Source organism: Uloborus diversus, chromosome 5, assembly GCF_026930045.1.
Source record: "Uloborus diversus isolate 005 chromosome 5, Udiv.v.3.1, whole genome shotgun sequence".
In the NCBI taxonomy this organism is placed as follows: Eukaryota; Metazoa; Arthropoda; class Arachnida; order Araneae; family Uloboridae; genus Uloborus; species Uloborus diversus.
The window spans coordinates 68,216,930-68,289,018 of NC_072735.1; the positions used below are offsets into that span (position 1 = coordinate 68,216,930).

The following is a 72,089-nucleotide window of genomic DNA, read 5'->3' on the forward strand; positions in this document are numbered from 1 at the left end:
ACCGCTCCTTGGTGTGCAAATTGTGTGTATAAGTCTTTAGCTAACTCAATGAATCGGATAAAATTTTAACACCACAGGTAGAACTCCCCCCCCCCTTTTTTTTGAGAATTAAAGATTGTTTTATTTTCCCATCCAGCTCTTTTTCTTGCGAGACATTTTTTTTAATCGGTTGAAATGCCGGCCGCCCACTGGCTGCTGCGCCTTCTGGGGAGAGCCATTGCTTCCAACCTCTAGTTACGCTACTGGATATCATCAAGGTCAAGATAGTTTTATGTCTGCATTCTATTTCTCAATAAAATAACAATGTTTGAATGTTATAGCTATATAAATAACACAGTAACTAATATAAGTTATTAAAAGTGCACTGATTGCCTTAAAATGGGGCTACTGGAACCCAGCGTTCAAACAGCCCCAAACCACATTTCATCACTAAATTATGTTAATTAAGGATTGTAATCTTTTAAAATATAGAGGTGAGTTCTGTGGATAAAAAGGGTGCGAAAGTAAAAGAGAACCTCTTGAAGTAGGAAATGATGCGGATTATCAAGAGGAAAAATTACAATTGGTTCCAGATTCAACTAATTCCGGAGAAATGTCTTAGAGATTGGCAACAGTCCATTTTGACTAAAGTATATCAACTTTAAAAAAGAAATTGAAAGTTCGTTCACAAAACAAGCCTGGGCTTCATGTAGTATTTAGTGGTTAGGAAGAGCAGGTATTAAATAATATCAGAGAAAAACAAATCCACCCAAGCAATTGAATTGAGGGATTTTCATTCTTTCTAAAGTTTAAATAACGAACATTTCAATTGGTTTTAGCTGTAGCTAGATTATGTTTCTGTTTGAGAAATTATGTTTGCCCAAAAATATGTTTTTATGTATACGTTGATCAGTGGCGTAGCCATGGGGGGGGATAGGATGGTCAGAACCCCCCCCCCCACATGAGCCCCAAAAAATCATTTTTCAGACGAACCTGATGTTTATGAGCTAAAAGATTTTTATTTAATATAGTAGCTGTTATGACGGTAAAAAGCTTATGTCTTCTTGTTTTGCGCAACATTTTTCTCTTAGAGACAGGGCTTTCTTTCTTATAACGGGGCAGAATTGATCAAGGTATTTTCAAAGAAGAAATTCCTTTATGTTGTCCTTTGTTGTTTAATTGATAAAGAGTAATTGCATATATATATATATATATATATATGTGTGTGTGTGTTAATTTGAGGGCATGGCTATACTCTAAACTTCAGAAAAAATTAACCCTCCCCCCCCCCCCAAGGATTTTTTCTCGCTACGCCACTGACGTTGATTTTACATTAATTTATATAAATAATTTGCAATTTTTATAAATAGTTTGCTCACTAGAATGTACGTTTATAGAGTTTATTTTTCAAAATCAATGGTCCTGCTTTATACCACCACCTTTTTTACAGCTTTTTGTGATGGATTAGCTGAGCGGGACCAAGTAGCCCCAGCGCGTTACTACTTGAACCCAATTTTTAAAAATAGAAAAAATATATATAAAGAGTTAAAATTGTTGTTTAAAAAGGCTTCAGGTGGTAGCAGAACGTCTGAAAAGTAGTAAAAACAAGGTTATCAGCTCACATTATGGGTTTAATAAAGCATTCAGTGTAAATCTCGCAAAAAGTATGAAATTTCGGGTCCAAGTAGCCCCAGTTTCGGTACGTATTCTCCAAATTATAACTACCTTTAGAAGACAAAATATTACAAACTTTTTAAACAGTATTAAGAAGAACATTTCAACTTCATTCCCAGAATATTAATTAATGGGGATCACATTAGTATTAGCTCACAGCTATAAATTTATTCTTAACAATATTTAACTAATTGCTACTCTACAATCTAAATTATTATGTATTTTTTAGATTTACCAACGTTCTTATTCTCAAAAAAAAAATAATAATAATAATAATTTTTATAATAATAATAATAATAATAATAATAATAACAATAGTAAAATAAATAAATAAAAAAATAGAAATAAATAAATAAAATCAAATAACTTATTACTTTGTGGCCTGTTCGAAATCTGACAAGAAGAACTAGATAACATTACCAAAGAAAGAAAACTGAAAATTTTCGAAATAGTTAAAGTAATTAAAATCCCTTATTAGTTAATACTTTTCGATGAATATGCAATTTGAGTGTGGAAAGAAATTACCCCTCCCTCCCTCCACTTGATGATTAATTCATTTAGAACTCGGTTAATACGAAATGTCAAAAATACACGAATTTGTTCGTATTAGCCGTTATTCGTAACAACAGTTAATGATAGATACCTAGAAAAAAAAACGAAGAAATGCTTACCTACTCAAATATTACTACTAATACACATATTGTGATCTAACTATTATATATTCAGAAAACAAATTACTTATTCCTTATTAAATGAATGATTTTGGAAACAGTTGGAAAAGAAAGATGATAATCGACAGGTTGCAATCCACAACGGAAGATGAACAGTTAAGGGCTGTTCACTTATCGGCCGTCCGTCCCGTCCATCCCATTTTTTGACGTGACGGACTGCCGACGAAAGTAGAGTAGCATTCACATACGGACACCGTACATCAATCACGTGACTGAATTCACCCGCCAGAGAGAAGAGCGCGCTACTTGGCGGAAACCAATGAAATTCCGTTCTACTTTTGACGGCCGTCAGATATCAAGGTTGTTCTGATCGAAACCGGTCCCATCCAAGATGGCTTGCTGTCATGGCAACCAGCAAAGAAAACCTGTTTCGGGAGGAAAAAACCGTGATGGACGGAACGGGCGGCCGATATGTGAACCCTTATATCTCCGAGTAAACTGAAATGCCCGCTGGTGTAAACAAATACACGGACTTTATTTTCTCGCTAAATATTTTTTTTTTTGTCTCGATACCCAATGGGAAGGAATACTACTACTTAACAAAATGATGAATAATTTCTAAAAAAGAGAATTACAGTATTCAACTACGAACGTTTTGAGTTAGAACGTTTCGGGTGAGAAATTTTTGTTCGTCTTATCCGGGACTTCCAGCTTAATGTACGTATTATACGTGAAAATTTTAATGTAATTGGATGGCAAACAAAACTTAACGAACAAAATGTCCATTTAAGTCGTGATTTCGTATTAAACGTGATCGTATTAAGAGAGTTCAACTATTTAAGTCATTACAATTTGTGCAAACCAAAATATTTTACTTGCAATTTTTTTAAATGTAATTAGGGAGGGGATAGAAATACATTTAATAAACGCATGGATTGTTTAAAATGGAACGGGCTCTCAGATTTTAAAAGAGATTGTACATCAAGCAAACATTGTTATTCTGCCAAGAGAAGTGTTCTTTGAGCCATGGAAGTTATTTTGTGTCATCATCTATACAGTTTTATTGACTATTTTTGTACTTGGGGCAGTATTTATACACATACAAAATGATGCGTGGAACAAAAAGTATTAATAGTTTGAAAAATGCTGATAAAACCCATTCATGTACTTTCTTTTATAACACTTTCATCATATAGTAAATTTGCTGCAAAATTTGTGTACTGGACAGGGGACAGAAATGACATTTCACCTAAATTTTATTTTTTAGAAACAAGATGAGACTAACATTTTTTCCCCTCCTTGTGAGTATTTTTAGTGAAACATATCTCCAAATACTGACAGTGAATGTTTTAAAGAAAGACATAGCAGTAGGACGCAGAGGTTAACGAATTGGAAAAATAACTAATACAGAAAGAAAAGATGACGAAAAACTTGTTCCAATTGGGTTGTTCCCTACAGTCAAAAGTACTACTTTTAGTCACTGAAATTGATAGAGTAAGCAAAAAACAAAAAGTATGCAGCCGGAAAAAAACTTTTATTTTCCCAACAGTTTTTTTTTTTAATATAATTTTCTTAAATGTCCGATTTTGGAAATAAGGCGTAGTCATAGGATGTCACAAGTGATGTAAATAGGCACGCTACTCCATTGCCTCGCTAAATGTTTACACTTTGCTGTAAATAGCGTTGCTAGGTTATGATAATCTGAGGCGCGTGCTAATGGCATCAGTGAATGGCATTTCATCACTTATGATGTCATGTGCAGAAGCGTAAAAAATGAATTTCAATCTGCACACCGATTAAAATAATTGTAAAAAAATATTAAATTTTGTCAAACTATTTAAAAAATGGTTAAAGCCTATGATTTTAAGCATGCTCTTTCAAAAAAAAAAAAAAAAAAGTTTTAAAATTTCGGAAATAACTTCATCGTCCCGTACGTAATGGTGGTATCACCCCAGAAGTGATGGAATACTTTGATGAAATATGACAATTATTTCTCTCATCCGTTGATAGCGAAAGATATTAATTTAATATCATATTTAATCACGCAATTTACCACTATTTTAGATTGAATTGAATTAGATTTGTTTCATTACAGAATAGAAATTTTTTTATTCAAAAGTAGGGGAATGTGGGGCAAAGCGAAATAGCAGGGCAAAATAAAATGTTTTAATATTTTCTCTGCTTTTAGCGCTACCTATCTGGTAATATTTTAGCAACGTAATAGCGCATGTAGTGTATTTCAGTCAGTAAAAAAATACCGCCAAAGGTTGAAGCATATGATAGTATGTACAGGCAATTTTAAAAATTTGATACTCTTAGTGTAATAATTGTAGTTAGTCAAAAAAAATATTATTATTATTTTTTTATTTTTTTGGTGTTATAAAACCATAGTTATTGTTATTAACATTTTAAATACAAATTGAGACCTTCTGATATTCCGTGCACTATTGATTTAGTTAATGTTAAGCTTATTTGTATTTTAAATATTTGGTTCAAGTACATGCGGGTATGCATTAGTCATGTGCATGCGGGGCAAAGTGAAATAGCTCATTTCGTTTGCTCACTCAATTATTTACTAAATAACTTACATATTCATTTATTAATTAATTCATTTACTTTCCTACATATTTAGTAATTCATTTACTTATTTTCTCATTTTTTTACTCATTCATTAATTTTTCTTCATACATGCATGAATTTATTTATTTAATTATTCGTTTATTGTTTTATTATCTTTATCTCTTTCATTCAAAATTTTATTTACTAATCAGAAACTTTGGTATTAATTCTTTTTATAATCAAATAAAAAAATTTCACTAGAAAAATTCTTCATTTTTCACTTTGTCACACACACACACGCACAAAAAAAAAAAAAAAAAAAAAAAAAGTGAATCATTTCCACACTCTTTTGAAAGCACAAATTTACTACCAAAAAATAAAAAATAATTTTTCAACACAAGTTTTATTATAAATTAAAATGTTCTTTCCTTTTGTACTGCAATTTTGAAAACAAATTTCCAATCTGTTTAAGTTCAAAAAGCTCAGTCCTCTTAGCTACTTCACTTTGCCCCATACTTCCCTACTGAGAAAAAAATTATATAATTTGCATGTACTTAAATTTATGAGTTTTCTAATGCTGCAAGGCGGCGTCGTGTCGAATAGGCTCATATTCCCCGTACATTAAATGTAGTCTTCGTAATCAAATCTATATACGTTATTTTACTTTTTTTTTTTGCAAAAAACACTCCTACATGCAACAAGAATTTTTTAAAAAAAATCAACACGATATACTCGAGCGTTTGAAGCAAAAAGAGAAATAAAATCGTCTGTCTTTACTGAAAATTCACTTAATAATATGATACTTTTGCAAGAATCAGCGATGCGTAAGGTATATAGTATCAAGAACTACTAAAGATTTTTTTTTTCCTCTCGTTTTTTTCTCTCTTTCTTTCAACCTCCTTGGTCTGCTTTTCTTCAATGTTTGTTTTTTTTTTTCCTCTCTCTCTCTCACTCTCTCTTTCACAATGAAATCTCTGTTTATTCGTCTGAATTCGTTAGTTTAAGGCCTCCCACCGGTATTTTTGCTCTAAAAGCTGAATTTTGATTCACTGACTGATAAGTATTAAAGAGCTTTTAATGTTATTTCTGTTTGTAGTACGAAAATAATATAAAATGTATAAAAAAGTTTTACTTATTTATTTTTAATTTGTGTTTTTAAACATTAATTGTTAGATTACATTTCCTTGGTATGAAAAACATTCACTCCACCCCCTTCTACTTTAGCCTAATTTTCAATCTAAATTTTGTCTTTAAAAAAAACAAAGATGAAAAAAAAAATAAGCAAAATTAAATTTATTGAAAAAAAAAGGGCAGTTACGGGACTGACCGGCAGAACCTATGTTTCTAAAAGGTTTTTGATTAACCAAAATTTATAATGTTGAACGTATATTGAAACAATAAATCGAATTAAGTTTTAGGTAATTTTAAATATATAAAAATTATTTATTATATTCTACACTGCATCATGAAAACACAATCATACAACTTCAACATACCGAAACAAAACAAACATACCGTCGCCTCAGAGTAACAGTAGGATATGTTATTGTTATTCCTGGGACTAGATGTCTTACTGTTGCTCTTAGGCGACGATATGCATTATAAAATTTCAACTATTGATCGATATGATTATCGTTATAAATGATACAGAATAGATTAAAAAAGGATGGAAGGGGATAACAGAAATGCCCTAACTGGAACACCTTTCACGTTCAGGTAAAAAGGTTTTTTTTTAAAAAACCAAATAACAAAAGTTGAAAGTTTGAATTAAAGCATATTCGTGAAATATTTTTGTACAGTTTTAAAGTATAAGCTAATTAAAGTAAATACACAAATTTTCAAGTACATATAGGTCACCTAGAAATATTTAGAAATTCAAGAAATAAAAAACTTTAAAACGTATTTAAGTTTAAATAAGTTTAATTATTGCCAAAGTGGTAACTCTTATCGAGTTGAAATCTCTTTTATTCGAGACATCGCATTAAAAACATAATAACTACATTTTAAAATAACAAATTTTGGGAGTTAAACATTAAACTCGCTCAACATTTAACTTACTTTAAGAGCCACTATATCTAACTAAGTTGTAGTTAATACATTAGCTTCAACGATTTAAGAATTAGCACCAGTTGAACCATGTAAGAAACCAAATGTTTGTTTGATTTTGCCAAATTATATCTCTTCAATTGATGTTAGTCCATACTGCAATAGAACATTCTGCTTGAGGAAAGTTAAGCTCAGTTTTCCTGCACGTTTTATAGCTAAGGGTTTTCAAGTTAGCTTCACAAATAATCCATGTTTCTATGAAAATTCTGTTAATGCTCGCATTAATAATTTTCGTTAGACTCTAATGTCAAAGTTTCAACACTTTAGCAACAAAATGAATTTGAAACAGATTTCCTTTGTCACTAAGGGCTTAAAAATTATAGAGCTACGAAGAGTATCAAAGTTATCTCCAGTAATGCCACGCATGGTTGCCGCAATTCATGATATTAACGCATTTAGAAAGAGAGTAGTAATATCTACATAATTTTCAGTTTCTTTCTCTCCGTACTGTCAATCTCGAAGTCTGCATTTTTTGGAGAAAAAAATTTCACCTTTTTTTGTATCATTTTTTTACTGCGTGAGTCGTGATGTCTAGCTGATACTCCATCCGGGGGCTTTATCGTGCTTTTTACGACCCCCTAGCCTACGAGAAAACGGCGTTCGAACTCAGAAAGAGCCCGCCCAAATGACAGAGGACCAGCGGAACGCGTGGCTGGAAAAATGCAGGTGTCAGTTGCAGAGAACCACTCATTACTTTGTGCAGTACACCATTCAGAGCAAAAGCCAGCGACTGGAAATTTGCAATGAAAAAAGAAAAAGATGATAATAATAATAATAATAATAACAATATTCGAGGTTCACCAATTCCGAGGAAAAAAAAAAGAAAAAAGTTACTCTTAAAAAGGAAGCATGATAGAAAATAATATAAAAAACTTCTCAGATGAGTGGTTCTTCGTTCTTTAGAAGTTCCTCCTTATCCTCGGAAGAAATTTTGTCTTTGAGGGAGGAGGTGTAGCTGCAATGTGATACTTCTGCTGACACGGGTGAACTGCAATTGGATTTGCAACTCTGCCAAGGTCATGCAGTTGAATGGGCTCTGGGAGGATCTGTTACTGGACCGCCCCCCTCCACCCCACGAGAGATACTACAGATGTCTTTTTGTGCAGCAGACGAGCAGTTTCTTCGTGCAAAATCTTTAAAAAAGATAAAGTGTTGCGTTCGGATGCCACACGGATTTGCGGTGAAGGCCGCCCTTCTGTGTTCGCATATATAATAAGTAGTAACAATGTATCAAAGTTGCGGTCCCACTTAGGAACTTTCGAGGCAAATTAGGGGTTACGTTGCGATTCCCGGATGCAGGAGGTTGGAAAATATTTATCAAAAGAGAGAACCGAGAATTTCTGAAGAGAGTATATACAGTTGAATATCAAACAATAGAGTGACCCGGGGTTATTCCTAATCACTCAGTGGATTAGGCAGAATATTTTTTTTTTTTTTTTGAATGGGATATGATTAGCTTCAGTCCTTTTCTATAGTCAAAAAACAAAACAAAACAAAACAAAACAAAACAAAAATAAAAACGGAAAGGGATAGATCCCCTTTTCCACCTCCAGGATACGCCTCTGTATCTGTAATCACTACTTTTTTTGGCAGATAATCACCTATTTCTGTTATAAAAAACAGAATTAAATATGAAATCCTGCTTAGAATCCTTGAAGTTCTGTCAGTTTGACTTCGATTTGCCTTTACGCAATTGTAATTTGTTATTTATTTTATAGAATCAGGCATTTTTCTTAGGCTGTTTTTTCTTCAAATACATTTACTCAATTGTAATTTGTTGTTCAGTTTACAGAATTAAGCATTTTTCTTAAACTGGTTTCTTAACTTGTCATTTTAAAAATGGGTTCCCAAATGTGGCAAATAGTACTTTAAAAGATCTCTCCCCTCCCCTCCCTTGAAATTCAATTATTTGTGATAGTTTTGTTTGATATTTTATCTGGAAAGAGTTAAGCTTTTGATTAGTGTTTGCAAAAAAATTGTATATATTAAAATTAATAAGTAAGGTGTACCAATTGTTGTCCTTATGCATTGGGCAATTATTGATCACTGGGATAATTGCTGATTCTGCTCATTTCTTATTGTAAATATGATCAGAGAAAGATAAATAATAGTTTTTTTTTTTAAAGAAGAATTTTAGTTCTTTTAGGTGATAGTTAATATTTCGAAACACAACAAACATTAAAAACACTAAGAAAAATAAGAAATATTAAGAAAAAAATAAAACAAACATATTATATACTAGTATCCTTCCCAATAAGTTTCAATCTGACAATTTTTTTGAAAATTAGACACATAAAGTAATTTTCTTTGCAACACAGAGTATCATTTAGGGTCAGGAGGTAAATACCACAATTGTAAGAAAAAAAACACGACCTGACTTGAACAATATAGAGTAGGGGTGCGACATCTATGTCGATGTTTTGGAAACATCGATGTTTTACTTTCAATGTTTTTGGACCATCGATGTTTTGGCTTCGATGTTTTTTCGATGTTGATATTTTTGCATTTTAATTGAAAATTATCATAAAATTTGCTCCAATTTTCTCGCCAGGTAATTAAGTTTACTTATGGAACTTAAAAAAATCTTTTTTTTTTTTTTTTTTTGCACCTATTTTATAAGATCAATTTTTCTGTGCAGAGGGTGATTTTTGGAAAGATCACTACAAGAAAGTAAAAGATTAACTAGAGAGTGAGGAAAAAGTCAAAGCTATTGGAAGAACCTGACACTGGTAGTCTGGTACTAGAACTGGCAGTCTATTTCAAAGGCTCTAGTTCTTAAACTAAAGGAAAATCCTATACGTTACTACGGTCAAAATTATAACTTTAAAAATTCGGAGCTGGTAAAAGTTGCTTTAAAGTATTTGATAGTGATGGCAGTTTCTATTCCATCGGAAAGAGATGTTTCTCTGACTGGTGGGATAGTCTGCGAAAAGAGAAATGCGCTTCTGGGGAACAGAGTAAACAAACTTCTTTTTTTTTCCTAAGTGTCAACACCAATATTCGGGGTTACTTATCGATTTCTCCCAACAAGTCCTCCCTTACTTACAATTTGTGTTTAATTATTAACTAACAGTACAACACATATTTCTTGTTCTTAAAAATAATTGTTAGAATTAATTTGGTTTTTTTAAAATAATTAGCACAACTTTTTCTCATCATTCAACTGACTATAAGTACTATGATACATTTTTTCTTAGATTATTTTTTGATGAAAATTTACTTTTAGTTTCATTCAGTTTGAAAATATTTCCTTATTACTATAACTAGTTTGTATTAATCGGTGTTTGTCTTATATATTATCAATTTTTGTCCTACAATAATACCAAGATGTAGCGAAATTATTCTTATTAAATTATATTCATAATTTGAGGTTCAGTATTTAAAAATATTTTCTATTGCTTAAATTTGTGTAGTACATTCAAAAATGTATGTTATACATTGATAAAAAGATCGATGTTTTAAAACATCGATGTTTGGAAACATCGATGTTTTTTGGTCGATGTTTCAATACCATCGATGTTTTAATTTCTAACATCGATGTTTTGCCTTCGATGTCGCACCTCTACTATAGAGGAACAACAAATTTGTCGGAAAAAAAGAAAAAAGAAGGGAAAAAAAACGTTTTCTCGCTTCTTTAAAACTCCAATGAATCTTGGAGTACTATAAGAGGCGGAGTTCTAACGGAGTTGGAACTTTGAAAACCATGCATGCAGTTTTCGATTGTAATCGGCTGACGCAAAAAGAAACATTTCGAGCATCATAACCTACTTAAATACTGCAATAGATTTGGAAGTCACCAAAGATGACAAATGTTTAAAGTTAATTGTTTTAAACGGACCACCTTGTGATGAATAAACTCAAAGCAGCTATTTTCCAGCGGTCCAAATTACTGCGGCCAAGTTTTTTCGCGTGGTTTCTTTCTTTCATGGTTAGAGTTTGGTTATTCCTTCCCTTGCTCATCGTGCAGGATTGCATACTTGCCCAAAACCTCGAAATTTTAATTATATTTATGGCTACAGTTCCGAACATTTTCGCTAAATTCTACAAATTAAGCTATATTTTTAGTTTCGGTTTACTTTTTGCCTATCAGTGTCACTTAAACTTACTGTGAATCTATCTTAGCTCGTAAATCATGCTTAACCTAGTAAAGTATTCTGTTGAGTACATGAAAAAAAATGAATAAATAAATTTTAAGAACTATCCACGTTGGAATTTTTTAAAGTTTTCACAAAAAAAAGTGTGAAATCCTTTTTTACCTATGATATAATCGAGGATTCTTTTAATGTGTCCCCCGTTGCCTTAATTTTCCTAATTCTAGTCCCCAGGAAAAATGAGGGGAAAAGTTTTGTTTGTACGAATTTATGCGCACAACTGAATATTTTACGCTATAGATTGCAAATTCTATATTCATATACGAAAATTTATAAATTATATTTTCCGTCAAGTTGCCTCGTTCCCTTTTTTTTCCATTATTATTTCTTATTTTCATTGTTGTCATAATGCACGCCAAACAAACAAATGTGCATGTGACAACCTCGCTTAGATCCTAAATTACCTCAAAACAATAATTGTTAATTGCGTTTTATATAGGTGAGTTTATGGTTGTCCAGAAAGCATGTTACATGTATTAGTATGTGATTAAAATGATTTCCAATTGTTAAACTTGACAACTTGCATTAAATAGTTTATTTGACCCTTAAAATATATGCTCTTAATTCATGTATTAAATGTCTAGCAGAAACGTTTCTTAAAGTAAAGAAAATTACAACTAAAAAGTAAAGATGTGTCACTCGGTCATTGTTGCTTTGCTATTATTGTGCTTTTTTAAACTACTGTCTGTAGCAGTCTTGATAACAATGGTTTTCATTTGCTTATCTGATATTAAATATTTGATTATTGTCTATTGCCCTCAAAATGTACAGCTTATAATATTTAAAGGAAACTGTACTTGAGGCAATGTTAATTCAAACTGAAAGTAATGCTGGGTCAATAAACTGCATTTGATATTATTTGCTTTTGGTGCCATTTCAAACATCTACCTGCAACAGAACACGATGACAAAAGCCCTTTGCAAACGGGCTAAAATCAAGATTAGCAAGGAAACTATACGGAAGTATTACCAAATGGTGCTGATGTTTGCAATAAGTTTTTGCGAACGTTCGATAGTCTTTATAAGCTCAAATGTCCAACCCACAAAAATTGTTAACAATTAAAAGCAGTTTTAAAAATTCAACTTGTATTAAACATTTGATTCGATTGTCTATATCTCTCAAAATACATAGCTTATAATTCATACATTAAAATATCTAGGAGAAATGTCATTTGAGGCAAGGATGAGTCAAAGCGTAAAGTAAACCTGGGTTACTAAATTGCTCTGACATTATTTGCTATTGATGGGATTTAAAACATGGGCCTGTGGCGACAAAAAGTTTCCAAGTTGAGCAATTGGGTTAAAATCGAAACTAGCAGGGAAACTATCCGATGGTGCTGCTTGTAATAAGTTTCTACGAACTTTTGATAGTCTATGGGCTCAAATGTCCAATTAACGAAAAATATAAGCCATCAAAAACGGTTTTCAGTATTCATTTTGTATTAAATATTTGATTCGACTGTCTATACCTCTCAAAATGCGTAGTTTATAATTCATACATTAAAATATCTAGGAGAAATGTCATTCGAAGCAAGGATGATTCAAAGTGGAAAGTAAATCTAGGTTACTTTTCAAGCTTAGCAACTGAGCTAAAATCGAAACTAGCAGAAAAACTATCCGATGGTGCTGTTTGCAATAAGTTTCTACGAGTTTTTGATAGTCTGGATGAACTCAAATGTCCAATTAGCGAAAAATATAAGCCATCAAAAACGGTATTCAATATTCAACTTGTATTAAGTACTTGATTTGATTGTCTATGTCTCTCAACATGCATAGTGATCATGAATTAAAATATCTAGGAGAAGATGTCACGTTGAGGCAAAGAAGATTCAAACTGGAAAGTAAAACTGGGTCACTGTTGCCTCTAAACATTACTTCAGTTTTAGAGTCATTCCAAACATCTGCCTGTATAGCAGAGCAAGACAACAAAAGGTCCTCGGGCTTAGCAATCGGGCTACAAACAAGGCTAGAAGGGAAACCGAGCTAGCTTTTTGATCGCATCCCAGGTAGAGATTAGAGCGCGTCAGAGGCCGAATCTTCGCCGATTAGGCACATACACACAGATCTCTCTCCCATCGCCGGTGGATTTATTAGAAAAGGCCGGAGCATGATGAATGGGCCTACTTTGTTCCCTGAGCCTCTCGCTGATGCGGCCCTGACAGCCCCAGAAAATCAATTCTTCTCCCTTGCAGCCGATGACGACGGCATTTTGCAATTCAAATTCTTTCTCTTTCTGTCGGCGCGCTCCGGCTGTCTTTGTGTTTTACTTCTTTTTATGAAAATCAGCATACTCTGAGTATTAAGGAGTATCTGCGCATTCTTTTGATCCTTTTGTAACGAAGGGAAGAGACACAGAGAGAGATATTTTCGGCTGATGACGGTGCGGGATTGGTTGGTTGCTGGCGGGAAAGGTGTAACGCTGGAAGATCTGCTGAAATGGTTCTTTTATACAGATCTGCGAGACTAATAAGTTCATGCAAATTTTAAAAGATTCCTTATATGTCAAAATGGACTTTTTATGTAATAATTAGGTGTTAATAATTATCAAATAAAATCATTTTTATTGGCAAAAATGCGATGAAATTTTACGCACGAGCATTGAGATCTGTTAAAAATCAATCTTTGCATGCAGCAAATACAACAGAAGACATAACAACAGAACTAAAAGTAGTTTTGTTTTTTGAACGATGGTGAATTTAGTTGACATTTTTCACACAAAATGTAAAAAATGATGGCAATGGCATTTCTAATACGGGTGTCACCCGGAGCGATTAATTTGTTGTTTTGCCCCCCCCCCCCTCCGCCCTCAAACAAAAAAAAAAAAAGTTTTTTAAATGTTCTACGCATCTTCAGCTGACCACTACAGAAATTTTTAAACATAAATAACTAATACATAAGCAAAAATCCATGAATGATGATACATTGAAAAAACAAATTTTAATAATCCTCCTAACTACACTACGTTTTAGAGGATTATTCCTCTTTTTCGTGAATAGTGAGGAGGATTCTTGCCTCCTGCTGGTAAGATGGTACATCTGCTTATTAGGTAGTAGGGGAATGAGGGGCATAGTGAAACAGTAGGGCAAAGTGAAATGGCGAAATATTTTACTGTTTTTAGCGCCATCTATCTGTTGATATTTTAACTATGTAGTAATTTATGAAGTTTATTCCAATCAGAAACAAGTTACCTCTGAAGATCATAGCATATGATAATGCAAGCAATTTTCAAAAAAAAAAAAAAAATGGTACTCATACAGTAATATTTGTAGTGAGCCAAAAAATCATTTTTCTTATTATAAAATTATAAAGTTTTTGTTATTAACATTTTAAATTTTAATTGAGACCTACTATTATTTGGAGCAGTATTTATTGAATTAATATTAAGATTACTTTTGTTTTAAATATTGTCTACAATTAGTCAAGTGTATGCGGAGCAGTGTAGGTGAGCCAAAGTGACATATCTTATTTCTCTTATCATTTACTTATTCATTTATTAATTAATTTACATTCATGCATTCAATAATTCACCTATTTATTCATTCATTCGCTCTTTTTCTTCTCCGTTCACTATTTTATTCACTCATTTATTTTTTCTCATAATAATCAATCAAATAGTTTACTTATTCGTTTATTTTTCATTATCTATAAATTTATTTTTTCATTCCTTTATTTACTGATTCATTTGAACAAAAGTATTTTTTAACAATTAAGTAGAAAATAGTTCGTTAGAAAAATGCTTTCTCACTGTGAAGAAAAGTACAAACTTTCATAGCAGAAAAAAAGGGAAACTTTTTCTACTTCTTGTTTTTTGAATGTACAAATTTACTGTCAAAAATATAAACTAATGTTTCAATGCAAAATTTACTATGAAAAGCATTGTTCTTTCTTTAAGTACTGTAATTTTCGAAACAGTTTGAAAAACGTAAATTATCCTTTCTATTTCACTTTGCCACACATTCCTCTACTCTTCCTTAAAAATGAGCACTTTAAACTTAACTTTTCGTTTAGAATTCCAAAATTTACATAATTAATCAATTTTTATTTCAATTAAAAAATCGAAGGTTGAAGAGTAAGGACTTAAAATGCCCCTTAAATATGATAAAAAGGTTTTCAAAGGCAAAGAAATGCAAAAAAATCGTAATATCAACATAAAACGCAAAAAAAAAAAAGTGTTTCAGAAACGTTTTAAATGGTTTTCACAACGCAACAAAAATGCCTAAATATCATCACCCTCCCCCACCCTTTTATTGTTACAAATCGATACTCTTGAGTTGAAAACGGACTGAAAAGTGAACTTTTCAAAATTTTATCACTTCCTTTTTTAAATAAATTTTTCCGTTAAAAGAAATGTTTGGAGACCATGATTAACAAATAAAGGAAACTTTGTCGATTATTTGCTAGTAAACTTTTTAAACCAAAAAATTTACTAGATAAAAACCAAATAAGCCATTATTTTTGTAATGTTATACTGTTCTGCATCACTGATTTATGCTCTAGCACAACCAGAATTTGCCTTCTAGGGCGAGGGAGGAGGGAGGTTGGTCATAATAGTCCTTACTGGTTCGTAAATTTCCGTATGAATGGCATCATGCGTTTCTGCCAATGGTTCCGGGAGCTTTGCCTCTTCCTTCAACCCCTTTCCTTCCATAAAAGAAATCTTTACTTCTTTTCTAGTTTGAGCGAATGTTTACGTTTTTGATGGAACTAAGGTTGTTTGCGTATGAAAATTGCTTTTGAAGACTATGAGGCTGTTGCATGTTGTACTTATTTTATCGTAAATCTAGCCCAGACTGTTTTGCTTCGACGTAACATGAATTAAGCTGTGGCTCATAAAAGTTCGTATTGACGAAAACGCAATTTAAACAATTCCACGCATTCCTTTTTATTCGATAAAAAACTAGCTTTCAAAATTTGAATGAAACTTCAAGTACAGAAGTCATCTTTTTCGGAAGGGCAAATGAAATAACGCTGGTATCTCAAAACTTGGTGCTAACTTCTATACTTTACTCCACACTCTGCGCACAGTCCCATTTCATTTTGCACATCACTTAGATTATGACATGCAAGCCATATGCATATGGGATGCATTTGCTAAAACCCGGAAGTTTTCATTACCCAGTTCTCAAAACTACTTAACGATTCCTAAACAGAAAAGTTTGGTTGCACTTTCCAGACTTCTGAGTTGACAAAAGTGTCACCATCTCCCACGGAACCAAGAAGTCGCAGGAAACCAATCTTCTGCCGTTGCCCCAGGGCCTCGCACACCCACATCCACACCAGAAACTGAACTGGAGAGATAAACAGAATCAATGTCTCTCAGAACCAGAGAGAGAGAGAGTTTCGGAAACAATGGCTGTCATAGCTGGGTCCCCGGAATGACAAATGACGTTCGAGGGATCCTCTCTCTGGGGTGAAAGGGAGCCCCCCCTCCCTCAACCCAGGTCTCTTCCGCGAGCACTAATTACAACCCTCCATGTCTTCATCCGATGCTTTTCTCCGAGAATTCCTCCTCTTTTGCTTTGGAATGATTCACTCTGCCCTATGTGGGTTGGGGGGGGGGGGGATTCGAACACGCCCCCTTCCCACGAAAGTTCCATCTACAGCCAGAAACATTCGAAACCGGTGCTGTAGGTGTCCGATTTATTCCTAGAACTTGGTTGGTTTTTCCCATTTGTATCCGTCGGATAGCCTTGCATTCGAGGAGTCGTGGGGCTTCGCGATGGAAGGACAGAGATACATGCTGAGATACAATCCTTGTGTTGCCACATGTGGCGGGATGCACAACTTCAGTGAGGAATTAATCAGTGTTTGCCAGAAACGTCAAAGAAAGCAGGAATTTATCGAAATAACTCCATACTATCAGTTCCCCTATTTTTTCTTTACAACTATAAATAAACATAAGAATTGAAATTGTATTGCAAAATATTTTTTACAATGATTAATAAAAATGTATATTATATGTCTTTTTAACGTAAGAACAAAAGTTAATAAATAAAAATAATTGACATTAAATTAATAAACATAAGAATTAAAATTGCATTGCAGGCTGTATGTTTTTGTAATTATTAAATTGAAGTTGTATCACATGAGCTTTTTCTTGGGGGGGGGGCGGAGCAACGTAATCAATAAAATAAACAATATACAAACAAATAACAAAATATTGTAATATATTTCTCTTCTGTATCGCAAACTAACTTAAAAGTAATTATGGTATCAGCGACCTACAAGAGACAACAGGATTTATGAATGTTGAATACTATGCTATTTAATGAAATTGCAAATAACTCTCAAGAATAATAAGTAAATAAAAAAATAAATAAATAAAACACACTGTAATTATTAGGCTTAACCAGGTAGTCGCTCCCCCCCCCCCCTTTGGTTCCTTTCCAGATGGGTCTAATTGTTGTTTGCTCAGAAACATCCTTGATACTTTCACTTTATTTACTGAGGACATAAAATAATCAATGAAATACTCGTCATTAACTCTAGTTTGTTGTCTTTCTTGAATTCATTGAAAAGTGCCTTATTTTAAAGAATAAGATCAGTCAACCGGCAGGCATTAATTTCCTGAGCCTCGTCGTTGATGCAAAATAATGGCGAAGAGTCAATTATTAATAAAGATATTGCTTCAAACAGCTCCAAGGTTTTAAACAAAGTATACTACTCAAGGGGGGAAAAACATTGACTTCATCAACAAAATATTTTATTCCTTTAAAACATTTACGAAACTCCAGATTACTTGCAATTCTATACAAAATAAATACAAAAACATATAAAATGACAAGATAAGAAGATAATTCGGCAGATATAGAAACTACTGCTCAGCAGATATTGACATCATTGATGTCTTAATTATGAAGATGAAGTACGATTACTCTAAATGTCAAAGTAACACATCAAAATAGTTATAGAAAATAACTGTGTATTGCACATGACCTTAATTTTCTGTGTCTGCTAAATTAATATTGCATTTTGATTATTTTTGTGAATTCTTTATTATTACTGAATTTAAGTTAAAACACTTCATTCAAAATACGTCATCTTGCATTTTTTATTTGTTTTAATAAGCATGACTTTTGACCAGGGCTGCAGAGTAGAAGTCGGTATGGTGTTGGGGTAAAGAAATCGGAGTCAGAGTCAGGAGTCGAAGGTTTAAAGTTTTAAGAGTAGGATTGGAATATTTTCCCTCAAAGTCTGCAACTCTGTAAGTGCTTGCGGAGTCGGATTGATTTTGGGGTAAAGGAGTCAGAGTCGAAGGTTCTAAAATTTCCGGAGTCGGACTCAGAGCCGAAGTCGATCATTTTCTCTCTGACTCCGCAGCCCTGCTTTTGACAGTTGAATATTTTAGAGGCATAAAGATGATAAGTTTATGAGGACGTTAGTTATTGGTTTATAAGTTTTTTTTTTAAAAACTGAAGATTGATTTAAATAGACTATACTTAGAAATTGCTTTAAAAATGTATTTTTAACACATGTCACTAAAATACGTTTTTAAAAATATTATTATTGTTATCATTTGTTAAAACTAAAATGCGGGGATCATACATAATAAAACGCTTACATATGCCTAGATTAACACTGAACTATTCGAGTCAATGCAATAATAGAAGTATCAAATACTGTGTTAAATACTGTATAAAAATATGAAGGTATGATAAAAAATATAGAAGTATCTATTTGCTTTCCATGCGAAAGAAATTCATATTCACAAAATATAATTCGCACGAAATGTGCACTTTTTTCAAATACACTATATACAACTTGCACATGTAGTTGATGGAACTATTTTGTAATACGTGATCACTGTACACTATATCTTCATTGACCAATATTTACAAAAAAAGCACAGTTTCATAAAATATCACTTATTTATGTCGTAGGAACAATCTTAGTGAGCATTAACATGGCAAGTAAAATGTTTATAGTAAATAAAAAGCAATTATTTTCTTTTCCTTTTTATGCATGACAAATTAAATAAAAATTTGTATTGTTATACGATAAAAACTTCCTTTTTTAAATCCTTTACAACTAATTATAGAACTGTAAGCTCTTAGGAATATATTACAAACGATGATCAATAAAATTTCATTAAAAATATCTTTAGTCTAATATATATTTGAAATACAGTATAGAGCTGCATGTATATTTATATTTGCAAATACAGCACTCGTTTAAGAGTCATCAAAAGTTCAAAACTTTGCTTACAAAAATAAATATATAATTAGTAGAATAATTTCAGTTTGTCGTTACAACAAATGCTTATACTATATCTTTTCAGTCTCTTCACAAATTTCAGAACAAAAAATATTACGCACATGGCCCCTTTTTTTCCGTATTAAAAAGTTATCTTTCATTGTCAAATACTTTTTATGTAGTATATGGACATTTTATTAATGCATTTAACATTTACCTATGTTCTAAATAAATACTGCATTAAAAAAGAATTCATGTAAATATATACATCGAATTTTAGGAAAAATAACATATCTACGAGTACATTAGTATGTAGAGCCTGCTTCGCATAGATTAACATAGTAGATAAGCTGTTTGTTTTCTATTCTTTGCAAAGGTCGGCTAAATTTGGTGAAGTTGATGAAGATTCGCTTTTTTCATCACCTTGTTCATCAGAAAAGCAACTCCAATCAGGGGAATAATTCTGTGTAGTTTGGTTTGACCACATTGGACTTGAATGATTGTGTTGATTTTGAGCAACTTGATTTTGTGGCTGATGCTGATAATAACCATCATTGTTCAGAGTCGAATAGTTCAGCGCTGTAGAACTATTCTGAGATTGAATAAGGCAACTGTTACTTTGCTGTTGGTAGTTCAGTGAGTAATCAATTGGTTTTGTCTTGTAGCAGGAACTGCCGGCGGTCATACCACTATTTTGCTGACATTGCACATAATTGCTCGCATGCTTCTCACTACAATTGCTGTAACCGTAATGAGCATTGTATGCTTGATGGTAGGAATTTGGCTGGTAATAGTTTGGATAAGAATTTTGCGTCATTGCGAGAAACCTGGAATCGGAATGTGTATAAGGAACCTGTGAAGACACGTGGTCATGGTGACTATAGGTTGCTGAACGCTGCAGCGCTGAGCATGGTGGGGCATGAGTGAAAGAAGCGGGAATTTTATTCGTACAAGGTACTTGCATTTGCTGGAATCTGGCATTGTTGGGTTCATATGATCCAGGTTTGCAGTGCCAGCTTGGGCGTGGTAATTGACAGGTTGTTGGACTACTCAAAGCCGTGGTTCCGAACTTCGGAGAAGTTGGTTTAGAACAAGAACCGTCTGCTACTTGAGGACTCGGCGATTTGTTTTCCGATTTTTTACAATATTTGTCTTTTGAATCTCTCTTTTCTCGCATTCGGCGATTCTGGAACCATATTTTTATTTGTCGCTCCGTGAGGTTTAGCATTTCTGCCAGCTCCAGTCGTCTGGGTTTACAGACATACTTGTTGAAGTGGAATTCCTTTTCGAGTTCAACCAACTGAGTATTCGTATAGGCTGTCCTGGACCTCTTCGATGGTTCTCCTAAAAGAAAACAACTTATTAGTAGTGACATCAATATTAAAAAGCATTTAACGTTAAGTGTCTTAAATGAAGAATTGTTTCAATATCTCATCACATCCAAAATACAACCTCTTGAGAGAGAGAGAGACCATAAAATTCCTTATAAAAGAAAGTATAGTCCCCAAATCAAAATGTACAAGAATTAAAACTGTTTTTTTTTTATTGAGCCATTTTAGCTAAAATTTATTGATTACTTTAACTGGTGTCACTAAGTTTCTGCATCGGCATCATTGACTCCATTAAAAATTAATAACAGTTCTAATTTTTTGACAGCATTCTTATTGACTGTCATACATTCTACCAATCATATTTTTATCAATAAATAAAAAAGACAAATGATGGGGAAAATTCTAATTAATTTAAATTTTTCGCCAAAAGGTCAGATTCGTTAGAATCAAAGTAATAAAACGTGTGGAAAAAAAACTACGAGAATTGCTTTGAAATAAACTGGAAATACATTTAAATCTATCCTAGATAAAATATATACATATTTTTTATTTCAGTTCAGTTAAATAACTTAATATCCAACTGCTCATAGTTTCAGGTAGCATAATTGAGGAAAAAAACTTGTTAATCTGTTGTCTTTTCGTCTTTTTAGTGAATATAATTGCGATGGAATGAGCGTTATGTATTTCAAAGAAACGGACTTTGATTCATTCCTTATACTCTAGCCAATTATCAATTAAATTAATATTTTTTAATTTTTTCCATTGAAAAGATAGGAATTTTTAGCGAGTTTAGAACTTATGCTATTAAATTTCACCTCAAAATGTTTTTTTCCCTCACAATATTCTGAATAGTTTTTACGAAACCTAAAATACTGAACTAATCTCGGTGAGGCAACAACCGATGGGGGCCAAAGCTTACCGTGCCAATCTCTGTTTTCGTGAACGAGGGCTTGGGGTGCGAGGCAGATGTTCCGTTAGGTGACCAGTCAAACACGGAACCCCCAGGGTTTGGTTCCCAAGCACTTTTTTCTCATTTTATTTCACCACTGAAGGATTACAGGCTGAATCGACCGTGCCCAACCCAGGTCTGTGGCGTGGAAGCCGGAAGCGCTGGAAGGAAACACTGGGCTTACTTTTTACGAAACTTATTGATTTAAAAAGCTCAGGCAGAATTTATCCAGTTAATTCTTTTCCGTAGTGAGCTGAAAAGATTTTATTCGGGAAAGAATTTAAATACTGTTACACATGAGAAGAAGAAAAAAAAAAATAAAGTGATTGAAACGTAATAGAAAAATATTTTATTGAATGTGTTTTGAAGAACCAATTCAGTCACTCTGCACAGTATAATATGTTAAGCCCGTAACTTATTCCTCAGTGAAATTTTCCGACCCTTTGCAAAAAAGTTCATCAATGTATTAAAAATAAAAGCTTTACCTCCTTAACTTATTTTGTAAACAAATGTTAAAGTGTTGCTTTTGCTATTTGTTTCTTGGTTTGACAATGTTCACAACCAATTGTTTTGAGTAACATAAATTATGAAGATTAGAGCAACAAATAAGAGCCCTTTTGTTTGTAAGCGAGCCCTAGTGAGAAAAACGAGAACGAAAACATACGGCAGAAGGAATAAAGGGTTGTATGAAAAGAAAAAAAAGGATGGAAGTGGAAAGGAAAAAAAACTCTCCCAGTTCTTGAAATTTCAGCAAGGATGGAAGGATAAGACGAAGAGAAGGAAAAGAAAAGGCAGAGGAACGGGTAGTCAGCTGTAGTTGACGTGTGTGCTCATGGAATATTCATGAGCAGGACGCGTTGCTGTGTCGCCTGCCTGCTGTACACACTCGCCCATACATACGTGCCTACTTTGTCACAGGAGCGCCGGCAAGAATTCCCTCTTCCGGATTGAGGGCCATATTTGGCGATGCAGCTCGAAACTGCTTTTTTTTTTTTTTTTTTTTTTGAATGCATCAATTTTGCCATGTGATTGTATGACTTGAAAGTGTTTCGAAATTCTGTTATTTATTATTATTTTTAATGATATAGTAAACTCTCTATTATGGGCGGAATAGGGTGGCACGATAACCGCGGATAAGCGAAAACAACGGATAACCCAAATAATAGGTAAAAAACGATACTAGAGTATACAATAGCTAACAAATGTGAACAGCACTAACACATACAATTAAATTATGGCTAAAGATGATAACATTGAACGTACAAAATATACGTAAAAGCTAAAAACGAACAATGACACAATCATAAGCTTAAAAAGCATTCAATGACTATACTATTAGTACATCCCATTGAAAAAAATATGAAAAGACACGCGGGTAACATTTTCGTACTGTTGCAGATGCTACTGTAACTTAATGTGCATGTTTGCTTTGAAATCTCATCCTCAGAAAAATGTTAAAGCAGTGCATGAAGAGTTTGAAAGACACGGGGTGACGCCCCCCTCCCCCCACGCTACAAAAATCTATCTATCCAATTCTAAAACGCTGAAATATATTCCATCATATTCAAGAAAACAAATTTTACACTTATGATTTTATCCATTCATATGACATTTAGCCTAACCCTCCTTTAAAAAATAATAAATATGCAAATATAAGACTACTATTCAAATTTTTATTTTGACGGGTTGCAATGTCCATTGAAGTACAATATTATTGCTTGTAAAATTTAAATAGACAGTTTTGTCTGCATTGTTGATGCATTACTTTTGATTTATTGCTTACATCTCTCAAATTAAATTTTTCAAAAAAGAGGGGGGGGGGGGTGAGATGTTTATTCCTAGCAAGGGCCTGGTCATCCTCCCACTCTTTGTTCACCCACTTCTACCATTGTATTAAAGCAATTACACTGACACCGAGAATGTTTAGTTTGGTCCTTATTCAGTTGTGTTTATTTACTTAAAGTGTAGGTGGAAAACAAAAACGAGGAATAGGTGTAGATGACTTGCTTCCCTTCAAAAGCTTTAATTATGTATAGATGTATAGGTGAGTAACCATATCTCATACAGAAGTTCCAATTATCTGAAGTCCAATCAGTCGAACTGTCCAATTATGTGCATGTAATATCCATCTTTTTTGTTTTACTACTGAACATGAAAAATAGAAAATATTAATCCATTGTATGGGAGCATACATACTTGGGAGACAGGGTTAAATCAAGTTATAATTATATGTCCGCAGTCTTGATAAAGAAAGAAAATTATACACATGCAGTATAATTTTAAAATTCTATCTATTCACTGTTAGATTTGATTAAAATATACCATTGTTGCAAAATATATAAACTGTTTAGATAAAGTCAAGGCTTGTCAAACACAAACATTTGCTTACTCTTATAAAAAGCATTCTCAGAACCTGCTTTCCACGAGGACAAAGACGGCACTTGCCCAGGGCCCTGCTGTTTGGAGGGCCACCAAATCATGTAATAAAAAGCAGTTTTTGCTCTGTGTAAGCTTACTATTCCACAATGTGGCATGAATTCGTAACTCAGTGCAAAATTATCTATTTCATTTCACGTTGTTATTTAACAACAAAGTTCAATTTTTTTTTTCTTTTTATGTTTACACAGTTATAATATTAAAGTATTTCATCTCTGAACATTTCCGTGAATTTATTTGTGTATTTCGCATTTCGTGTTACTAAACTTGCTACAAAATATTGAAGTTTCTATCCAGTACAAACCCAAAATTTTCATAAAAAGCAGGTGTGTGTATAATCAACTATATATACGTTTAGGAGTATCATGCAGCAGTTTTCGAAACAATATGCAGAAAAAAGTGCATTGTAGTGATAAAATAAGTTTTGGGAGGATTAATCTCTGAGTATTGGTCTAAGTGTGAGTGTCTTCTTGGTTTCAATAAAACTACACCTTTCTTTTTTTTAATATACGAACTGCATTTACATCTTTCCTGAAAACTTTTTTTTCTTTTGCAATGAGTGGAAAGAATAATTTTACCACTTTCACACATTCTTGTTCACTACTTTAACGACTCTATTTTTCTTGAAACATTTCAGAAAACGGAATCAACTCTAAAATTGGCGACATTCTGCGGTCGCCTCACACGCCTTGGCGACATCTGTTCATTTCAGCAACCATATCCATGAGTCTTGAAGAGTGACGCTTCTCTTTCGTCAGCTATTAGATTATAATTCCCGCGAGGCCTTTTCCCTGCTCAAGGTGGGGGAGGTATCGGAAAAAGATGCCGAAAGGCGAATCATGGAAACGGGGGGTGAGCACAACTTGGGGGACCACTCACAAAGCACGTGGCTCCATAAATAAATCGGACCAATCCGATTGGAGATTTCGGATTTCGTTTCGCCTGCGATTTCTCTTTCGCGTCGCTGCATTCTGGTGTTGAATTTTCACCTCGATATTTATCGTCTGAGATGTAACTAATAGAATTTTGAATGTTAAATGAAGTATATATTGTCGGTTATTTTTGATAGAAGGCAAGATTTTTTAAGAAGCCAGCAGGGTTGAGCTGGTTGATTAGTAATAACATTTGGTCGAGTTATTTAAAAATGCGAAATAAAACTTTGCTAGATACCCTTATTTTACTACACATGCTTACAGGAAGATAATTTTTGACATTTTTAACTTAAGATCATTCAATATAATGCAAAATTGCAGCTATAACATTCATTCAGAGAAACTTTGAATTGCAATTTATTTTATTTTAAACTGCCCCACTGAGTTGTGGTAGTAATATTGTATTTGTTGTGTTAAACGAAAGAAACACCCCTGCACTAATCAATAATTATCCAAAATTAATGATTATTAAATCCGTTTGAAAGGAGTTATTAGTCTGGTGAAAAGCTCTCCTGCCATTCAGGGTTCTACTTGGAGTCACAGTTTCTCTATTTTAAACTGCCCTAGTCAGTTGTGGCAGTTATACTATATTTGTTGTTTAAAACGAAAGACACGCCTTTGCACTAAAGCACAGTTATCCAAAATGAAAAAATAATAATTATTAAACCCATTTGAAATGAATTATTAGCCTGGTGAAAAGCTACTTAGGGTCACGTTGAAGCACATCAGAAATAGAAAGTAAAATGAATAATTAAAATTTAAAAGTAAATAATTTTAATGAAAATAGTGCAGTTTCAGAGCAGAAAAATAAAATATTAAAATATTTTCAAACTTAATATTTGCACTTCACAACTTCAAAGCATTTTTTCTTCAATAAAACTGTATAGAATATTATAATGTACCATAGGAGAAACTTTCATTTCGTAGCCTTGCCTAGAGAGTGTAACACAAGGCCTCCTAGGTTTTGTTTTAAAAAGGTAATGATTCCTACAACTTTATATAGACTTCGAATTTCGAAAAATATATACGTATAATGCGATAAAAATGCTTCAAAAATTAGTAATTACTTTCTTTAAGTACTTACTAGTAAAACTAAAAGGTAAGTTTCAATAGTAAAACTGAAAAGTTATTTTGAAACATTGTTTTGTGCTGTACTATATCGTTGCAAAACTTTGGTGCAGAAGAACGAAGAAAGAAGAAAATAAATAAATGAGGGAAAGGGAAAATCTGAATATTTCGTTACATCTACTCTATTTATTTTCAGAGGAAATTCAAACATTATTCAACCAAAAATCAAATAAAAATGTGAAACATTTCTGCCAGATATCTTTTATAATCTTGAAAATCTATTAGAAAACATTTTACTTGTATTTAATTCTGAGCAAATATGTGCACCATATTTTTCTGTTTTCAAGTCTCGATGTGAAAATTTGTCGTTGCTTTAAGGTGATTATTTGCATTTTCAAACTTAGACTTTTTAAGGAATGTGCAATTTTTTAATTTTACTTAAAAGTTACTAAAACTCTGAGAGAAAAAAAAAAAAAGAAAACTTTTAAAAATGCATGAAAATATAAAAATATTATAAGAGTATGTCCTTACCAACTCTGTTGCTTGCGTCCATTCCTTTTGATGAGTGTCCATCTACAATGGAAAATGAATCAATTATACATTAGCGGCAGACAAAAATGATGCAGTAATAATAATGATTGTTTTTTAAAAATGTTGCTAACAAGAACTTTACTTTGGCAATGTATTTAGATTAGGTAAAGAACAAAATCCTTTTGTTTCCGATCAAAACAGGAAATTGTCTTTTGAAAGGAAATTTTATTTTTAAATTTTTAAAAATGCTATTTTTCTGCTTTAAAGTTGCAGTACTTTTATTAAAGTAATTAATTTTACATCACTTTTCTAACGTCGCTTAGAATTACCTTAAACGATAGGATAACTTTGAATCAGACCGATTGCTGATTTAAAATGGCTTTAATAAACATTACTTCTTAATTTTTAATAACTATACAATAGATACTTATTATTAAAATATGTGTGCGATGGTTAAAAATGGAGAAGCTGTAACTCAATACCTGAACGGCCCCTTTGAATATGTGAAATGTTTCAAAATTAATTCCCGTCCTACACGATTCAGAAATTTACCCGAAGTAATGGGTTTCCAAGTGGGTAGCGTGTTACCCTGGGGTGCCGTAGGGATATAAGGGGGGGGGGAGGCCGCGATGTGTCCACATTTTGAACTTTAAATAGTTTTGATTTCATTAAATACATAAGTGGTTTCCATATTTCTGGTCTTTTCCTTAAAATTATACAAATATTTAAACATGATAGTTAACCATCTCTACTATACACACGTTATGCAGTTCTATTACAGCACAAATAATGAAGTAAATACATGCATACTCTCGTATATGGATAAATAAATGTAGATATACTATAATATAGACAGATAATTAGGGTGACTTGAGAAAATTTTAATTGTTCAAAGGGTGTTCCGATTTGGAAAAGTATGAGAGCCTCTGCTCTAAATGGCGCAGTGTCTTAGTGCTAAAAGACAGAAAAGTTCTACAAAATTGTTCTCATCAAAAAAGCATAAGTTTTATTTGCTGTTACGTAATTTATATCAGTACGCAAAGTATTCGTCAATCCCCAGTAACCTTAATAAAAGTGTTGAAATTTATTTAGGGATAAAATAATTTACGTTCGCCCACTTCATTTGTACTACGATTATCTGTTATCTCTTGGGGACCGGTAATTCACACAACAAATCTTACTCTGTAAAGGCTCAAGTTGCTGACAGGCATATGTCTGGTAAATCAATTAAAATGGACAGCGCAGCGATGAAAAACAACCCTTCAAGTATAGTTTTATAAAGCAGAATAAAATAATTTACGTTATTTAAGGATAAAATAATCTACTTTCGCCCACCTTATTTCTACTACGATTATCTGTTATCTCTTGGGGACCGGTAATTCACACAACAAATCTTACTCTGTAAAGGCTCAAGTTACTGACAGGCATATGTCTGGTAAATCAATTAAAATGGACAGCGCAGCGATGAAAAACAACCCTTCAAGCATAGTTTTAGAAAAAAAAAAAAAAAAAAAAAAAAAACAAGCTGATAAATAAAAGAACTGGTGGATGAAGACGGCATAAATCGCGTTTCAAACTCATGGTGTCAGTTAGGACGTCCATTAAAAACATCAAACCCGGTGAGAGATTTTCTGCCCCCCCTTACGCAACCGGCAGACGTTCTGAGAATGCTTAAATGAGAAGGGAGGGCTCTAGATGGGGGTCGGCAGGCGAGATTTATGAACGTGAAGCGAGTTTTAAATGCCTGTTAAGCTAACAATGTGGAATGAGCTGCACAGGAGAGGCACGTTCTTTGTCAAAGGTTAAGCGTGTGTCGTAGGGTAGCGATTATCCAGTGTAATCTGAACGCATTTTTAAGGGCAGCGCTCATAATTCTCTGGTTAAGGTGGTCGGTTTTATGCGTCTTAATTTATTTGTTGCGCAGGCTCATTTGTCGGGAATGGTGTTGAGTGCTAACGATGCTTTATGAATTATTTTATTCCTTTTTCCCGCCTCCGTACGTGAGAAGTTCTATTTGCTCAGAGTAAAGACTTGCTTTGTGCCACTACGCGTGGCTCTTGATTTTTTAGTGTTGATGATACTTTTGAAAAGTTAATACTTTTCTTTTTGACATAAAGGTTTCCGTTTTTAACTTTTTTTCAATGTCATCCAGGACAACGATAGGCAGATATTCAATCATATTGCGAAGAGACATAAGTAGTTTAGTTTCTTAATTGGTAAATAGATAGAGTAGAACTCCAATTGTCCGAATCAATTGAGGCGAAATCCATTGGCAGGGGCCAATCCAGGATTTTTTTCTCGCTACCTATTTTTGTGAAAGTATTGCATCATTCTTTTTTTGTGAAAGTTTTTTTTATCAGCATTGTTTTTGTGAAATTTTAGAGGCATCCTAATTTTTGTAAAAGAGAAGTAGAACAAGTGAAATTTTAGTTCGAAAAGTGTAAATGTCATCTAGTATTACTTTTAACAGATTTCGTTTCTTGGGGAGGGGGAGGGGAGCTAAAAACCTAAGTAGTATGAAAAATATCATTGTAATTTCAGCTTAATGGGCTATGTACTGTGTACAATATAGGAAATTATGAGAAAAATGGTTTCCCAAAACAGATGTTGAAAGATTGCGATAATATTGCATAAATACACTTAGGCGAGAAACAGCTAAAAATTAGTTAAAATACTACAAAAAGGTTTCTATTTAAGCGATTGTTCATATAAACCTGCTTAGATTTTATTTTATGAGTAAATTTTGTTTTAAACAGAGAAACAAATTTTATATTTTTTTAAATGTTAATTTTTTGAAGCTACCAATTTTATTACTTGATTTTTGTGAAAGTACCGATTTCAAAACAAGATTTTTGTGAAGGTACCGAAAAACGGTAGCAAAATCAGCCTATATTGGGCCCTGATTGGGATAGTTAAAAACTCGGATAATTGGGTTTGTCAGGAAAAAAAAGGATCTACATATTTTAATTAATCATTGTATGTATGCAGAAAGTGGAAGAGAAAGAATATTTTTTAAAGAAAGAGAGCTTTTTAATAGTTAAATGAAAGGCATCACTTTTGCTTTCAAGTACTATACATATTAGTACAGTACGTGTATACCGTTCTGTAAATTAAAGTCATCGTTTGCTGAATATCTTGGACAGAGTAAGCATTTTGAAAATCGCAGTACATTTCTGTGTTATTGTTTTTCTTTATTTATTTTTTCTTAAATTCTGAAATCAATTCTGATAATCAGCGATTCGGATAGTAGGAATTCTACTGTATATAGATAAATGAATCGAAAAAAAACCTATTAAAGTTGTGAAAATAACGCTTTCTACGTTTCTCGTTGACAAATATTAACGCTCTGTCAGTTTTATTTTTTTAGAAAGCCTATCATGTTAGTTCAAATCGAAATGATTCTACAGAAAAATATTGATCTTACTTGAGCAATGATTAGTTATAAAATGATTAGTTTACTAAGTGTGTTGTGCCCCATCAGAAAATGAAAGTCTACCCATCAACTACATTTACCGTTTTCTAGGGTTGCCCCCCACCCACCCACAGAGCAAGGGAGCACCCCCTAAATATCGCACAAAGACCCCCCAAAAAGGTAAAATACCCCTCAAAACAGCCCCTCTAAAAATGGCAATGGTGCAGTGTGCGCCATACCCCTTCCCTAGGTGGGCACCCCTGCATTTTCCTAGTAAGTTCAACCTTTCTTTTACTACTTCAAAATATTTTTTACAAGTATTACCAGTCACCAAATTTACTTTTTCTTCAATCAGCATCAACACACATAATTCTCGCAAAAACAGGCCTCAAGTCAAAATGCTTGAAGACAGATCCAGACAAGCTGGATTCTGCAGAACTAATGCTACACGCTGTTCAAATCGAGACGTTCGCGTCATGCCGATTCGAACGATTCTAATTTTTGGCAACAGAGCCATCTGTCAGGGACCGAGCTCCTGATATTTTGACGTCAGTGCTCCTGCTAATAAATAGGAAAGCATTCTCTCGCCATCTATCTACAGGAGGAAACGAATGCTGGGTCGTAACCTTGTCTACTCTTTAAAGCTGAACTCTGTCAGGAGAGAAGGACTGTCTCCATTCTTTACTCCTTGCTCTTTAGGAGTGATGTCTTCTTACGGAACGTTTGCTAACTCCTTTGGATAATGGTTTTGTTACGGGAATGCTTCATTTTTGTTTCATTGTTGTGTTGATGTTGCGCCAAGATAAATTTGGTAGATATTGTATTGTCTGATCTGTGTGTAAGACAATACAAGGCATAAAATAATGAAGAACTCGACAACTGTTAAAGTATACGTTTGTTTACATTTGACTTTCACAATTAAAAACAGTTAGGGCAAGAGTGTTCGCACTTGGCTACTTTTTACCTCAACAAAAACAGAAAAATATCGTTTTACGTCCCTGTCACGTTTGTGATTCTCGAGCTTTAATTTTACATTTTCATTGCTTTTAATGTTTTTTTTTTTTTTTAATTGTTTGTTGCAATTATTTGACACATTATTTTACATTTCAGAGTTTTTAATGTTGTTTAACTGAGTTGGCGGACGATTCTACAATTTAAGAAAGCTTTAAAGGACATATTTAACGACTTATTTTATTACCTGGCAGTTGATTCAACATTTTAATGAAGCTTTAAATGACATATTCAACGACTTATTTAATCACATGGCAGATTATTCAACATTTTAATAGCTTGATTCAACAAATGCTTCGTCGAAACCTTGTCTGAATTCTGCCAGAAGATTAGGACTTCTCCACTCCTTACCTCCCCCCCCCCCCCGCCTTGCTCTTTAAAAGTGATGTTTTCTTACGTAACGTTTGTCAACTCCTTTAAATAATGGGTTTGTTTCGAAATGCGTGTTTTACGCTGTTGTGTTGATAGGGTGGCAAGATAAAGCTGGTCATTTTTATATTTGTGTGTTAAACTATCCGAGGAATTAAATAACAAAGAATTCGCCAATTGTTGAAGTAGATGTTTGTTTACATTTGACTTTCACATTTAAAAACAGTTTAAGACAAAGTGTTGACGCGAGGCGACTTGTTTGCCTTCTAATTCAGAGAAATAAGTAAACTATTGTTTCACGTCACTGCTATACTTGCTCCCCATACTCTATTTTTTCATTTTAACGGAATGCTCTGTTAATGACTTGGAGTATTTATTTGGCGTATTATTTCGCATTTTGTTGGATTTTTTTAATTTTTTTTAACTTTAGTTGTCAGATTATTTTATATTTTCAAGAAACTTTTGATCTTTTTCACAGGCTTGTTTTGTTCAGAAAAGAGCTTTGGAAGACAAAATAATGTGGGATGTCGCCAAATAAGAAGTTTCAATGTAACTTTGGCCAAACATGGCAGCAAATACTAGGGTTGCCGTACAGTCATGAAATATCTTTTTACTAGGAAATCATTTTTCCAATAGTGGTAAATTCTTCATATCGCCAATGAACCCCTGATCTAGCCACGGTTAAGTTCAAATTTCATTTTAAGGTATGGATTGTCTCAGAAATTACTCAAAACACTCCAATCGTTATTGATGGCATTTTTTCGGGCGAAGCCAATCAAGTTTCGAATTCTCTTCAAGAATTATCACATCAAATTGATTGATGAAACTTTCTTGATTTATTGTTCATAGTTTGAATTAGTCCAAAAAATTGTTAGTAATGTAAGAAAAAAATCAGGCAAGTGATTAAACAGATAAACTACCATGGATGTGTTCCATTGATGCATCGTTGCATCATAACATTTTTTTACAAGCACCAGCGGGAATATTTATGCGTTGAAACAGACATGATTCAAGCTAGAACCTTTTTCAAAGAAACTGAGAAATCTGTGAAGACTACTTTAATGAGAAATAAATTTGGGATGGATCATTTGATATCAAAAAATGTTCAAATCATCAATTTAAAAATTTAAACAACCTTGACATCTAATTCTAAAATAAATTTAAAAAAGAATTTGAAGAAAAAAAATGCTTAAGAAATTTAATTGCTTCAAAATTTTTATTATGGCAACAGATCCTAAAAGTTCTTTTTTCCCACTAACTCTTCCATCACCTTTAGACAAACAAATGCATTTCATCATCGGACAATAGTTTATTAGAATTTTGGAAAGTAAAAGGAAATTGCAAAGAATTTTCCTCATTAAATGCTTTAGGAGAGTTTCACCTAAAATGTAAGCCGAATTGTATTGTTTTCAACAACAACGAAGTTTGAAGTCAAAATCTATTCAACTAAATTAAAGAAAATAGTATTTTACTCAAATGCAGCACTCCATATTATTTAAGTTGACGTTTAAGAAACTAAATTTTTAGTTCGTAATTAGGAGTAAAGTCCCATAAATTTATGTTTGGCGCCAACCAGTACTTGAAAATGAGACATATGTGAAATTATTTTTTTATTTTTCAAAATATATTGTTAATTTCTCAGAGCAAACATATCCCAATGATTGAAGTCTTTTCTCTGTGTCATGGAATTTTTCCAGATTAAAGAGAAAAAAAATATTACTACACTTTATTGTATTCTAAAAAAAAAAAAAAAAGACTTCAATCGTTTACATGTACTCCCTATAGGGGAGCACGTGTGAACAAGCCAAGGGCTCATACGGACATGATTTAAAAATGCTGGACAAGCATTATATTTCAATGAAAAACTCTTTAATATGAAACATATTCGTATGTATCAATTACATTGAAGGGTTTATAAACGATACCGTGTCAGTTTAAATAAAACAGTAATTATGTCATAAAGAAAATATTTTTTCCCAAACATATAACTGTATAACATAGTGTTGGGAAATGTACATATAACTGTACATTTCCCAAACATACAACACTGACACATTTTTAAGTCTTTCAGCAAGTTCTGATCAATGAATAGACATGAAAAAAAACCCTGCATACTACAAAGAATATTTTGCTACGTAAAGATTGTTCTTATTATATGTTACTTTTAAGCTTCCTACAGAATATGATAATGTATTTTGAAATAATTTTAAACTTCACTGTTTAATTAAATGGAAATATCTTGTCTTTTTTATTTCCTTTAAGTATTATATAACACTAAATTGTTAAGCAACTACTTAGTAACGAAAAATTTAAAAAATAAAAACAAATGAATGAAATTTTAGAAATAACAATAAATTTAGAAATTGATTTTATAATTATAATTATTTCCGTATTTTTTGAAACTTAATATACTACCCTAATACGGAGAGAATATTAGAACTGTTCTCATGTGCCCCAATGTGAACACAACGTGATGTTGTGTTCACAAGTACCCCCATCATCTACCCTAACTAACTTGCAAAAATAATGTATTTTTAATTTAATTTAAAGAAAAAATGCACACATTGTCATAATTTTACTTGAATGTTTATATAATGATTCGCAATATTAAGTTTAGCTTATTAGTTAGTTTAAATTTCGTTTTCACGGAAGAAGGCAGTGATAAAACTATTATACAACAGCGGCTAAAACAAAGAAGTTGTCGTTACAGAAACATAAAATGGTTCATTGCTTAAAAGTTTGGTCAAGAGGTAGGTACGGCAGGTACTGCCATTACTTTAGACGTTTTCAAGACTTTTTGCTTGAAGATATCTTAGTAAATCATGCCATGTTTACATGTGCTCCCCTTCAGTGGTGTAAACATGAATTTCTCAAATGTGTGTGTGGGGGGGGGGAGAGCGTCCAGGATCGTAGGTCCACCATTCTCGTATCATACTCGAACATGCATTCAAACATATTCTTTTGATTTTATCAATTGTAGGGAATAAAAAATATTTTTGAAAAATGCATTTAATAACTACTTAGCATAAAAAAATAAATTTATGGATAACAAACACCTAATTAAAGAACCGGAAAGCACAAGATAGAATGTATTTACCTTTCTCACAGCTAAAAATAAAACCAGGAAAGCAAAATCATCAAGAAAAAAATTCATGTTTACATACAGTTTGATTTTGGGGAAGAAAGCGAGAAAATATTTTTTTCTTTTTCATTTATTAAATCTGAAATTATTGTTGTCTTTGCTTGGAATTATTTTGAGTACTGTATACATACACAGGATTACAGACAATTAAAATAACTCACGGAACATGGGAGGGGTTCGGACCCCTTGGACCCTCCCCTTATCTGCGCCGCTGCGTCCCCTTTCCTCTATCACGATCGTCCGAATGTGGAAGTACGGAAGCTCATGAAAAAAAAAAATTAAACTACCGTCCTCTGTTTGCTGCAAATGCAAACTATTATTAGCAGCAGAAAATCATGAACAGAAAAATCGCACATCATTTCTCTTTTGAAAAACAAAGCGACAAATGTCTCGGCTTACATTGTTCCGAGCCATCAGTAATGACAGAGGTCGACTGTGGTGAAATGACCATCATTCACAACATAAATAATGTTTATCGCAAGACGGGAGCTTTTTCAACAGGCGGGGAAGAATGATTAAAACGTCATCAATAACACCAAAGGGAAGACGGAGCTTTATAATGTCTTCTCGTCACAGTCATGTTTTTGTTACGTAAAGATGAGTGGTACAAATTGAGCTAATTAGTTCTGGGGTGTTAAGGGGAAGAAATATTTGTCCATCTGCACCGAACGAAATGTTATTTATATTTTGCTCTTAAAGGTAAAAAAATGCTTAGTTTAGTGACTGTTCGGGTTTAATGAATTGCAAACATGTTAAGCATGTTAAGCCTGTTAAATTAAGGTGCATTTATTTTTTAAAATGAAAGACTTCGGAGTTTAAAAGCAGAAAAATATTAAGATTCGGAAAATTCACAATGCATGTTTAACATAAGGATAGAGCTAATCACTAGCATAGTCAGAACTTCATTCTGGAGAGTGGTTTTTTAGATCAAAACAATCCTCTCACTTGTGTATAATACTGTATTACAATTGACAATATTGTTCAAACCAAATCCTCACCTCCTCCCCTTCACTACGTACTGGAGATCATATTTGAGTATCAGAAATACATTTAAAAAAAAAACGCATAAGAGACCAGTATTTTCTGAAATGTTGACGAATGTCTCGGCTTACATTGATGACAGAATTCGACTGTGGAGGAATGACCATCATTCATAACATAAATAATGTTTATGGGTCCTTCTCCAGAAAACGTAACTTTTGAACGCAAATATTTTTCAGTTTCGAAACCTTTTGGTTTTCTTTTTGTTTCATTCTTACACGAAAGTGTTACTTACTAGAAGTAACCATAAACAATGGCCCAGCTAAGTTTCAATTATTTTTCTCATAAATAAAAAAATTAAAAAATGCCTTGTTCACGGAAATTTAAAAAAAAAGAGAGAGAGAAAAACTTTTAATATTTAAAAATCGAGGCCAATTTAATATCAAAGTAGTAATTTTGTTAATTATGTAAACAATCAACTATTTTAATGATTAGTGGAATATAATATTAAGCTCTCTTAATTAAAGTACGGCTTAGTTAGTAGTTTCAAATTTATGTTAAAGAATAGTGTTTAGTAAGTTTGAGGATATACAGGTAATTTATAATTTTGGTAGAATGCCTATTATTAATGTATTTCCCCTCCATCATTTATTTTCACCTCAGAAATAATGAGGAATTTTCCATTAATATAGGCCTAATAGATACATTTTTCAGGGATTTTTTTTTCTTCGTTGCTACAATCGGCGCATACGAAAACATGTTCACTTCTTTTTTTACATTAATTTACATCACTGAAATTCAAAATCAGGGAGGTGAGAAGTCAGAATAACCACATCAAGTTTTTAAAGCAAAATCTATCTTCATGTTTTTCGACAAAAATATCACAACTTCAACTGTGGCTGAAAATAAACAAGGAGGCTCTCTTGTATCATGGAAAATAAAATTTGATGTCATTACTGCTACCCGTTAATGAGGAATGGCATTTTGTGTTTAGGTATCGGAGGTGAGAATTTAATGCGTGACATGACTCATTATCCTACTAAAACGAACTAAAACACAATATTAAAAAATTAAATATACTTAAACAATTAGTATTTGAGACACTTGTGAAAGTAATAATAAATAAATAAGTAAATACTTTTAAGTAAACAAGTTATTATCAGGGATGAGAGCGGTCAGAGAGCAAACAGAAGGAAATTCAAAAAAATTTCGCAAAAGGGATGATATCTAAAACAAATTCGTGAAAGGGATGATAGCCAAAACTCGAACAAAATAGAACCTGGAAACCATGATATTCAAAATTTCAACAACAAATGGCCAATTTACCAGTTTTAAAGGTAATACGTATTTAATTAAGTATACGTAATAATTTTGTACAATTTGTTGCATTGTACCATTTCTTGCAAGAGGGTTTATTCCTAAATAAATCTACATTTTGAAAAAGAGGCAACAATTTCTAACCCCTGAGTCCTTGAACAAAGGGTTGTGGGATTGATTGTTGGGGAAGCCAGAGATCAATCTTGGCTGCATCACACAATAGTGTCATCATTTCATATTTTTTTTTTAGAGAAAAGCACATTTTTATCATTAAAAAATTTGAGTTCATAGTGTTAAATGAGTGAGAACATAAATTTTAAAATTAGGTCTGTCTGTTAAGTAAAAATTTACAACAGAGAGAAAAATCTAATATTTCTTTATGTGGTAGAACATACTTTTTATAGTAAGAATTGAAAATAAATATATATGTATATAACGATTGGTTATCTTTTTCCTTGCATTGGAACCCAAAATTTGTTTTTAAAAACTTACTAATACAATTTTGGAATCAAAAGAACAACTTGCAGCTGCCTCATTTAAATGAAATCTCAAAATATTTAATAGGCTGTAAAGTCTAAACCATTTGAGATTCACCATAAATATTTTTTACACTTTCATAAATACAGAAAAAAAGTAATCATGCCAAGTTTCAATAAATTCAAGACTGTGGGTGCTAAGCTACGTTTTTTTGATTGACTTTTGCATTTTTTCTAAAATAAATTAAAGAAATAAAAATATTATTGAAATGATGAATAAAATAAGCAGATATGAGGCAGATTTATAGTGAAAAACCACCCGACATTTAAAATAATTGAAATACTTGCAGGATGCAAAAAGATTTGAAATCTCAAGCGAGGCATGCAACTTCCGGCACAGCACGTGTTTGACTTCGTTGCCATGATTCCAAAACATACGTTTTTGGCAGATATCGCGGAGGATGAGGGTTCGAGGGGGGGGGGGGGGGAATGAAAAAAAATAAGAAATCGGGGACCGAAAATTTAAAAAAAATCGTATTTTTTCCGATTTTTGAGAAAAATAAGGCCTGAAAGAGGCAAAAAAAGGAGGAAAGGTTTTAAAAACCAACAGAAAAAGCCGGAAAAATATCATGCCTGTATTATAAACAGTCACACAAGGTGTGTGACATGCCACGGAGGTGAGAATTCACATGTTGTGAACCAAAAGTATATTAAAATAAAATTTTTATTAAAAAATTGTTGGCAGGTTTAAATAGATATATTTTTGATGAAATTAAAAAGCATTGTTAAATGAATTGTTCCTTTTTTTTTTGTAAAAGGCGTGGGACAGAAAAGTTACACTTTTTGAAGAATGACCCCTATCGTAAGGAACCTTTTTCAACAGTCGGGGAAGATTGATTAAAACGGCACTATTAACAACAATGGAAAGACAGGGCGTTATAATGTCTACTCGTCTGTCAGGTATTTGATACATAAAGATGAGTGGTACAAATTCCCCTAATTAATTGTGAAGTATTTAGGAAACTATATTATCGTCCACATGCACCGAACAAAATATTATTTACGCACTGTGTCAAGGGGGGAAAAAAAAAAGCTTAGTTGAATGAAAAGCATATGAATGTTAAACTATATGCATTTATTTCTTTAATTTTAAGGCCTTTAGACTTCTGAGATATAAAACTAGTACAATTCATATTTTTTACGTGTATGTTTAATGTTAGACATGAATGTTTAACATCAGGTTAAAGCTAATATTTGAGTACTTGAAATGCATTTTAAAAGGCATGAAAGACCAGCACATTCTCATTGTCGACAAATATCTCTGCCGTTCCAAGCCATTTGTAATGATACAGGTGTACTGTGGTGAAATCACCATCATTCACAATCCACTATAATATTAAAATCTGTTCGCGTCCGTCTGTCTGTCTGTCTGAAGATCGATCTTCTCGAGAACCGCTACGAATCGAGAGTCAAACGAGAAACCGATCAATTCGAAATTTTCCAAAGAAAACAATAGGACCAATTTCGTAATTGTGCGACTTTAATTAGCGAAGATATTAATTAAAACGTTAATTAACATAACGTTATTCAGGAATTTTTATTTCTTTCCTGTTGCCATTTTCCATATGGGTGAGCAAGTAAAATTCTAATAATTCTTTTAAAAGAGATTTTTTGACTGCTGTCCAAATCTTAAAACAACGTTTCCATCTAGAATTTCATTTTAAATTAGTTTAAAATTGGTTGCCCTATTCGGATATAGCTTTTATTTTATCGTCTGTTTTTTTTTTTTATTTTTTAAATTCAACGTTCTTAACTCTTTTCAGCATATGAAAGTTGTTTCTTTAGCTATGTTTATTGATTGTAGTGTAAGTTTATTATTCACCGCCCTCATATTTTGGTACATTTAGGATGTGCGACTAATTATGTTTATTTTGTTGAACTTTTTCCCGTCACATGGGTGAGTTTTCGAATTGTAATAACTCTCTTTTTCCTTCCTGTTTCTATTTTTGAAATACAGTTTGTATCGTTAAAAGAACATGTTAAATTAAGATTGTTTGAATTTCTTTAAGTGAAACAGAGTTGAAAAAAATATTGTTTTTAAGGATTTTAACGAAAGCTTAATTCGAATCTGATGACTTGGTGTTAAATTAATGCTAATTGGTATTTATTAAGTCTTGGTGCTTTATTTTCACGTAAGCAACCAAAAAGTATGTGTCATTTTATGTAAAAAGCTGATCGTAATTGTACATACAAATGTTTCAGATATAGTCTATCAGATTTAATTCAGTTTAAAGTGAGCACAGGTTATAATTGATAATGCATGTATTTTTATCTTTTGTGCTAATTGAAAATACGCATAACTTGCATTATCGATAACTATGATTAACTTTAAAGAGATTTTTGCCAAAAATATGCTCTACTGGTGTTTTGCAAACCTTGCATTACGCGTCTTTATTTACTCCTTAGCGCTTTAGAAACTGATGTCAGAGTAATGCAAAAACATCAATTGGACATCTCTTTCTTTTTTTACGTAGCCCGTAAGACGGGAGTTTTTTCAACAGGCTGGAAGAACGATTAAAATGTCATCAATAATACCAAAGGGATGAAGATGAAGCAGTCACGTTTTTGTAGCGCATACATATTAATCTAACAATGTTCATTTAAGAATTAAATAAATAATTACAATCGGATCTCGATAACTCGAAGTTAATAAATCGAATATTCCTTTATCTCAAAGTCTTTATTGGGTCCTAAACTCTTAAAACTGTTTTGGGAACTTCCCATAACTCGAACTACCAATAACTCGTCCCTTGGGACTTCCAAGTTATCGAGCGTTGACTGTATTTCCTAAAAATCAAAGAAAATAATACAGCGTTAATTTGTACGAATTTTCAAGAAAACGTAGACACGAGTTTCGGAGTTACTAGGAACCCCTAGTTCGATGCAAAAGAAATAAGCTTGTGGATCAAATGACATCCGCCAAAAGTCGACTTTTGTTGACCTTGCCAATTAGGTCAATATTTGTTTCTGCGTTAGGTAGGATCTAAGCGTAAGCAGGGTTTTAAATGTGTATTGTGCATAACCTATTTCGTATTGAAAAGAGAAGGGGGGGGGGGGTTAACGCACAATATTTTTAAATGTAGAGGAGTATGGGTTGCTAGCGCAGACAAAATATACATTAGGGGTTTACAATAGCCCCTAAATGCAAACAAAATACCATACTAGGATTTCGAATATCAATACGAATTAAAATTAAAGACTTATTACGGAGCTCACAAGCTCCGTAACCTGACCCACAAGCACCTCCGTGCTTGTGGGTCAAGCACGAGAGCTTGACCCACAAGCTCTCTCTGCTACGCGCTTTAAGCGGGGTAATAAGGGCGGGGAATGAAGTGTTTAATTTAGTACTTTACAAAGCTCTAAGTAGAACATTTTCTCCATGCGCTTTCTTGGGAAAAAAAAACAAAAGGGAGAAGTAAATGTATTTTCAAACCATTCCTGTCACAGGTTTTTTCAAAGGCTCTTTACTTTTAAAGGTTAAATACCTCTTAGTTCCCATGAGGCTGTTAATAAAGGATAGTCTGATCACTTGTGTTTGCGCAAGCAACCGTTTTCCCGTTTTCTAAGAAAACATACTTCTTTTTTCACTACGAAAAAGCACCCGCCGACTTGAGAATAGTATCAATGGCTGGTGCGCAGGACCGTTCGTGTGTCAGCCATGCGTTTCAGCTTCAATAGCTAAAGCATTTTACGTTGCTGGACAGTTGGTTGACATCTCTTGAAACCACGTGCAGTGGTTGAAAAGGTAAAGCTCGAGGGATATGCTTACGCATGATAGCATGATCATGCTTTTTTCTTTTCTTTCCTTTACCGCCTGAGAAAACTTAGGTGTCCAAAACTGGTGCTTCTAATGCTAAATTTTGGAAGCAAGATCAGAATTTTGAAAACCAAATAACTCTACTTAATATGGTTGTATTTGGTGAGTTCAATAATGAATAATTTATGAACGGCGTTCGTTACTACGTGCTACAGGAAACATGCATGCTACTCTTTGTTTTTAGGCTTTGTAATTTTAAATACTTCATTATGTTTTACATGATGAAAAAAAAAATAAATAAATAAAATAAACATTTTAAAAATCCTGCTTTTTTTTTTTTTTTTGAGCAATCACGATTGCTTATTGTTCTTATTTGACGATTTTGATGTTCCTATGATTTTATTTTCCCACAGCCTCCCTTTGCAGCACCACCGTCGACCGGCCTCACTATGCTGCTCCTATAGCGAAAACTATCTCCAGATTGCTTTCATATCCTACACACCTACGCACACGCATACATACACACACCTACGCACATATACACACGTACATACACATGCATACATACACACACCTACACACATACACATACCTACACACTCAAGCCTGCACACATACACATACGTACACACACTTGTGCCTGCACACAGACACAAACACACACGCCTACATACATACACACACTCGTGATTGCGAAAAACATAATTTGAATTTCAAATGTCAAAATTCAAATTATTATTCCTTTTATTTTTTAAATATATATATATATATATATATATATATATATATATATATATATATATATATATATATATATATATATGGATGAATTTCTCATGAAAGTGAAGCAGCGAACAGGGGAAAGCGAGTTTGGTTGTAAAAACCATGGCTATCAGCAAAAATTCAAATAATTTTAATGGGTTTACACTTCTGTTGTTATTCTTTTAATATACAGCAACCCGTTATATCGCGCCTCGATATATCGCTCATTCGAATATATCGTTTCTCTCTTCTGTCTCCCAAAATACTAAAACCTAAAAAAAAAAACTTGCTTTAAGCTTGAAACCATTTATGAAAACATATGATATTACTCGGAAAAGGTCTTTATCTTCTTTGTTTTGTCAATGAACAAAACGAAGATGCCCTATTCTTCTGAATTGAAAAGGCAGCGGCAACTCCTGCCATCCAAATGTACACACATGCAATACATATTTTAGTTTAAGATAAAGTTTGGAAACTACTTGACGTTTTCTTTTGTATTGATAATAAGACCTTTACAATGAGTGAGAGACAGCAGGCAAGTGTCATACTGGTTCAAGTAGAAGAGAACATACATACGCCCTCTCTGACTACCTGTTAGCACAGAAAAGGTTTGTGCTTGGTTGCACAGATCAGGATTTGCATCAACGAAAGGAAGAATGCTCTGGACGGGCGAAAGAGTTTTCTCTAAACAATCTGGGTTACTTTTACTTTTACATCCTTTCTACTGCAAATCGAAGGGATTAGAAAGTCTACTGGGAATAAGAGGGTTATTGGAATGCACACTCTTATCACGCTGTAGCTAATGATGATCATCTTTATTCGCCATTTCATATTGACGCTGAAAATTTACTTAAATTTAAATCTTGTATAAGTTTCAATACGTGTGATAGTAAATTCGTGAACTATGTCGAAACCATTTAAATATCATGTCAAAAAGAGTGAATGCTAATTTACTTGTATGTGTTGGATGGATAACTTTTTTTAATGACCTCGGTTACATCACGCTTTTGGATATATCGCGCTTTTTCTTTGTCCCCCGAAAAGCGCGATATAACGAGGGGTTACTGTATTTTTATATCAAGTGCGACCGATTGTAAATAGGAGAGTTTAGAAATTGCAGACTGTTTGTTATCCTTGATCCTTCTCCTTATTCGCACAAAGACATATAATCAAATTATCTGTATTTCGACTTTACTCTGATAAATATCTTGTGTTATAAAATTTGCGAAAACAAAAAACTCTATTTGGTATAGTTTATGTCCAATATATATTAGGATATTAATTGTGAGGACGTTAAAAGTTTTATTTCATTTGCATTCTTTAAGGTCGTATGTAAGCAAGTATTTTTGTTCCAAGAAGTTCAGAAAGATCAAAATATAAATGGCTGACACTAAATTAGTAACTATCCCCTAGAATTTAATTCATGTAGCGTCAATTTTCCAGTTTATTACAGTTCGTAGCCCTCTACAAGAGGAACTCTCCAAGGCACGAATAGCAACACAGAAACAACCACATCTATGATGTTCTTCCCAATTAAGACGTGAATATTTTATCTCTCCCATGTTGGTGTGTTCAACAATTTTAGATCACATTTTTCTTCAGAATAAAATATTATTAACGATTAAAGAACATGCACAGGTCGACTTTTTAAATTGAAATTTGGTGATTTTTTTTTTTTTTTTGTTACATTCTGAACTGTCAATTCACCTAAACGTTTTCTCTTACATCACGCTCTTGTTCATTCTGCGCCTGACTTAGGCATATTCAAAACAAAATTGTACATTTTAATGAAGAAATATATTTTAAACAATGAGAAAACTAATTAATACGCGAAATCGGCTTTTTAAATGTTGCCACAAACAATGAAAAACAAAGTAATTACAAAGTTAATTTTGTTAATAAAGGTTAACAAACTAATTTCAAGTCTATACTTAAACAATGTGGATTACGGTTTTAAACTAATGACTTCCTTGAATCAAAGAAATCTTCGAAATCATGCATTTTGTGATCAGTTTAAAGTGCCCGAAATATATGCATACTTAAAATTCAGCTTTGAAATTAATTTCTTAAATTTATTAACAAAACCCACTCTACAATTAATGTTATTATTCCATTGTTTTTGCCAACAATTAAAAGCAACTACGTCACTTTCGGCACACAAAAAGGTTTCAGATCAGAATTTCAAAACCCCTGCATTAAAGTTTCACTTAAAAATATAAAAATAAAAATTTGAACTTAATTGGAAAGATATTCGTTGCAGAGCCTGTTTAATTGTAGTATATATAATCAAATCATTGATAGAACGAAAAAATCAATCAACTAAAACATTATTCATTACTAAAATCATAACGCAAAAGTAAAATTATTCATTCAATTAATAAAAACATTATACCATATATTAATTGCAAAGCATTGCAATTTGTAATTTATGTCTGCAAATTGTAAAATGTATCTGCAAATTGTGATTTGTATCTTTCAAATATATATGATTCATGATCAGACTTGTATTAAAGATTTAGCAACACAACAAGGCAGCACAAAAGATTCAACGGGTCACTGGGCAAATGAAAAAATTTCTGAATTTCAACATTATATTAAACAATTTTGAAATAACCTGCTCTAAAAATGGAAGCATTTTCTTTGGCATTACTGTATTAGATATTAAAAAAAAAATTTAAATAAATGAATAAATAAATAAACATGATGGGATAGCGCATCTATTACAAAAGATGAATATATTTAAAAATTAATGGAAAACGACGATTTTGTTAAATAGTTAAATACCATTTCTAATGAAAATAATGTACCTACATATAAGAAATGTTAATAACGAATCCAGTGAATATGCTGTTTTAATTTACAAGTTAAAGGTATTTTTTCACTAAATTCTTTTGAAAATAAAAAAATAAGTAAATAAACATGACGGGATAGCCCATCTATTATACGATAGATGAATGCTTAAAAGTGAAGGGAAAACATTGACGTAATGATCTCGTTAAATAGTCAAATATTATTTCCAATGAAAATAGAGCACATACATTTAACAGATTACAAATTCCAGTGAATATGCCGTTTTGGTTTACAAGTTAAAGGTGTAATTTTTTCATAAATTCTTTTAAAACTGATAAATAAACAAATAGATAAACACATGATGGGATAGCACATCCGTTACGAAAGATGAATATTTAAAAATAAAGGGAAAACATTGACGTAATGATCTCATTAAATAGTTAAATATCATTTCTATTGAAAATAATGCACCTACATTGAACAAATATTATTAATGAACTCCAGTGAATCCGCTGTTTTTTGGTTTACAACTTAAAGGTAATTTTTTCATTAAATTCTGTAAAAAAAATTAATAAACATGATGAGATAGCACATCTATTACGAAAGATGAATGTTTAAAAATGAAGGTAAACATTGCCGCAATGTTCTCGTTACATAGTTTAATATCATTTCTAGTGAAAATAATGCACCTTCATTTAACAAATACTAATAGCAAACTCCAGTGCTTTGGTTTACAAATCAAAGGTAATTTTTTCATTAAATTCTTTACAAAAAAAACTAAATAAATAAATAAATAAATAAACATGATGGGATAGCACATCTATTACGAAAGATGAATGTTTAAAAATGAAGGTAAACATTGATGTAATGATCTAGTTAAATAGTTAAATATAATTTCTACTGAAAATAATGCCCCTACATTTAACAAATATTAATAACAAACTCCAGTGAAGATGCTGCTTTGGTTTAAAAGTCATAAAAAATGAAATAAATGAAGATTGAAGTACAAGTAAATCCCGCTGCAACGAACTTGAAGAGACTGCAAATTTTGTTCCTTGTAACGGGAATTTCGTCATAATGGAATTCAAACAATGTGACAGAAATCGAATTGGGACTGAAATTTTATTTCGTTGAAATGAATATTTCGTTGTTTTGGTATTCGTTGTAACGGGATTTCACTGTATAACTTTATGTGTTAATGAAGTTTTATTTTAAAAAGTTTGAAAAATAATTGCCTCGCCCGCGGATGTAATCAATCAACAAAAACTGCTAAAAGCCGCTTACCTCCAAATCCATAATTCATATTTTTAGTTTTCAGATCACTTCTTGCTCCCACGCACAAGGAATGTCCATAGTAATTACTTGAATAATTATTCTTCATGGTTGTGGCGTGATCATACGTCCTCAAAAATTGCTCAAAGTCATTTATTGGATGATTGAATTGAGGCATCTGTGGCTTGATGTCCTCTTCACCAGAAGAATAACCGTTACCACAAATCGCAGCAGCGAAAGCCGAGGAGAGGAAACCACTGTTTTGCATGCTGATCATCTTCCACTGGTCCCCCGCCGTCTAGCCAAATGTCCGTCATGGTAGAGTTTCAAATCATGTGACGAGGAACTGTCCAATGGTCCGATTAGTAGCCTACGGCTATTGGGACCTGCGGGGGAAGAGGAAAGAGAAAAAAAAAAGGATTCTTTTTACTTCATGCCAGCATGCTCACCCCCCTCCCCCATGGGGAGGTTTATTTCTTACACCTGGTAATCAAAGGTAAACCGCAAAGCTCTCCTGAATCGGGTTTTGATAAACACGTGTTGCAGATGAACGGTTGAATTAGAAGAAAAATTGCGCAAGAAAAAAGAAATTTACGTTGTATGTTTACACGACTGGCGCGGTATTTGATTTTCTGTCGACATGCATCAGAAGTTTGAATGATCTAACACACGTGCGAACTTGAAATCTTGAAAGAAAAATGGTCAAGGTGAGCGTGATAGTTTCGGACTGTGTGTGGTCTTCTATATAATTATGGCAGTGGCGTACCTTGCACGGGTGAGACCCGGGGTGGTAATTTGTGGTGTAACACCCCCCCCTCCCACAGACGCAAAAGCAAAAAAATGTAAACATGAAATTCATGCAATTTTCAGAAACAACTACATTTGTGTTATAACGAAATTTTAAGTGGGCTCATGTACAAAAAACAAATAAAAATGGGAGGTCCGGGGGTTTACCCCCAGAAAAGTTTTTATATTTGTAGTCCGAAAAATGCATTTTAGCTTCATATTTTTCAAAAACTTGAAATTCTACTGGGGCAGACCGCCTCCCCCCCGTAATGAAACCTCTGAATTATGGTATAGTTAGAATACGGTCGTTCAAGTTTTTTTACACATCCGGTACAAAAGGAGAGGAAAAAATATATTTATTTTTAAAGAGCATTTGTTATAAAAAAAAGTTGAATGTTTAACAATAATGGACACATTTTTATTTCATAACCACTATTACAGAAGTTAATAGCTATGCTAGATGGTAAAGCTGGATTATTTTTAAACTTCTCTTTTAATTGGTCTTCTTCTTTTAAAGCCGTCAAACTCACGCTAAGAACCATAATGGAAATGTATGAATATTTTCATATCTTAAACTTTAAGATTAACTCTTTACATAATTAAATATGTTATCTTTGTGTATCAAAAAAGACCAGAATTAAATTTAAAGTATTAGTGTTTTAGAAACAATTAAAGAAATTTATTTAAATAATCTATTATATATATATATATATATATATATATATATATATATATATATATATATATATATATATATATATATATATATATATATATATATATATATATATATATATATATATATATATATATATATATATATATATATATATATATATATATATATATATATATATATATATATATATATATATAAATACTAGTAGTTTGAGTATATTTAATTTTTTAACAGTGTGTTTTAGTTAGTTTTAGTAGGCTATATGTCACATAATAAATTCTCACCTTCGTCACCTAAACACAAAATGATATTTCCGTTAACAAATGTCAGTACTGACATCACATTTTATTTTCTTTAATACAACAGCCGTAAAGAAGTTGTGAGATTTAAAAATAAAAAAAAGAAGATAGATTTTGTTTTAAAAACTAAGTGTGGTTATTCTGGATTCTTACCTCCATGACCTTTAATTTCAGGCACGTAAATTAATGTGAAAGAAGAAATGAACATGTTTTCATATGTTTAACATGTGCAAATTATGGCAATGAAGAAAAAAAAATATTTCCCAGAAAAATGTATTTATTACTCCTATATTAATGGAAAATTCCTCACCTCCGTGACAGACCTTATCAACGTCATTATTTCTCAACTGAAAATAAATGATGGAAGGGAAATACAACAATTTTAGGCAGTTACCAAAATTATAAATTGCCACTATATTTTCAAATTTACTAATTTGGAAATATACTAATATTATACCATCTTTAGCACACATTTGAACTAAAAGGATAACTGAAAATTAAGCCGAACTTTAATTAGGAGAACTTAATGTTAGATTCACACTAATCATTGAAATAGCTCATTGTTTGCACATTTAACAAAATTTACCTCGATTTTGAAACTCTAAAAGTTTTTCTTTTTGATTTAGAAAAATAAATAAATAAATAAAACCCTCCAGAAGATATTTTTTCATCAAAAACCCCCCTCCAGAAGGTATTTTTGATCACCCCCACCCCCCGAAGGTATTTCTGGCTGCAGTATTGAGTGCAAAACAATATGGCTGTAGATTATCTTCACCAAGTTTCATCATGTTCGCTCCCACATGCCATTGCTCTTTAGTTGAAACTTCAAGATAACTTCTTCAGAAACACTTTAAAATTTACCGACGCCAGTGGCCAAACTTTCCGTTAAAAGTTCCAGCTTCTTTCTCACGCTTTTGAAAAATAAAGGAATAACAGAGGACAAAGGAAGTTTAGAAACTTGGAGCTTCAGGCAGTGTCTTTCTCCGTTTTTAACACAATTGCATTGTATCACTGATAAAACTTTGAAGGGAAGTTAGAGTTATTTTGTCTTACTCCAGGTGTGCATGTGAACTCGGAGGGGTTTTTTTTTTTGGTGATGGGTAAAAAGTTGAAACTTTATTTCGAATTTTGCAATTTTCCAGCTAAGGATTGCTGACATAAGTTTATTTTATAAGAGCTAAATTATAATTATAAGAAGCTCTTGAAAATATTGAACTTCATTCATATATCTTTTGAAGATTCACTTTCTCTTGCTTACTTTGTAAATAGTCTATTAAACTCGAAAAATCTATAAAATAACAAATTCTAAAATATGAATGTTTACAAAAAAAAGGGGGTGGGGAAGAGGGAAGAAACGAAATTTCACTCGACCAATGAAAAATCAAGCTATAATTTAGAGATTCTTCTTTTCGTATTAAAATATTATTTGACTTTAATGACCATGAATACACATCCCACAGAAGCCAATAAGTGGTATAGGATAGACGAAGAAGTGAATTAACATTTAAGTGTAATTTCATTTTCAAAAACTCATAGCATCATTAAAAATTGTAGCATTTGACATATAACAGTAAAAACGTTTTTGATGATATATGTAATTATTTTTAATAATTTGGGAGAACTTATTTAGTTCTGCGTCCCGGAACTATAAGATTTGAGCTCCCTTGCAAAAAATTATCAAAGCCCCAACCGCACGCTGGATGCATCGAAAAAATGTCTGTCGTAAAACGTGTCCCAAAAGAAAAAGAAAAAGAAAAAAGAAAAGAAAAAGGAGGCGGGGGGGGAGATTTAATTTGGATGTTCGAAGCCGATATTTTTAAACAAAGCAAAATTTTAAACAAAAACAAAAGTCATGATAATGATAATTATTATACTTGTCATCATTATTGTTGTTGTTTTTATTTTTATTGTTGTTGTTGATACTATTATTATTGCTATAGCTATTTATAACTATTATTTTTATTATTATCTGCTCCATTATTAGAGCAATTTTCAGAAATTCTAAGAGCATTTTTAGTTTTTTCTTGATCCAGTAAATAGCAAAAAAAGGAAAGAAAAAGTAAAAATAAAATGCATTTCACCTTGAACTAGAATAACATAAGTTTTTTGATTGATGATCAACATTTACATACTACTACAATTGAACACATAGATTTTAGCAACTCATAAGACAAATCAAGTAAAATAAATCAGAAAAGTGTCCTTTGCAAGACCTACACAACGAATAAATAATACATGTGCTGTTTTGAAACCATGTTCATCGTCGAGATCGAGAAATCAAAAATATGTTGTCCCCCCCCCCCCCCACCACCAAAATAAGAGAGCTGAAAATAATTTTATTTTTAATACACAAAGTTTGTTTTGCTTTGCTACAATTAAAAACTGTAACAATTTTTTCTTATAAAATAAGTAATTTAGTTTTAGTCTTATCAGTTCATGTGATGCTTTTGTAAATTAGAAAACAGTTCTCACTTTATTTTATAAAAAAAATATGCTTTATTCAGAATTAAAATTGTATATGTATTTTCGTTTTGATTCAGTCAAAGTCTGAGAAATTCATCCCTCTAACGTTTAACTTGTAATGGTAAAATTGTGCTCTTGTTTCATAAAATAAAAATATTTTGTCTTCAGAAAATGGTCTCACTTGCTAAAAAGTTAATTCATTTGAGATGTTTAAGGGGTAAGTTATCTGAAAGAAATATGCAGCTTATGTTACCAAATCGATGCTGGAATAAAGGAAAAGAGGCGCGCTTACTTGTGAGTGCTCTTTTTGTTTAGTAGATATTTTGCAAATTTCACCTGCATTTAGTCATCATTTTTTTTTTCTTCATTTTTTAGGGTATTCTGAATGAAAGTTTAAAAATATTAGTGTTTAAAATAGGCTCATCTTCAAAGGTACCGAAAAGCTCGCTCTTTTAGATTATTTAAACACATAAAAATAGACGTAAGATACAAAAAGATTTTGGCCTATTGTACGTAACTATATATTGAAATGATACAAGAACAGGAAGAAAATGAAATACTTAACATTCGCATAAAAGAAGACTGGAAAACTGTCTAGAATATTTAAAAAAGAGGTAAAAAAGAGGGGGGGGGGTATTAACAGTCTTTTTTGTGTGTGTGTGTGTGTGCAAAAAGCAATAAAGAGCAAACAATTTGGGAAAAATTGGATAGAAATTGCTATTAATGTTTACTAATTCGACTATTGGAATATAGAAGAACGTTGATTATACCGACCATTCGAGAGAGAGGTAGGTCCGGTTGACAAAAATTTGGATTATTATTTACTATTTACTCCCCACAACACTTATAAATTACTGAACAGAACTAGTACGTAGAATCAGAGGGTACACGTCCAGGTTCATGACTGCTAACTGACGTAAAGCATATATCAAAGGGTGCTATAATTAGTTAATTTTGTAACTTTAACAGATTTTTTTTAGCAAAAAAAAAAAAAACATTCATCAATATAGTATCCAGTTAACTGATCTTCCGGTTGATCGGCGTCCAGATAATCAGTGCTCTACTGTAAGCTTATCGTTCACATTCATGCATGACAAAACATCATTGTACGAACGTGTTCCACGCGACAGAAATTCATTTCACGTAAAAACAGCACGCGAATAAACGGACATGAAAACGGTCACGAGGTATAACGGTAATGCAAACAGAAGGAGAATACGATTGATGTAGTTGGTTCGGTGATTGATCACAGAACATCCCTCACACCTTCAAAACGCGTGTCAAGCAGATAGTTAAGAAAGATCCTTTGGGCAAACCGCATGGGTTTGATACGTTATTTCCGTTTGTGAAATGAATAATAACTGTCGCAACTCATTGGGGGCCAAGCCATCATCGGGCGGTCTTACAATATGCGGTCCACATGTTTTGACAAACAGCGCCCTGGCGCGGTCTTTCAAGTGATACAACTTAATTTCTGACCAATAGAAAAGTCCAAGCTGAGTTGCCATTGATGCAGTTCGCCCCCTTTGGTTTCGATCCCCATGTTTTTTCGGATTCCCCCAAGTTTCATGGCAGAAATCAAGCCCCCAACCCCTGTCACATAATGTACCATTCGAATGCCGGAAGGGTGGGATATGGGGCAATCAGATGAGCAACAACAACTCGTGATTTATGGTCTTTTCGAGTCAGTAGCGGTGCAACGGAAAATCGATAAAAGACACATGTGAAATTGACTATGTTAGTATAATAAATATTATTTTAGATAAAATATTCTTACTTGATCTTCTCTAAGGAAAATGCGGACAATTTCTTATTAGAACAAATAACCGTATTAGTCTTACCTTTTTTTTGGCTATAAATTATGCACAGGATTGAGTGAAATTGTGAGTTCGCTGTCCAAACGTATTTATTTCCTCAATCGATTTAAACATCTCTTTAAGGTGTGAAAATATGGCAGAAATCTTGTTTGGATGCTTAATAATTTTTCCTGGTATCAACAAAAATACGTGATGCGGTTTTTTTTTCGTACGTGCTAGTTATTTAAAGTGCTGAAAATTGAGTTTTATCACTATGATGAAGATCAACTTATCTAGTCTTTGCAATCCAATGTAGATAAACAAAGTAACATTAATGTACCTTATTTGGACTGTCAAGATTTTGAGACAAATTTTCTACTGCTCAGAAACGTGGAGAATGATTGAGTTCGATTTTGAAAATAGGAATATAACTCTTTCAAACCCCAAGTAGCCTGCGCACTTGATGCGATTAAAAATATTCTACACCTTTTTAATAGAATTTTTTTAATCCAATTTTCTTCTCTTTTAAATATTATCTAGAATCAACTTTTCATCTAATGAATTTGCTTCTTCAAACAAAGCATACCAAACTATAATAACTACCTAATATATATATATATATATATATATATATATATATATATATATATATATATATATATATATATTGAAAAAGTGGGATATTTTCAGCGATTTTTTTCTAAATTGTCGGAGGGTGAGATATCTTAATTTTTTCTTGTGATTTAACATGTTGTTTTCTGTTATTTAAAAAATAATAATAAATTAAATATAATAACTATTTTTGCTCGGTAGGGTACTTAATTTTGCTCAAGTAAGATATTTTCGATCTTTTCTTTTCTTCAGAGATACCAGTGGGATCCGGACATGTAGTCTGAAATCAAAAGATACGCTGATGGAAGATTCAGGGTGACCCGCCTAACTTTTGTACGTGGCCTGGCACTAGACTCTAAAAGCAGTCAAAAAAGTGAAACAAGATGTGATTTTCACTAATTTTTTATGACCTAAGGTTCCGATCCATGTGAAAATGTTGTCATGTTTGTGTGGCATAAAACGAAAAAGATGGGCACGGCTTTTGTTATTCTCTTCATTAATTACTCCTCTCTATGAATTGACAGGACGAAATTGAAACCCGTGCGACGGTGGGAACATAAACTATTAATTTAATAAAATTCATAGCTTCAAAAGCCTTAGACTGTACATATTTCTTTAATTAGATTTTAACTATCAGCGGATGCGACAGTAAATATTATTTGACTCCTCTACATAATGGTGCTGAAGATTTTCAGTAACTCCAAGTCACTTTGACCTACCGCTCCAAACAATGATTAAACAAGTTGGAGTAGTTTGAGTTATCCACCATAAATTTCCAGGACGTAAGCATTCTCCAACCACAGCTGGAAGCGTTTCGTCCCTTTTTTTTTGTTCGATAAGTTGAAGAAATCATTGTTATTTTGTTACAGAATACTGAATGCTACTGATAGTGAAGTCCTGGTAGAAAGAACTCTGTTTGTGAACGGAGGGGGATGGTGAAATAAAGGCCGATGTTCTGAAAGGGACAAAGTGGAGAATGAGGAGGTTCCACTGACATGGCCGTAAATTCGATCAATCATTTTCCTCAGATAAGGGTTGCCGAGCATAGATCTTCAAGTTAAAGTTGATTCCATTTTAGTAATTCTTTCATAAAGTGATGATCTGATCATGGTTTTCAAGCTTTAGATGATTAAAAATTCTGCCAATGTCTTTGAACAAACCTTAAGATTACGAACTATTAAAAAACACAATTGCGTCCTATTATCGGCGTTTCAATTCAAAGTAATTTTCCATGAACAATTTTAAGCGAAATTTCAGCGTATTGAGCGAAATACAGTCTAAGGCTTTTGAAGCTGTGAATTTTATTAAATTATTTGTTTACGTTCCCAACGTCACACGGGTTTTAATTTCAACCTGTCAATTCAAAGAGAGGACAATTAATGAAGAGAAAAACATAAGCCAACTGTAACCATCTTTTTCGTTTTGTGCCACACAAACATGACAACTTCCACATGGATCGGAGCCTTGGGTTATAAAAATTAGTGAAAATATCAACTTGTTACACTTAAAATGTCATGTGAAAAATCAGTAGTTAAAAAATTGATTTCTCCACTCCATATCAACGCCGTTGAATATTTTTTCAATACTTATTTCGATTTTATTTGAAGATCTCTTTTTTTTTTTCTAAAAAAAAAAAAGAATCTGACTGTGTTTTAATTCCAATCATGTACAGAATGGACATTTTTTAACGGTACTTTCAAAGCATAGTGGGTAAGTAGAGGTTAGAAAAAAAAATCAGCCAATTAATAACACATAGTTTTTAAATTTATCTATATTCAAAAAATGTTAATGTATTCTGCCGACTTTACACATGTATTACTTGGGATTTAGTCCTTCTTATGGAGTTCCCCCCCCCCCGCCCCTCTCTTCCACATCAACAAAGAACGATGAGCGACGGCAGTGACGGTTTAAAATTTCTTCTCCTTTTTAGTCCTTTTTTTTAACTTGAGTTCCGGTAAGAAAAAAATTAGCTCAACCTTTCATATAACTTGGGAATTTTTGCAACTTTATACTAGTTTTTAATTTTATCATATCTTTCGTGAAGTTAAAATTGTGAGTTATACAAAGAATAGACCTAAGTTTCAAATTACTGTTTTATGATATGTATCAAGAAAAAATATATATTAAAAAATAGAGAGAGATAATACCTTTGCGTAGGAGAAATTGCGCAAATTGCCACCGTTTGCAGCAAAATTTTTTGCAAAAGACTAAGTTTTTAATGTTGACCTCGTTATTTCTTACAATTCAAAAATACACATGATATTTTTTCAAATTGAAAATTTATCTAAACTAAATCCGAAACTATCATTCGATAAGCAGAGGCAGACCAATCACTTTTGTAGCGATGTTACGCCAAAAATGGTAAAATGTTTTGCTGTGGTCCGTGCCACCCGCCGAGTTTCTGAGGGCACTTTGATCAAAGTTGTGCTCTTACAGTAACAAAACATGGTGTTTCCCTTTCCTTTTTTACGAAACCTCTACCACCCTCCAAGAACAAGTTAAAAAAAAAAAAAAAAAAACACCTCAGGGAATTAGGGAAAGAAAGTGATGCCAGAAGCTTGATCCTCGTGATAAAACATTTGATAAAATTCTCACTAGAACATTGAAATACATGAAATGAAATAAATAAATGAAAACAAGGGGGGTAACTGTCAACATCAGGGGTCTCCAACCTTTTTTAACTCATAGGCCGCATTGTATATTTTTGGAGGCGAGACGGGCGAAAAATTCAACAGTATTTTAATCAGATGATCTAATTAGTACTAGCTCCCTCCCTAAACTATCATTTTTTTTTAAAAATTAAGTTCCCAGTGCTGACATTTGATACTTTCTGAGCTCCTACTTTGTTTTTAAAGTTAAAAATTTTAACCTCAGTTTCCTTAAAAGGAAATATAATATCAAATAAAAAAGGCTTTTTTTCAGTGCGTAAGCTTCCCACGTGGCAGACAAAATCTGTTCAAGGGTTGAATGTGGCCCGAAGGCCATCTGTTGGAGACCCCTAGACCATGATTCTGGCGATGAAGAAAATGTTTAATACCCTGTTTCAGAACAAAATAACTTCCTCCCAGGGGCGGATCCAGAAATATTTGGAAAGGGGGTCAAGTTTTAATAGATAGCGTTATATATCTTACGTAAAAAAACTTCTCTTCAGCAGGGGTGCCCATCCCCCCTCCCCGCCCCTAAATAAGATGAAAACTCATTCAAATACTCCCTCTCTTCAATTTTTCAATGGTTCTGCTCATTAGAGATGATTGTGCTTTTGAAAATGAAAAAAAAAAAAAAAAATAGCAATAGCCCGTTTAAATGAACCCAGTCAATCCTTTGAACTGTGACGTGCTGAAGAAGAAATACCTTACAGAATGAAGCAACAAACAGGTTGACATTGATTCCATGTACTATTTTTTCGAATCTAAAAATTTGAAGATTGGTAATATAATCATAACAAAATTCTTGTCACAAGGGGGTCAGCTGACCCTTTGACGCTCCCCTGAATTCGCCCCTGCTTCTTCCATATAGGAGAAGGTTGCCTTCAATGAACCACCTAACACTTTCGACCTTTTTTTAGGAAGTAGTTCAGACTCAAACTTGATATTGACGATAGGAACAATTACTCAGTATACTTTTTTAATCTTCTTTAATAAAAATATTTGCTTATACGATAAATGTATTTAATAAAGATTAAAAATTAAAAAGAAATATTTTAGCATGTGGTCCATTCATGGGAACTAGTTGCTATCGATGGACCATTGAGTTTCCATCGGTAGGCCACATTCTCAAATAAGAAAATCAAACAGCAGAATATAAATATTTATTACAGGAGATAAACAAACACTACAAATAATAGTAAATTATTCAAAACGAGAAAATTGGTTTATTAATTTTTTTTTGTTACAAGATAAAAATAAAAAACCTTCAGGAGTTACAAAACACAGTTGTTTTCATCACACCTCGCTAACCACTTAATATTTTCTAACGTGTGACTTACTGTTCTTAGCTAAAATTTCATGGGGACTGTTTCGAACAAACGGGAGTCATGTTTCGTCCAAGTTCAAAAATTTTGATCCACAAAGATTTAACTAGACGACAAGGATTTTGCTATAGCACGTTGCATGCTCTCAGTTATCTACTGGCTTTATTTTACTTATTTTGGTATTTTTCTCGAACAACAAACGTACCTGAAACTTTATTAAAATTTTCTTTAACAAATACTGAATCGACTAGAAAAGTTTTTAAGTTGAAAATATAATAACTAATGGGAGTTTCCAAAACTTATTTTTAAAATATTTTTTCATCATTATCACACTTATTTAAAACGATTGATCAATTATTAAAGATAATTGAGTTGAAACTTTAATAATTTTTGTAAGATTTCATGAATGCACCACTTTGCTAGCTGGTTTATTCATATAAACCCCTAGCGGTTCAATGATAGCAACTGCGTCATGTTGAATGATCTCGTAGTTGTCACTGCTGTGAAGATTCGTGATGAAACTTTAAATATGGGGAATTGTATTTAAAAGTCCATTCTTTCAATTCGATGTTCCCATTTAGTTGTACAGTTATGTTCAAAGCATGTAAAAACGAATTGTAAATGTCAATAATTAGTAAGTAAGCAGTAGAAATCTTATTTAGGGTTTGGGGTAAGAACTTCGCTGACAAAACTTCGCTGGACAAAACTTCGCTGGACAAATCTTCGCGACCAAAACTTCACCGATCCATTACTTCGCGTGGTCAAAACTTCGCGTGGACAAAACTTCGCCTATCCAGACTTTTGCTTGGGTAGAACTTCGCGCATTCATAACAATGAACTCCAGTTCAATGATTTCTAGGAACGCATTAGACACACGCTGTATAAAAAACTAGTTTTTCATAAGGAATAACTTGATTGAAAGCTAATTATGTAAATCCTAAATGAATTTAAGCATATCAAGTTAACGATGTAATAAATAGATATAGGTTTGAAGATTAAATTAAGATTATTTGATCACTTTTCCAAAAACGATTAATTGGTTTTATAATAACAATTTAATGTTATATAGCTAACTAACTGGAAAATCATTGATGATTAAAAATTTTGTATTTCATTTTAATTTTTTTCATCATTTATCCTACTTTAAAACTAGTTTTTCACATTTTGTAAGTAAAATTCAAAAGCGAACCCCCTTCCTCCCCCCCCAACTTGCTTTCTGCGGTGTTACTCATAATTCGCTCGACTCTCCATTCGAGCAAGAAATTGAATGATCGCAAAAAAAAAAAAAAGAAAAAAAATCGAAATTTTAAAACCTAATTATGCGGGGAAGATGTTCTATGATATATGGATTCATGAAAAAATAAAACGAAAAATAAAATTTTAATTTAAGAACTGCCACAAGAGAGATGAATTTTAGAAATTTGAAGTTTTTTGGCAAAAAATAATCTTAAATAAATTTTAACATAGAGTATATAGGGATAAAGTTGAGACTTTTACCACCAGTCGTTTTTATGGAATGTTCTTTATAATGTGTGGTCTCTATAACGAGCGTCAACTGTTTATGTAATTTAAAGATTTTTTTCACATTAAAACTAAAATAATTTAACTTTAAGAAGTTTTATTTTAGATGCGAAAAGTAATACAAGCAGGAAGTTTTGTTTGTGCGAAGTTTTGCACGCACGAAATTTTGACTGCGCGAAATTTTGTCCAGGCGAAATTTTGAACGTGTGATGTTTTGTCCAGGGGAAGTTTTGACCGTGCGAAGTATTGTCCGGCAAAGTTTTGACCGCGAAGTTTTGACCCATTACCCTTATTTAGACGTTTAACAATATGGCGTATTGGTTCAAGTTCCTTGAAGATTCTGCTTTGGACAGTTTTGAGACTAAAGAAGACACTAAAACTGATTTCGTCCCTGAGAAAACTCTGGTATGGAAAATATCTTCGAAGTCCAGTCATGGAACCGGTTCCTTAACGGCAATCTTCCCCTAAATCTAAGAGGAACAATGTATCATTTGCTATAGCCACAACGTAAGTTCAATAAAATAATTTTATCTTTATGTACCATATGTTTCAATACAAAAATTTCAGACTTTCCGATTTTTCTGGAATTTTCGACAAACTGAAGTGTGCGAAAAATTATGCTCCATTTCTAATTTTTAGCACGTCAGAAAGGGGAAAAAAATGTAACATTTAGTGGAAAGCTTCATTGCATGCATTAATTACGTATGTCATTCATTTACTTTGTACAGTGGTAAATGAACAAACAATGTTGTCGCTATGTTTTTCAATATATTTTAATTGACATAGGTAGTCTGGTATTAGGACAAATGTCCGAATCCAAAGGTAGTTTACCATGCAAACGATAAACTTGAAACGCTATGGAAATAATACAAGAAACTGCCTATCTCGGGATATCTGTATAAAAAATGTATTTGGTCTAGCATTATAAATGTTATTAGGAGAATTACTAATTGAAACTAAAGACACTAGTATATCTTTAGTTTTAATAATGATAAAAATGTTTAATTAATTTACCTTGAGGTTTTGGCTCAGCCAAAATATGTGCAAAGAGAAACCTTACAAGTTGGAACTCTAGAAATATAAAATTTCAAAGAGCCCAAAACCAAAGCTCATAATAAAAAAAATATCCTTCATTGTCATTTCATAAAATTTCCGGCCTTCTTCTGATCGAAATCTTCTTATACTGTGGGTGGTCAAGTAAAAATAACCGCGGCTGTAAGTAAAGAAAATTTTTACAAAACCAAGTCCCAAAACCCCTGTGTGTCAAACACTTAGTTCACATCGAAATTGAGACATCTACATCTCAAGTGCTGCTACTCAACTAAAGCTGAACTTTTAGAAATCGGGATGCCCTTTCGAATGTGGGTGGCTATTTCCCGCTGAAGCAGCAAAAAGCGGGCTTTTAAATTTCGGAAGCTTTATCGGGATTTAAAACTTGTTTGCCAGTTTGTTGGTCTTTAAAACCTGCTGTCACTCAAGTCATCTACTTCCGATTGGGCAATTTTCTAAAGATTTTGCACTCTGCGTTTCGAAAAAGCAAGTTAACTCTCAGTGGAATACCGCAACTCTTTATAAAGGAGATAATAATATGCCCCAAACAATCAACCACTATTTTGTGTGTGTTTGGCTGTTTGGGGGTTTCTTTTCAGAAGCCAGCTCCAAACACCGTGTCCGATTTTGCAAAAGTGTGTCGAAATTGATCAAAAACAACCGAAGCACGTGAGAACGTTTACCACCAGTTTTCTCACCTCCCCTTCTTATTGTCGATGACAGCCCTGAAGGATTAATGAGTGGTGGACATGTGACCTTCGGAACGACGCGGTAGGTGGCGGCGAGTGGCCCCAAGCAACGGCAGAGTTTAAAGACTGTTGAGAAGACGGGATAGGAATCAGCAGAAACGGAAGGAGGAGTTTCGGGAAAAAAAGAGTTCTTGGAAAAATCCAGAAGCTAATAGAAAAGCTTCAGGGTCTGTTAAGCACAAAGAAGAGGTAATCGATTTACTGGACTCCATTTCTGGGTGATGATGGTTGTCTTGAAAATTTACAAGTTATGTACGTTACAGCCAAAAAGGTTTTGTTTTATCATGAAAAATTATAAATAATGCAAGTTAATTAATTGACTTTATTTTTCCTAAATAAGGTGGAATTTTAAGATGATATCTCAACTAGAGTTTTCTTTTTAGACAGGAACGCTTAGGTCTTTTAATAGTGTGTATTTATGTCAATTCTATACCATACAGAATGTAGATATGTTGTTAGAGATCAATTTTTTTTAATGCTTACTCTTTCGTAGATACACTATGAGCATGTCGCATAACTTTGTATAATTATGTTACTCTTACTTTTCAAACTTCTTAAGTTATAAAACATCAACCTCGATTGATGTATCAATAACTTCTTTTTTTTTTTTTTTTTGTGACCAAAAAAAAAAAAGTAAAAAGTTTTTTTATAATGTCTTGAAGGTGTTTAAAAAATTAATGCAATAGTCCTTAATATTTATCATATTTTACACTGAATTTTATTTCAGGAAAAAAAGGATTGCAGCACCATCATGTCTTGTGTATATAATGCTTATTGCTTGAGTGCTAGGTGGAAGAATCAAGAATGAAAACTGTCTACTAATATGGAAAATGAAAAGCTTGTTTTCGCTAAAATATCCCCCTCTGATTTACCTTTCCAAGGACAAGTTTATGTCTAAAGTCTGTCATCGTTTAGGCTCAAGAGTCCAAACCTAATCCCCGAATTAGCAACCTATTACCTGGTGAGTCAAACTAGTTTGATGACAATGAACCCTACCGACAAAGCATCCCGAAGTATCTTCACATCTGCCACAGGGAGTCCAAAGCAGTTCATTATCTGTGCTTAATTTGGGAGAATCACAGCAGGTAGCGGACTAAGAACCTAAGGCGTATTATAGCTAAAAGTGGGGTAAGATGGAGAAAAGGTAGCTAAATAAGAGTTGATGCTTTTCAAAAGCTGTTGAAACACGTTTATGCCGGAACTGGCTGCGAGATAAATTTAAATTTCGCATTTATTCACTAAATCTTATTTCTTCGGAATCTAAATCCGTCTATCATATTCGACTTGTGAGGCAAATAAGTTAGCAAGTTCATCTCGTGAGTCAGCGGTTGATTTATTTGGTATACGGTTTTTTTCACGGAAGTTGTGTGTAAATTTTTCAGTGAAAACCTAGGGCTTAAAACTAAATAATTTAAAGTCATTAAATTGTATCTTTTTTTCAGTCACTAATTGATCCGGAAAGTTGTGATTCGGAAATTGAAAAATATTACTTAACTTTTCTATTTTACTTAGATTTCCATCATTTGCTTATTTTACCTCATAGTTTATATTCTTGAAGTTTAAGCAAAATCGAATGTCAAGTACGCTATACGTAATTTAGGTAGAGTGCAAGCTGCTGATTAAACCTTCCATATCCTTTATCTCATATAGTTTATTACTGCGTGCAAACGTTATGGGGAATTTAATACTGATAAGTAGTAAAAAAAACCACCTGTCGTTCAGTTTAGACATGAATTTTTAAGGCATCTTTAGAGTGGAAAAATCCCTGATTCCTTTTCAATGGCTTCGGTTGCGGCAGGAGGAGTTGCATCTCAATTAGTCAATGAATGGGTGCCACAAATTTCTAGTTTCAGGCACGGTATGCATCAAGTATTTCTATTAACAGGCCACGGTTGGAATTAGTCGATCTCGCTTATTGGAATATCGGTTAAAAGAATGTCCCGCTTAATGTAATACATAATTTTTCACTATACCAAACTGTAATGTGCTTTTGAGTGCGACGGATAATACTAGAATATCACGCTTATTGAAACACTTTTTCGCGGCAAATTGAATTGACTATTCTATTAAGCGGGCTCAACTGTAGTCGAACTCGCTTGATAACGAGCCCTGATTTGACGAGAACCTAGTTTTAACGAGAAAATCAGAAATACTTGGTTGATACAATGCTAAGTCTATGGGAGCATAACGTGATTTTAACGAGCAAATTAACTTAAGTTTCAATTGACTTGCAACTCAACTTCGCCATTCTTGCAAAAAAATTTTAACAGTCCAAAGTGAATCGAAAAGGATGTTTCGAAAGCAAGTGATAAGTAAATCTCAAAATGGGGGGTCATGGGTGAGGGAGGGGGGAGAGAAGTAGGTACAGTGAAATCTGTGTAAGTTGACCACTCGCGGTGCATGATTAGGGCTAATTCCGCGCCTGAAAACAGCGGTCAACTTAGACAGGTGGTTAACTTCACAGGTTTAAATGGAGATATTCCTTCTTCGGAGGTATTTAAGTTGTTTCATGCAGTTCATTACCTCACTATAGTTTTATTATAGCAAATGTACGCTATTGACATTTACGAATTCAAAAAATTATTCTTTTGAAAATTAAAATTAAAGTTTTGTAACCTAAAGAAATTATTTTTAACTAATTTGTTACACGAATTTCTTTTTTCATTGGCCTCATGTAAGTTACATTTTATAAGCAGTACATTGTAAATTACAATACGTGCTCACATTTCATGTTTTATATGAAAGCTTGCCATGGTCCACTAGCCTTCGGTGCTCAGACGACTACACAAATAAATTGCTGAGAGGGATAAGCATGTTTGAAAACTTCAACAAAAATTTTCTACATACGTGCTTCTTCATATATTTTATAGTGTCTAAGTTTCACCAGCTAATTTTTAGGCCAAAAGTGAACCTTGAATTCCAGTAATTTCAATATTTCTTATTCATTCATGCATTTATTTTTGTATTTTTGCCTTGTTAATAAGTAAATACATACAGAGGTTCCTATTTAAAAGGACTGGGACTAGAAAATTTCACCAGGTCTTTAATTAGTCAAAATTCTATCGAATATACAATAGTCATATAAAACTGAAAGGAAGCATAGGAACTGAGCTCTCGTAAACTTACGTGCAAACCCCTGACTGTAGTAGAAAATATCTTGAAAGTTACAAAAATTGAATTAGAGGACAATGAAAGTTAATGAATGAATAGAAATGAAATAATAACATATTTTGAATTTTTGAACTGTAGTCTCCATTGTTCTTTCTGCTTCAATTTTCTTGGCAACTTGTTTAAAATTGTCAATTTGTAAAAAATTGAAGAAGAAAAGACAATGGATTCAGTTGTCTTTTTTTCTTCAGTTTCAAACAATTTATTTAAATTTTCTGCCAAATTTAAATTTTCCCGAAAAATTTGAAGCCTGGGGAAAGTTTTTTTTTAACGTAAAAGTGTGATATTTGAGAACGATTATTTGTTCAATAGTTCCAGAAAAATGAACGTATGCATAACTTGCTAGTTCGTTTTCTAAAGTGTGTGTTGATCGCTTTGCTTGAAAATTTTTTGCTCAATTACCATATCATAAGCAGCACTCATATTAAGTTTGATCAGAATAAAAAATCATCTGGCAAAGCAGGAGAAATATTACATCAATTGCAATGCTATAAACAAGATCCCAAATCTTTCTACAGACATGAGCAATTACTCATTCCATTCAACCTATTAGTAAGAGAAAATAAAGTTTATTATTATTTGCAATAAAACACCCTATCCAATCAAACGAATCACTTGAAATGATAAACATTTCATACACTCCCATGCAAAAGGGTAAGAAAAGATTAAAAGATAATTGAATGAAGAAACCTCCGGCATAAACATTACTGTAATCTTTATGCTTTATCGAAGTAGTATGTGTTAAAGATTTTATAATGGTCATTATGCGAAGAACAGTAAAATCATTAAAAAGGTCACTTCAGGAAAGGATAACGAGGTTGTGTGAAACTTCACCAGGGCAAAGGAATGTTTTAAGAACCAAGTGAGCAATATAATAAAATATAATGATCTATATTATAGCACAATGAAACGATAATCCCATATCTTTTACAAACGAAAACATGATGCTTCCTTACACGTTTCTTGCTTTTAGTGATCATTGACTTCCACTTGTATTTTATGATTCCTTAATGCCTTAGAACATGCTGAATTTTAATGAAAATATTTTTTCGATGAATATGTTATTTTTCAAAAGTGAATAGAAAACAAAATTAGATTATTTGCTACTCCTATTTAAACTTATCTTCTGCAATGTTTATATTTAATATTTATCAATTTATTATCGTCAGTAATGTTTATTTTTCTTCGCATTATTAAATTTAATAATCGTTCGTTGTATCGTATCGCAATTAATCAATTGTTATTTGTGGTGATAACGATAAATAAATTAGAGTAGTTAAAGTGCTTTGATGGAATGTGATGGTTACTTTTGTCTTCCGCTGTTGGCGGGGATTATAAGTTTATATTTTACTCAAATATTTAATTAAATTAAAGGCAAAGTCTATGTAAATGCAGGCAGATAAAAAAAATAAAAACTGCTCTTTATGAATTTAACATATGTTAAAATTTAGAACAGAAGTAAGTTACAGACGTATTTTGTTATTCCCCGGAAAAATTTCTGGATCGATTTATAGTATTCCAAAGATGACAACATCTGCGCCATTTCTCCTCTGCGGTTTTCGGTAAAATTTTTAAACTGTCTTATCTCCATCAGAACGGAGTGACAATATTTTGTTACTTATTTTTTTAAATTAAAAAACTGATTTTTTTTCTTTAAAACGATATGCACCACACATTTGGACACATAAGATCTTTTTTTATTTTGCAACAGCCTTTTGAAAAACAAATTTAAATCAACTCTCTCTCTCTCTTTTGAATTGTTTTTCAAAATTGAAGTTTTTACCATTTGATCAATATCTCTGAGCACTACATCCTTAGGAAAGGAGAGCTTCCGTTTTTGCATTTTACAGATTTTACACGCATTTGAAAAAATAAAAGTTTTTCAGAAATTGTATATGTAAATGCAGACTTGAAAATTCAAAATTTTACTCTGTAGCAAGTTGCCAGAAAACACTTTTAATTTAGTTGTTTCGCCATATTTTCAGTTTTAGTTGTTCGTTTAGAGGGTATCTATTGTTGGGGCAAACTCAACCTGGCAACCTCGTAATACTAGGAAACTAGGATTAAAATCTACTTAGCCTTCATTGCTGTCAGGTTAGACAACAGTAGATTATACTATGAAAAATCAACAAAAGAAGGAAAGGTCAGTATTCTGTTTTGAAGATTCTGTAGATTTACCACGAAAATGAGGGGTGTGTGGATCGGGGAAAGAAATTAAATTACTACGTACTAGTTAGCTAATAATAATTAATTCATGTATTTATGGACTATATTGGATGGATTAAAAACTGATTTCAAAAGGTAGATTTATTATGTTTGATATCACGGAACTGCCTCATCGGTTCCTCTTCGTTTGCAATTTGAATGCCATCCAGGGGTTGGTATTTATTCTTTCGTGTGACTCCATCATCAGAGAATATCTATTACCTCTCGAACATTTCGATGACCAGTTTCAAGCCAGATGGAGGCAAATGGGTTCTCGCGGTGAGAATCTACGGTAAGAATTTCATTTTGGAGAGATTATTTCAACCAAATGAATGCTCAACTAGTCTTTAACATTCCGTATAATCGAACGACATAGCCGCTGACGAGTTTTTGCTTCTTGAAAATCGACTGATTAGAGTAGGGTTTGAACCTACGACCTCAAGCGTAAGAAGACTACGCCTAACCGATACGCCCTTCTACCAGATAATTTTTATGAATGTAAACAATATCATACAGTTATGTTATCATACAGTACCAAGCGTGCTTGGGAACTAAACCCCGGTGGTTTTGCGTTAGGCTGACCACCTAACCGGAACATCTGCCTAGCACCCCAGAGCTCTAGATCAGGAAGACTGAGATGGCACAGTAGGCCTTGGCCCCCATGGGCTGTCGTGTGCCACTGGGTTTGGTTTGGTTTAGAGTCAGATTTGAGCTAACGAACTTGAGCGTAAGAAGTCAAAGCTTAACCAATACACATTTCTACCGGGTAATTTTTATAAATGTGAGCAATATCATACAGTTATGTTATTAGTATTTTCAAAAAAAAAAAAACTTCTATACACATTGCGGAATTTCAAATAATTATCCCACACCGCATAGTTGTTTCCAATCGGCTAGATTTTAAAGCATTCCCTTTTCCCCAAAGAAGCTCAACATCATCCTTTCTTCTTCCAGACTGTTGAATAAAACAAATCAGGGAAAGTGAATGCAAATCGCCGGAAAAAGGGATTTTTTTCCCCCCATTCATTCTTCCCCACTCTTAAACCTCTCAGAGATGTTTCCAAGAATGTGCAATGGGATTGCATCGATTGCTCGATAGAAGCATACCAGGAACAAAGGAGTGTAACTTTATCTTTGCTTGGAATTTCAATGGGACGGACAGAGCTTTTCAGTGAAAGCAGAAAGTCCGGAAAATTAAATCCCCGAATTAGGAGCATTTAGGAAAGTTTCCCCTTTTTTTTCTAAACTGATCTCCGGTGAATGCGTTGCTGATTTCAATTTATGTTTTTAAAGAACTTTCCCAGAATTCCCAATGCAACCAGAAATCGAGAAGTGGAAAGTGAAGATTCCTTTTGAAATAAGGTGAAGATTTAATTGGATAAAATTAACGTAGTTCAGAAATTTCTTCTGAAGTCAAGGGAAAGTTCTTTTCAATGAGTTGGGGAGATTTGGCAAATTAAATCGCAAATTAGGTACTATGCAAAATGTACTGATTATCAAGATTTTTTTTCTTTTTTAATTTCGGAACTTTCCCGATTTTATTATTAAGTAACTCAAATTAGAAAGTAGTTTTGCTGAAAGAAAATTAGTTTCCTAAGTTAAGTTTTAAAACAAACTCTATCACTATAGTTTCGTTATGTTTTATGTTTCATTTTACTTATTAATTCATTATTGTCTTTTCTTTTCCAAAAGAAGTGAAAAAAAATAGAAAATGCGTGAAAGCTTTTCTCTTAAACAGTTGGTATTGTCTTTTTCTCAACTGCTCTTTTGATATCTCTCAACCTGAGGAATATAATCCAAAAAGAAAAATTTCCTCTTGCCTCAAATAAGGGTCCTGGTTGAACATCGTAAAAAACCCCTGATATTTTGTTTTAACATATGGTGCTAGACCACTTAAAACACTAGTTTTTTTTTATAGATAAAAATATGATTCATAGTAGGATTTAAATTTAACGCCGCTTCCAGGATTTTTTCTACGAGTTCAAAAGACAGGTCCGCAAGGTAAGTCAAAATGCACAAGATTAAATTATACGTATTTTTAAAAAAGAAAATTTTAGTACAAATAAAGATGTTCTCGTCCAGTTTCGAAGAATTTAAAAGTTCTGATTTACCTGCAAAAAAAAAAAAATAAATAAAAAAAAAAAATAAAATAAAAATAAAAAAAAAATAAAAATAAAATAAATTAGTAAATAAATAAAAAATAAAATAAAATTTACTTTTCTTAACGTTTTCTAAATTTTTTTGTCATAATATCTTCATTTAAGGTAATTAGAAGCCACAATTTCCCTAAGTTAAACTCGCCCATTTATGTTTAAAGTTTTATTGTATTTTTGGTATAAAACGAATCGAAAATTGAGGAAGAATTATTATTCAATCCGTTCAAAATGAATTATTTGCCTCACTCAGAGCTTTCCCGTTATTCAAGATCACTTGAACCACGTTATAAATGGGGTGTAGTGTAAAGAAAATTATTTTATTAAAAGTAACGCAACTAAAACACTGTAAAATTTCTTCATGTTTAAAAACTGCCCCTTTTCACTTCACAACTTTACAAGATTTCTGTTTATAAAATTTCACAGAATATTATATTTGAAACAGTGGGAAGTAAAAGGATTTAAGTGGCAAAATAAAAAATTTGTAGATAACCAGTACACATGGTAGGTGAACTTCTCCTCTGTCTTGGGGCAAGAGATGGTACTAGTAGCCCTGGTAGTTGCTGCTATACAGCATGATTTAGGAAAAAAATTCAATGATAGCCTACCTAGGGTAGACCGACCAGTGAATGAACAATTAAGCACAATTTCATTTTTTAAAAATCCTAGTAATTTTAAATTCTATACTATACAGATCGTAATAGTTAAAACATTTTAATTGATCTATGTAAATATCTCTAAAAAATTGCGGGAATTTAAATAATACCGCTTCCGACTTTTTTAGGTGTTCCGACTTTTTTAGGTTAGGTAAAGAAAAAATTGCACAACGACCCAGTGAATGAACACCTCGAACCAGTAAATGAACACAAATTGGTCCAGTGAATGAACATGATAAATTTTGATTCAAAAAGAAACTAAGTTTCTTTGAGATCTATCTATCTATCTATGTAACTATCTATATCTATTTATCTATCTATCTATTTATATAACTATCTTTATCTACCTATCTCTCTCTCTCTCTCTCTCTCTCTCTCTCTCTCTATATATATATATATATATATATATATATATATATATATATATATATATATATATTATATATATATATATATATATATATATATATATATATATATATATATATATATATATATATATATATATATATATATATATATATATATATATATATATATATATATATATATGTATACTTACCTATATATCTATCGGGATATCTACCTCTCTATATATCTACTATCCATCACTATATCAGTCTCTCTACCTAGCTATCGATCTCTATATTAGTCTCTCTATCTACCTATCTATTTATTAACCACTACCCATCTATTTATCTATCAATAAATCTATCGATATATCTATCTACCTACTTATTCTATCTCTATATTTATCTACCTATATATCTATTTATCTCTTATTTTTTATATATCTATCTCTATATCTTCCTCTATCTATTTATCTATCTATCTATATACAAACATACATACATATCTACCTAATCTACCTATATATTTTCTCACTTTGTATATATATTTCTATTTCTCTATCTCTCTATCTACCTGTCCATCTATCAAGAGAGATAAAGATATAGAAAGATAGATGTAGGTAGGTAGGTTAATATACAGATAGAGATATAAATAGATAATAGGTAAAAGTCAGTAAAAAGTGCATTGTTTGCAAAGACAAAAATGAAGAAATTATAAAATATATAATGAAATACATAAATAAATAAGCATATAAAACTATCTGCATTACAAAAAAGGATGAAAATGAAAATATCTCAAAGAAACTTAAAAAAATTTTTTAAATCAAAAGAAATTTTGCCTTTGTTCATTCACTGGGTTTTCGCAATTTTTCGTACCCAATGACTGAACACCCTCTACCTGAAAATTTACGCATTCTGCATTGACTGAAACAATTTAAATCCATAGCATAAATATGTATACTTAATTTTTCTTTCGTAGAGTTAAAAAATAAGTTTTATCAATAAAAATAATATGTATCAAAATAATTGCTAGCACGAAACCAGCCTTATTATTTTGAAAGAGAGAAAGAACGATTCACGGCAGTAAAAATTTCAAATTTTTTCCAGGAAAAAATACGTATCCAAAGTAACCAATCAGATGTCAGATAGCTTAGAATATCAATAAAGAACACTTTTGTAGTGAATTTATTCAGAAAAAAATTTTTGGGAGCTTATTTTAAAAAAAAAAATGACGCGCTGTTCATTCACTGGATGGTGTTCACTCACTGGTCGCTCTACCCCAGGAGCTAATCTTTAAACACGTTTTACTCAAAACTTGAAAATGTTCACTTGCATCCCTTTACTTCTCACTGCTTCATTTGTACTGCAGGAAAAACTATTCCAACAACTCCAAAAATAGCTTCCAAACAGTAATTTCAGAATTACTGATTAATGCAGTAAGTTGTGTACAATATTGCTATTTTTTCTGTAAAATAAAGAGCAGAAAACTTCGTTCATAACCTTGCCATTTGAGGTCAAGCACTGAGCAAACTATTTTTTTTTTTAAAGTGAAATACTCCAAATTAGTTACAATGAATGCCTATGATGGATACAGGCGCTCTATCGTCGTACAGAATGACTCTGTGCATCCCCAAACAGCGTAATTAGCGCACTATTTTATCTGCAACATTAAAAAATAAATAAATAAACAGAAAGAGGCTGCACCTTGAGTCTACTATGTCACTTAATAGAAGCATCTTTGAAGTCATCAATAGGAATATAGTTCAACAGTCCAACTCGCTCGTAACGAGCATGAAGAGACTGCGATATTTGTTCGTTATAACCGAATGCTCGTAAAAATCGAGTTTTAGGGAAAAAATTCCCATATACATTTTAATTCTCTTTTTTATACCTTATCGAAGATTTTGGTTTATTTACTTCGAACTGTTTTATCGTCTCTCTCTTCTGTCATTGGTGATAGAAGAGAACTCAAAACCTGAAAAACCGACATTTGCACCCCAAGTTTCGAAAAAGGATTTTTTATAAAAGTTTTTTTAATTTAAAAAAAGTCTTTATCACTTGCTCTTTATAAAACCCGCTTTAGGACTCAGGATTTATGACTCAGCAGCTCAGCACTAGCTTCCTGTTGACTTCGGGATGTTAAAGCAATTTCTCCAAGAAAGGATTAGCCGAGCTGACTAGAGGATTTTAATAGAAATTTCATGAATCATTGTGTTGCACGTTATATCCGAGGTTTGCTCGTTAAAAGCGAGTTATGCTCTCATATACTTAACATTGTTGCAACAGAATATTTCTGATTTCCTCGTTAAATCCGGGTATTCGTTAAATCAGAGCTCGTTACAAGCGAGGTCTACAACTTCTCGTGATTTTGACTAAGAGCAGGCGGATTTGTAAGTTTTTCCAAAAATTCGCCTTCTTGTTTCAATACTTAGAGAATTATTAACAAATGATATTACCTCAACCGTGTTAAAAATTTTGTATTTATTCACCTCGGCAGCAAACACAAGACTATTTAATTTCCTCATATTGTTTCACTATATAGTCAAATTGCATCTAAAAAATAATTAAGGCTATTAATTACTGACAACTCACAAGCCTAAAAGGCAACAAGCCGATGAAGGGAATGCGAAGTAGCAAGAATATTATCACTAACCTGCTAGCACTAGCTTTTGAAATGAACATACTTTTTTCAAACTTTTTGTCAAAACAAGCAATTTTCAAAATTTTAAATTTTAAATCAGTAAAACGGCTGGGGCTCCTTAAACTAGAGAGCACCATACAAGGGCGTCCATATAGGAAGGCAAGGAGGGGCTCCAGCCCCCCCTTTGAAAAGAGAACTTCCTTGCTTTCAGTGCTTTTTTCATTGCAAAAATATTTAAAAATTTCTTTTCCACCCATTAATGAATAAGTTATTAAAAATATCAAATTTTAATATCTCTAATCTGTACTGAAATCTGTTTCCATGGGGAAAATATTCTACTAAACCTTGCGGAAAATTTTTGAGCCCCCCCCCCCCCTTAAAATTTTGCATATGGGCGCCCTTGGCACCACGTCTGCATCTAGTTAAACTGTGCGGTGGTTATTCATTGCTCATGCTAAGATTTAAAAAAAAAAAAGAAAAATTCTTTTTAATTCTCATTAAAACATACACGAAAGTCATATGATCGTCATAATCTCTATATGAGAGTCAGCAAGTGAGACTCTCTGTTTAATACTTCGGTTGAATGAGATTTTCTTTACTAATAATAAAGCTGAAAGTTTGGATGTATCGATGCCTGGATCTCTGTCTGGATGCCTGTGACGCGCAAAGCGCCATGACCGCTCGACAGATTTTCATGAAATGTTTCACAAAATTAGTTTATATCATGGGGATGTGCACCTCGAAGCGGTTTTTCGCGATTTCTTTTTCTATGATTTCATTTTTACCGCTATTGGTGGATTTAATTCCTCTTCACCGAGCGAATTGTCATAACATGGGCGAGTAAATTACCTTAACATGGACGAGCAAATTAACATAACATGTTGGCGAGAAATTCATCATCCATTATTTGTAAATGTACAGGCGAGCCAGATGACCTTTTAGTTTACAACTACAAGTCTACAACGGACAAAAACGTGCGGGTACCGCTAGTTGGCAATAAAAAATAACCATTACTTCATTAGTTCATTAAAAAAAAATGTGTGCCGGAAAGACACACGATGGT

General features: G+C 32.6%; 1 protein-coding gene across 1 annotated transcript; it reads right to left on the minus strand.

Moving 5' to 3' along the window:
- Positions 1-19,693: 19,693 nt before the first annotated feature.
- Positions 19,694-46,205, minus strand: LOC129222959 (homeobox protein Hox-A3-like). The gene is made up of 2 exons (XM_054857522.1): positions 45,941-46,205; positions 19,694-20,676 (listed from the first exon to the last, which is right to left on the minus strand). The coding sequence occupies exons 1-2, from the start codon at positions 46,203-46,205 to the stop codon at positions 19,694-19,696; spliced, it is 1,248 nt and encodes a 415-aa protein (XP_054713497.1).
- Between the last annotated feature and the right edge of the window lie 25,884 nt (positions 46,206-72,089).

Coding starts and splice junctions, on each gene's coding strand:
- LOC129222959 (XM_054857522.1), bottom strand. CDS start 46,205: ATGATCAGCATGCAAAACAGTGGTTTCCTCTCCTCGGCTTTCGCTGCT. Junction 20,677..45,940: donor TATGAATTATGGATTTGGAG/GTAAGCGGCTTT, acceptor GTTTTCTTTTAG/GAGAACCATCGAAGAGGTCC.